The 72,089-nt window shown below is 36.0% G+C and overlaps 1 protein-coding gene across 7 annotated transcripts; it reads left to right on the top strand.

Annotated features, from left to right (window-relative positions):
* The first annotated feature begins 18,690 nt into the window (after positions 1 to 18,690).
* On the top strand, positions 18,691 to 51,640 carry CCNA1 (cyclin A1). 7 transcript variants are annotated; one of them, XM_031962004.1, is made up of 10 exons: positions 18,691 to 19,325; positions 20,169 to 20,289; positions 20,732 to 20,917; positions 42,874 to 43,126; positions 43,311 to 43,435; positions 44,165 to 44,388; positions 46,596 to 46,827; positions 48,543 to 48,656; positions 49,999 to 50,132; positions 51,393 to 51,637. In XM_031962004.1, the coding sequence occupies exons 1-10, from the start codon at positions 19,318 to 19,320 to the stop codon at positions 51,442 to 51,444; spliced, it is 1,449 nt and encodes a 482-aa protein (XP_031817864.1). In that variant the 5' UTR covers positions 18,691 to 19,317; the 3' UTR covers positions 51,445 to 51,637. The 7 variants fall into 7 exon arrangements, 4 of the variants coding, with proteins under 4 accessions (XP_031817864.1, XP_031817862.1, XP_031817863.1 ...); XR_004233291.1 differs by lacking the exon at positions 18,691 to 19,325 and adding an exon at positions 50,449 to 50,620 and having other exon boundaries at positions 19,333 to 20,289; positions 51,393 to 51,478; XR_004233292.1 differs by lacking the exon at positions 18,691 to 19,325 and adding an exon at positions 50,441 to 50,595 and having other exon boundaries at positions 19,333 to 20,289; positions 51,393 to 51,478.
* The last annotated feature ends 20,449 nt before the right edge of the window (positions 51,641 to 72,089 follow it).

The raw sequence follows: 72,089 nt of genomic DNA, 5'->3' as shown, positions 1-72,089 counted from the left end.
TATTTTTTTATTACAACTTTTTATTTACAAGATATATGCATGGATAATTTTTCAGCATTGACCCTTACAAAACCTTCTATTCCAACTTTTCCCCTCCTTCCCCTCACCCTCTCCCCTAGATGGCAGGTAAGCCAATACATATTAAATATGTTAAATACAATATATGTATATATTTCTATACTGTTATTTTGCTGCACAAGAAAAATTGGACTTAGAAATAAGGTAAAAATAACCTAGAAGGAAATCAAAAATGCAAGCAGACAAAGACAGAGGGAGTGGAAATGCTATGTTGTGGTTCACACTCATTTACCATAGTTCTTTCGCTGGGTGTAGCTGGTTCTCTTCATTATTGAACAAATGGAACTGATTTGGTTCATCTCATTTTTGAAGAGAGCCACGTCCATCAGAATTGATCATCATATAGTATTGTTGTTGAAGTGTATAATGATCTCCTGGTCCTGCTTACTTCATTTAGCATCAGTTCATGTAAATCTCTCCAGGCCTTTCTGAAATCATCCTGCTGGTCATTTCTTACAGAACAATATTCCATAACATTCATATACCACAATTTATCCAGCCATTCTCCAACTGATGGGCATCCATTCAATTTCCAGTTCCTAGCCACTACAAAAAGGGCTGCCACAAACATTTTTGCACATATAGGTCCCTTTCCCTTCTTTATAATCTCTTTGGGATATAGGCCCAGTAGTAACACTGCTGGATCAAAGGGTATGTACAGTTTGATAAATTTTTGAGCATAGTTCCAAATTGCTTTCCAGAATGATTGGATGCATTCACAATTCTACCAACAATGTATCAGTGTCCCAGTTTTCCCATATCCTCTTGGAGTCTTTTATTAGGAGGTGATTAGTAGATTTTTTTTTCAATGACTATTTTACCCTCTGGTTCTAGGATATGAGGGTAATTTTCTTCTGCTATTTCTTGAAAGATGTTGTCCAGACTCCTTTTTACATTATGACTTTCAGGTAGTCCAATAATTCTTAGATTGTCTCTCCTGTATCTATTTTCCAGGTCAGTTGTTTTTTTCAATGAGATATTTTGCCTTTCTTTCTTTCCTTTCCTTCCTTTCCTTCCCTCCTTCTCTTCCTTCTTTTTCTTTCTTTCTTTCTTTTTTCTTTTACTTTCTTTCTTTCCTTCCTTCCTTCTCTCCCTCCCTCCCTCCCTCCCTTCTTCCCTCCCTCCCTCCCCACTTTTTTTTTCTTCCAACTTTTTGCATTTGATCAATTGTACTTTTAAAGGAGTTGTTTGTTCAGTGGATTTTTTCCCCATTTCTCCAATTCTATTTTTTAAGAAGTTGTTTTCTTTTTTCATTTCACCAAATTTTTTAAGAAATTGTTTTCTTCAGTATATTTTTTTACTTTTCATCAAATTTATTTTGTAAGGAGTTGATTTCTTTACTGTATTTTTTCTTCCATATCATCAAATGTATTTCTTTAAGGAGTTTTTTTTTTCAGCCAAGTTGTTAGCTCCTCTCCTCCAAACTTTCTTTCTTTTTTCCCCCTGAGGCAATTGAGGTTAAGTGACTTGCCCAGGGTCACACTGCTAGGAAGTGTTAAGGGTCTGAGGCCAGATTTGAACTCAGGTCTTCCTGACTTCAGGGCTGGTACTCTATCCACTGTGCCACCTAGCTACCCCCCTCCTCCAAACTTTCACAACTCTCCTGCATAGTTCTCATTTCTCTTACCCCCATTTTCTCCTCTTTTTTAAGATTCAAAAGAAGACTTAAGGAGAGCCTTTTGAGCTGGAGACTAGTTCATTTTCCCCTTTGAGGCTTCACCTGAAAGTATTTTGCCTTTGCTGTCCTTTTCTGGATTTGTGTTCTGAACTTCCCTGTCTCCATAATAGCTCTCTATGATCAGTGCTCTTTTTTGCTCATTTTTAAAGGTTGAGGTTTGCTTCTAGGGCACATGGGAGATTTTCCTGAGCGTCTTCTACAGGGTTTCAGGGCTTCTTACTGACTGCATTGCAGTCACTGATGCTGCAGGGTTCGACACTGCACTGGGTAGGCCTGGTCAAGTCCCATTTGTTATGCTAGAATTTGGGGCTCACAATTTGCTTTCTGTAGTTATGTTGGAGGTCTCACAGCTCGTCTGTTGATCCACTGGCCTTCTGAAACAGGACAGAGTTGCCAATGCTGCTGTATTTTGGCTAAAAGCCTCTCACTAGATTCCCAGGCTGGGCCATGTTCTCCCCTGCCCAATTGAGCACACTTTTTCTGAGGTCCTTCCAAACTATATTAAGCTACAAAATTATTACATCTGAATATTTGTGGGTTCTGTCATTCCAAAAATCCATTCAGAGCCCTTGATCTTATGCTGATTCTGAGGGAAAATGGGGAGAACTCAGGCCTTGTCCTGTGTACTCTACACCATTTTGGTTCTACCTTTCATCCTTTGTTCTTGAAGAGGACCGATGATATCAGGAAGATGGTATCTTGTACTGCAAGTGAATTGAATTAAAGTGAGGCAGGATTATGTAATGTTATTAGCCTCATTCTCTCCTCTAGTTATCAGAGTCCAGTGGCAGGACATAGCTTAGGGTCATTATTGATGGCCTAGGATGCAGTTGGCAAGACTAAGGTCTTTGCCAGGTCTCAGTTTTTCTGAGGCAACACCTATTCCATGATTAAAGGCTGGGTAAAAATTGAGACAAAACATGGCCTAGTTTGTCTTCACAAAAAATCAGTCTGGGAGAGGAAAGCCCTCAAGGTTTTTCCCTTAACATTCATAACCCTATAGGCAATATCTGTTCTCAATCTGGGCTAAATTCTGTCTAAACTCAAGGCAGCAGAAAGTTGCTTCTGGTCTTTGCTCTGTCAACTCTTCACTGCCAACATCTTTCACTTATTCTCAGTACCTACCTGCCTTACTAGATCTAGGAAGGGAGATGGAGGCCAGGTTTCCCAGGAGATGTACTCTGTTTTTATCATTTTGTGCTTAATAGGAGGCACAGAATCAACAGTGTCAATGAAATGAATGTCTGATAAAATCTGCATCCCAGTTGTTTTGCTTTTTAAAATACCAGCAATGACCATTCTCCACTTCTGTTTTTCTTTGATGGCAGACAGCAGAAGGTGCTGGTATCCATACTAAGAGACAAAAAAAATCTAGCTTTCTTTGTGGATTCTGTCCCAAAGAACCATAGGGAGATTCTCCACAGTAGCACATACAACTGAAGGCAATACAAAATTAGAACCATAGTGTTTCAGAGAACATTAGTTCTATTCCATTATTTTACTGACTAACAAGTTATGCAGGTAGTCAATAGCAGAGTTATTATTTGAACTCAAATCCTATCATTCCATGTCCAGTAATGCAAGATTCCATTGCTACACTAATGCCTACAGGAAGCGTCTCATTTTTCCATAACCATACTTCTTCTCCTCCACTGAGCTGCACTGCTCTGTCACACAGAGTTCTTACACAAACCTGTGGTCCAATTTCTTTCTAAAATACTCACCTGCAAAGTCACAGAATGAGAGCAACTCCAATATCAACCCAAAAAATTAGTTGTGCAATATACTGTATGGGACAAGAAGTGGAGGAAGTCCTGGATCCTACTTTCCAAGGGAAGACAAAGATGTTGAGAGAGGATATGGCTGAGGGAAAGATAACTTTAAGGAGCTACCAGGTCCAACTTTCTGATGCTGGTCAGTACACATGTTCTTTCCAAAAATAGATCCCTTTTACAATGAAGCTTTAACCTTGAGGTAGCAGATATATCATACAGGGGTCATGATAGAGTTGGATGTTTCATTCAGACTCTTGACATTGGCACAAATCTTTAGAATATGCAATGTTTTCTCAATGGAGTGTCACAAATCCCTTGTGAGTCAGAATTTTGTAACATTAACTACCTAGGCCCCCCACTGATGAATGGCCTGGTCTGTTACATTTCAGCCCTTCAGGGTTCTTTGGTACTCTTATGGAGACAAACAGAAATTCAGAAAGGGGCAGAAACAGAGACTGAGACCCACCCAGGTGGCAGGGAAACACAGAATGGTTTCTCCCATGCTTAGGTCTCTGCCATCTTGTAGATCAGCTGAGCAGGCACAAAGCAAAAACCCCTTATGCTTCCTGCTCCATTTCAAATATTTGCAACCTTATTCAATAGGCAGGGGTGCATTTTAAATCCAGTTCTTGTCCCCGGTGCAGAATATTCTTTTAGGGTCTTTGGAAAGCCATGCAACTTCCATTCACTTCCTTCCTGCCAGCAATGGTACAAAATCATATACAATCCCGCAGGTTCATACGAAAACAATCATTCCACAATTCAAAGTTTTGCTGATTCAATAAAGCAAGGAACATTTAAGGATGATGACAAAATATTAGTACCTGTTTTGCCTTGGCCTTCTGGGGTCTTTCTAAACTCTCTGTCTCTTAAATAAAAGAAAGAACAAAGACAAAAAAAAACTAGATCCCTCTGTTGGACGGAAGTCCAGGTTCCACTGAGTTTTTTTTAACCACATGTAGCTCTCCATACAGGGAAATCATTCAGGCCTGGGGTTTTCACACTGACAGGTTGGGGAGATCTGCTCTTTGGTAGAAAACCAGAATAATTATTAATTATTCTCCTTCCCCTAAAGGCATCAAGTCTGGAGTGACATCCAAGTCTCAGACACTGAGGAGAGTATGGAATATCTAAGAACTTGTCTCAGTTTTCTGACCACATTCTATGTGTATTAATCCAACCACACATATTTACTATGTACTTCTTATGTGCCCAGGCTAGTGTTGTTGGGAAGACAAAAGAAGGCCACATGGTCTTTGTTGATAAGGAATTTGTTGTCTATGTCTTGTTCAGAGGTGATGAAGGTACAGGATAATATAAAAACAAAATAAAATATTAAGCAGAGGCAGCTGGGCTAGGCTTTTTCTAATATCTTTTCCAGTTCTTACATTGTATTTGCTGAAGTCCTTGAGAAATTCAGTTTTGGGAGAATGTTTATAGCAGGGGTAGGGAATGTCTGGTGGGATGTATAAGGCCTGTGAAGTCATTTGCCAAGGCAACTGCAGGCAATGATGAGCTGAAAGGTAGGTACAATAACCTCCTACTGCTTGAGTTCTAGAAGTTAATAATTTTGTTTGGCCCATGAGTCATATTATAAATATCCAAATGGCCCATGGAAGAAAAATGATTCCCTACCCGTGGTTTAGAGAATGGTGGAGAAGAGGAAGATTGCATAATTTATGCAAAAAGCTACTATTCCTTGCCCCAGATTTCCTGAATCTTGATGCTCTCTAAACTCCCATCCCTAAGCTGAGTCACAGGGATAAGGAATCAGTATTATTATTAGTAGTAGTAGTAGTATCTGATTTTCACAATAATGAAGTTTGGGAACCTATTTTCAGAGAATCTTGCCATATCTCAGAAGACACAATAATGATTGTTTCTGTATTCCTGGTGGTCTTCATTGTTGTCTTAGTGATTTATTTCTCCATAATTTTACAACTGATTATTAGAAGTAAGAGAAAGATACCATCCTTAAGCATTTTAGTTCTTCTGTTATTTCCCAGACCTTTTAATAATTTTATGAGAAGGATCTGAGCATCCCCTGATTTGCTAGACTAGAGTATTTCCCTTGAGTCTGAACATATCATCTGGCCCTAGGCTGAGGCTTTGGGTTTTGCTATAATGGCAACAAACTCTAGAATGATCCCTGTGCTGTGGGTTAAGTCATAGATGATGATTATTCACTGGGAGTCAGGAGGATGGACACTTGTGGAGAGATCGTTTAGGTATGTTCTCACCTTGAGCTAATCCTCCACACAGACTCATCTAAGAACTGGTTTTTGGGTTACTTTCTAGGTGTATGTGGAGAGATGAGGCTTGCTGGGGATTCCCTTTTTCAAGTAGTCTGTTCCCTTTAATCCTTGAATATGGATTTGAATTGAAGAACCAGCCCCAGTTAATCCCTGGATGTCCTAGTCTGCTCTCCTTTACCACTCAGCTACCATGGCCCATACCCAGTTCCTTCCCAGGCCTACTCTACCCCTGGTTAACTTGAGAAATAAGTAATTTTGACTTGAATAATTTTAATCAATGATTTCTAGGTATAGTTTAGATTTTCCCTCATCTGAGTATCACTTGTGAGAGAAATGATTATTTTTTATATTAATAACTAATTATTAATTGAAAATTTTTTCTTTTTATTTCTCCATTCAGAAATAAATTCCTTTAGGTTACACAGAATTAAATTACTGACTTTGGTCCACAATGTTCTCTATTTAGACTATGCTATTTAAGTGGAATTGTTACCCCACATAACTAGAAAATCTTACAAAGAGAACCTTAAGCCCATTATGTTCTACTCAGATAGATGTGGATGGAAAAGTTTTGCATGCTGCCAATAAATTCATATGCTTTGGCAATATACTTTCCAGGGATGTTCACATCGATAATGAGCTAAATATTGCCAGCACTAGCTCAGTGTTTGGGAGGCTCAGAAGGAAAGTATGTGAGATGTGAGACTTTTAAAATGAAGGTCCAGAGAGTTATTATGCTGACCTCATTGTTGTGTGTCTGTGAAACCTGAATGGTATACCAGTACCATGCCAGGAAACGGAATCATTTCTATTTGAATTGTCTTAGGAAGATTCTGAAGATCATCTGGAAGGATAAGATACCAGATACTGAGAACCTTTCTTGAACTAAACTATCAAGTATTCAAACTCTACTGTAGAGAGTGCAACTCCATTGGTATGGTCACATATCCTCTGTCCTAAATGAGGTAGCTCCTTCTTCATGCTCTTGATCCTGGTAAACTGAGTTGAGGGGGGAATAGCTGGGGCTTCCTCCAAGAGTCATATCCTGAATGTAGCAGGAAGCTATTTAGAATCCGGGTTCCCTTGATTTGTCATCCATTGCTAGGGACTGTATCCCTTCAATTGTTGGGCATTTTATTCCACCCTCTGCCAGGATGATTTTTATTTGTTCAGTTGAATTGGTCTTTTCAATTCAAATTTGTTTTAGAAAATAACTTATTTCTATTTTGAATGTGTTTCCTTAAAAATTTATTGGCTTATATCACTTATTTTTGTCTTCTCTCTAATTTAATTATTATGGCACTTTTCCCATATATCCTGGCTGTGTGACTCTAGTCTAGTCATCTACCTCTCAGTGCCCTTTATGACTAGAGACAGCTGAGGAGGCACAGACCAGCACTGATATTGGAAGCTCCTCCTCCAAAATTCCCTAGACCAATGAAATACCAATCAGTTCTGTTATTTTACAAATCAGTTATATTTAATTTTAAAATGTTCCATTATTTTAAAAAGTATTTAACTTAAATTCATATTGTTTTAAGTGGTTTTTATTATTTTTTATTTAAAAGCTATTATATTTATTTTATCAAGATACTGCTAATCCTTCTAAGACAACTGATTTTGTTTCATTGACTGCAGAAGCATTTCAAAGAAGGACAGAGAAACAACAGGGATCAGCAAGAACATGGCTATATCTCCTGAGAACTTCAGCTTCCTCAAGGACTGCCAGGACTTGTTTTATTGATGAAGGAAGGATAGGGTGAGGTAACATGACAGAGCAGAGCAATGGCTATAAAAAGTCCCTTCTTTTGTGTCCCCTTTTCCTCTCTGTGATTTGCAGTAATGATGGAAAGATAGCCTTCTCTCCCACTACTCATCCTCAGCATCAAAGACAATAGATTGCAGCTTATAAATGTATAGGCAAGCTAGAGGGAACCCAGAATCTCTGGCTACTTTTGCCTTTCCATTTCCTTTTTGAGCAGAAGTCATTGACTAACCATCTAGAGAAGTGAACATTTTCCTCCTCTGGTAGCATCCTGGAGGGTGGAGACTTCCTGAGTTTAGGATTTGGTTGAGTTGCCAAGAGGGAGATTTCTGCAAGAGTCCCCTGCCCACAAGAAAGGATGACCACGACAAACTACAGGATTACAGAGGACCATGCTAGGCCAACCAGGAGAACTGGACCCATTTACAAAATCATTCAGTGCAGATCCAGGGTTCAGCTGAAATACCTGTTCAGAGTGCCCAAGCTGGATCTTTACCTTTCAAAGTCAGTCAATTACCATTTAATAAGTTCCTATTGTGTAGCTGGCACTGTGCTAAGCACCAGAAATCCAAAGAAAGACAAAGAACAGTCCTTGTTTTCAGGGTGCCCATCATCTAACGGGAAGACAGTCAGCAAGCAGCTATAAATAAATAGGGTACATGCAGGATACTTTGGAGATAACTCTAAGAGAATTTGGTAAGATTAAGGAAGACTGATGACTAGAGATGAGAGTAAGATTGAGGACTTTTTGCTATTCTGCTTCACTTAAGTCAAATTTATTATCAAATTAAGACAAAGGACAACAAAGCATTCTGCATGAGGTCTCTACAGAGAGAGGACTTCCAGAGCAAGTGCTGTAAATTAAACTTTGTCACACATATTTCTTATATCTGTGTCTCATGACTATTTTAGTCTAAGTTTAAGCCTAGATTTCTTATGTATGCTGTTTGTATTTGGGAGAAAGAGTGAACCAGGTTTTTAGGAAATTGTTTTGGGCACAGAACCTGCTAATCTGAGTTAAAGAATGCTATAATTTGTCTTGCTCCTCAGGCATACAAGATAAGCTTATTTAAGAAAGCAACTTGAAAATGCTTTGTTTTATTTCTGTGAATTATATACTAGAACTTAATTGTTATTTGTATAGGCCAATCTGTTAAAGTTTTTTTTTTTAATTGCTAAGAATCTCTTAACCAGTTTGATGCTATTATAATCATGTCTTTGCTTTTTTATCTTGCAGCAAGTTTCTATGTTTAGAGCAAGTGGTCAATAAAAGATATGAGCACAATGAAAATATATAAAATCTTATGGTTTTCAGTATAAATGTGTGGTCATTCCATATCCCAAACAACTAAATTAACTAGTACTCGGGCTTATCATCAACCTGTAAATAATTATATAATGATGTATAATATGTTCCTGGAATAGCTCATTCTTTCAAAGTACTATGGAAATAATTAGACAAGGGTAAAAGAAGCTTGTGAAACAAAGATACAAACACAATGTTAAGTCATTATCTCATAGACTAAAGCTGGAACACATCTGAGCTACTATAATAAAATCCATGTGTGCAAGATCTGAGATATTCAGTTTAGAATTATAATCTTTTTCTACATTCTAAATAACTTAGTAAATGAGTATTTGGCCTAGCCATCTGCCTTTTACTAGATATATATTTCTGTATAAGATAAGATCCTTAAATGTTTCAAAATTATGTAACAAATGGATATTGATGCAGCAGTTTTAAAAGTTTTGCTGGAGAGCCCCCTACCTGTTAACAATAGCATCTGCAAGAACAGTAAGCAAAACAATAGCCCCTGCGAGATGAATCAATTGGCTCAGAGGCAACAGATTTGTCCTAGGTTACACAAGCTTAGCTTCTAAGTGGGGAAATGAGAGAAAAGATAATTTCAGGTCTTCTTATTCCAAGACCTAGTCTCCTTTCCAAAGGAACAATCCCATTTATATAAATAGCCCCTTGTGAGCTCAAGCTTCCAACTCTTTCTGAATTGTCTGGTTGAGTAATAAATTTAGAAAATTATGAGATAATATAATACCTAAGAAGGTACTATATGGAAAATATATCAAAGCCGCCTTTATTTTACAGAAGAGGAAAGAGACACAAAGAGAAATAAGTGACGTTCCAGGTCATACAGCTAGTAAGTGTCAGAATTAGGATTTGAACCCAGTTCTTTCTGACTTTATGCCTAATACTCTACTCACTATACACCTTTCCTGAGTCTTGGGAGAACAGCTGATTCTACTGCTCTCTGGGTTCTGGAGATAACTTTAAGGAGTTGGGATTTATAGCAGTGTAGTTATAGCAGTGTAGTCATCAGAGGAATGATACTAGCTATCATAAAAGACATTTACTAAAACAGTTCGGTAGGGAACGTTGTTACAAAGTAATCTCTCCAAATTGGGTGCAAACCTTTGTATACCTGAGGTGAGTTTGACATTTAGTACAGTAATGCTGGGAGACATAGGCAGCCTAGATCTTTGAAGAACCTGAAAATGATTTATAGAGTGACTAGCCTGAACTATAAGAACTATATAAGGAGGGGGAGATAAGATTGAATAAGCACAAATGGGGTCACAGTTCCTACATCCTTTCAGTGTGTGGTTACCTGTCTACTAAGGCAGCAATCCAGAATTGTTGTGCTAAAGTTGCTTAAGGATCAGTTGCTTAAATTTTTGTGTGTGTGAACACTTATACCCAAGACCCTCAATGTGTCACCTTGGGACACTAAGGATAGGGATTGGATCTCCACAGTCGCTAGGAAAAAAGGAGGATTTGAAGTGGAGCAGTTATTAATGAGTTTGGTTTTTAAAAGCTGAGTTAAAGACATCTATGGAACCCTTTCTAGTTTTTAAGCATAAATCTCTCCTGTCTCTCTTTTGTACTTTGGATACAGTTGTATTTTGTATGGGGGTGCCTAAGCATTACTGTCTGATTTTCCTTCTAATAAAACTTTTCTGCTTTCAATTCAGCTTGGATTGAGTAATAACTCTGGTTGAATAATAAATTTAGAAAATTATGAGATAATATAGTACCTAAGAAGGTACTATATGGAAAATATATCAAAGCCTCCTTTATTTTACAGAAGAGGAAAGAGACACAAAGAGAAATAAGTGACGTTCCAGGTCACACAGCTAGTAAGTGGCAGAATCAGGATTTGAACCCAGTTCTTTCTGACTTTATGCCTAATACTTTACTCACTATATACCTTTCCTGAGTCTTGGGAGAACAGCTAATTCTACTGCTCTCTGGGTTCTAGAGATAGAGAAAATCAAACTCAACAGCTCCTCTATATTTTTTTTGAGGGGTGAGCTTTGCCTGGTTAACATTTCCTAATCTATTCCACTGATCCAAAACTCTATTTCTTAGCCAGTTCCAGATTGTTTAGATAATTACTATTTTATAATACAATTTGAGATTGTATGACTAGACAACCTTCCCCCTTTTTTACCCCATTGACTCCTTTGATATCCTTGACCTTTTCTTTTCTTTTTTTTTTGTTAATTTATTTAAAAAAATTTTTTATTATAGTTTTTTATTTACAAGATATATGCATGGGTAATTTTACAGTACTGACCCTTGCAAAACCTTCTGTTCCAATTATATACACATACACATATCCATACAGTTATTTTGCTGCACAAGAAAAATCGGACTTAGAGATAAGGTAAAAATAGAAGGAAATCAAAAATGCAAGTGGACAAAACCAGAAGGAGTCGAAATGCTATGTTGTTGGTTCACACTCATTTCCCATAGTTCTTTCGATGGGTGTAGCTGGTTCTCTTCATTATTGAATAAATGGAATCGATTTGGTTCATTTCATTGTTGAAAAGAGCCACGTCCATCAGAAATTGATCATCATATAGTATTGTTGTTGAAATGTATACTGATCTCCTGGTTCTTGTCATTTCACTCAACATCAGTTCATGTAGGTCTCTCCAGGCCTTTCTGAAATCATCCTGCTTTGACCTTTTTGTTTTTCCTGAATGAATTATTATTTTTTTCTAGCTCTGTAAAATTTTTTGGTACTTTGATTGGCATGAAAACGGATTAATTTTGATAGAATTGTCATTTTTTAATTATATTGGTTTGATTTATCCATAAGCAGTTAATATTTTCCTGATTGTTTCAATCCAATTTTATTTGTGTGAAAAGTGTTTTATAACTGTGATCATATAAGTCTTGGATTTGTCTTGAAAAGTAGAATTCCAAGTATTTTACCTTGTCTACAATTATTTTAATTTCATTTTTAATCTCTTACTGCTGGATTTTGTTGGCAATATATAGAAATGCTATTGATTTATGTAGTTTTATTTTATATTCTACACATTTGATAAAATTGTTAATTATTTGCACAAGTTTTTCAGTTGATTTTCTAAGTATAACATCATGTCATCTGTAAAGAGTGATAGTTTTGTTTCTTTATTGCATTTTCAAATTCCTTCAACCTCCTTTTCTTTTCTTATTCCTGTAGCTAATATTTCTAGCAAATTATTGAATAACAGAGATGATAATGGGCATCCTTGCTTTACCTCTGATTGTATTCAGAAAGCTTCTACTTCATCTCCATTACAGATAATATTTGCTGATATTTTTAGATAAACATGATTAATCATTTTGAGGTAAACTCCATTTATTCCTATGTTCTCTGGTGTTTTTTTTTTTTTTTTTTTTTTTTTTTTTTTACAGGAATGAGTCTTGTAGTTTATTAAAAGTTTTCCTGCATCTATTGATATAATCATATGATTTCTGTTTGATTTTGTTATTAATATGTCCAATTATGTTGATAGTTTTCCTGATATTGAACCAGTCCTGCCTTCCCAATATGAATCCCACCTCATCATTAGATGTTTGCTTTTAAAGACAACGTTTCATAGTAAGAGCAAGACAATACTGATAGGTACAAGTCACCAAAGGGGATGAGTTATTGTTTCTTAGCTTTTCCCCAGTTGTCCTATGACAAGAAAAGAGAAAAGGGGATGAGAGTACTGACTACCTGAGACTTCTAATAGACTGATTTATGCTACTAGGAACACTAGCCAGACTGGATACAATGAAGTCACCAAACCGAATCAACACAAATTTTAATAAAATACATTAAAAAATAAAAACAAACACAAAACAAATTTAAAACCTTCAAATTATAAAATGATATAAATATCTATGAAATTATATGAACTATATTATACTAAACAAATACTTGGTTAGTTGTTATCCTTTGTTTTCCGGGGCCAAAATGACCTCACTATGTTGGGGTCAAAATACAGTGGGTCCACTTGTGATTGAACAATTCAATGCCAGCTGAGAAGTTTCCTCCTAGAGTTATACAAAAATCTAGAAAGTGAGCAGTGCAGTTCTTTAAAAAAGGCTGCCCAGCCACTCAGGAGATTAGAGCTCACTAGGAGAGATAAGTAGGTCCCTGCTAGTCTCTGTTTCTTCTCTCTTCCCCTCCTGCTTGAGCTAGACACAATGAAATATGCATGTTGTTAATGAAGCAAAACCAATTGTTTTATAAGGGTTAATAAAATGTTGATTAAAGTAAACACAATATCTTTGTAAATGAAAAAAAAACATTTAAGAAAAAGTAAATATAATTGATTATTTAAAGAATAAGGGAATGGAATAAGGATTTTACTAGTCTAGGCAATTTTAGAGGAGGAACTTCCATTGACAATGTTGAACTATGTCTCTTCTGCTACTTCTAATCACCTGAGAGGCAGGTGCCTAAGCCAAAGTTATACATCCAGGATATGTGAAAATAAGGTACCCATAAGAACTAAATTTGAGATATAAATTAATAAAATGCTAAGGAAGTAGATTTTAAAATAGAAATGTTTACAACAAATATGAACTGAATTGTTGTTTAGTCATTTCACTCATGTCTGGCACATAGTGGACTCTGTTGTTATTCAGTTGTTTCATTTGTCTCCAACTCCTCATGACCCCATTTGGAGATTTCTTGGCAAAGATACTAGAGAGCTTTGCCATTTCCTTCATCTCATTTAGAAGACTTGAGACAGTGTTAAGTCACTTGTCTAGGTCACAGAGATAGCAAGTGTCTGAAGCCAACAGATGAATCAGAGTCCTAGGGAAGGGGCCTGATTTCTTCCTGTTGGTCCTAGAAACTGAATTGGGAACAACCCATCAGAAGTGGCAGGAAGGTTAACCTTTTTTTCTGGGTTATCTGCCCCCGGAATGGAATGGAATGATTAATTTATTGTTTTACACCTAGAGAAAAAAGTCATTTCATTGATTATAGAGAAAGCCAACTTTAAGGGCTTTGTCAGTGAAAATTTCAAGGCTTACACTTTAAAACTGGAATGGCATCTAGCCCTTTCCCGACTCATGAAAACGGTGAAAGTTTTTTTTTTTTTTTTTTTTTTTTACATGTTACAGGACACATCCAAATGTTTTGTTGCTACTTTAGTGAATAATATACCAGAATTTGATTATTACTTGAATAGGCCAAATTTGGTAAGTTGTTAAAGATTTTTGTAAGAGCTAAAAGTATCTTGAAGGATTTTTGATACTTCTTTCCAAATAAAAGAAATGTTAGTAACTCAATAGTTTAAATGCCATAGGCATATTAATAGCCAATATTTGTACCTTAAGAATCAAATTATTTATTAAATAATTAGTTTATTAAATTAGTTTATTAAATAATTAGCTCATTAGTTTTGCTCAACACCTTTGTATACTAAACTTTTAAAGAAGGATTTAAGGAGTGATTAAAGTAATGAATAGCTTAAGGGAAGAACCTGGAGGTAATAAGAAAGATATGGATCTTTTAATGAAATAATGTTAAACAAAAATGTTAAGCATTCTTGACAGAAAGGATTGAGAAAGTTTTGATTTTATTTAAGTGGAAAGGTTGTATGAAATATCATGAGTTTACTTTAATGAGAATTATAGTAATAAAAATTGCTTCTTGATTTGGAAGTATATAGGAAGAAATCATAGACAGTTATAAGTAAATTGATAATCTATGGGTTCCTTCTGAGATTGTAGAATTCAGGTTTGAACTAAATTAAAACATGTTCTTAAGTGTGATAACTGGGGTAGATTAAATTCTAATATCAGATTGCCAGTTTTACAATATTTGGTAGTGAATTGACTAGAAATAATGGATACCATATTAAGAAATATATGGAATAAATAGCATTTGTGTGAAATATAATGCTATAGTATCAAAATCATAACCCAAGACTCTATGTAATACTGTTTGGAACATTGATCTAGGTGTAATTGAGTTCATGCTAGTCACGTTTTAAGTGAAATGTGTCTCTCCTAATTTGAAGTTTAAGATGTAAGAATTTATCATACTATTTGACATTAAGATAAATTGAGAAAATGTATGAATCTGAAATTGGTAACTAGGTGATCTTACTTATGCAAGTTACCTCATATCTATTTATCTCGGTTTACTTCACTTGATTGTAACGTGATTAATATAATGTTTGGCATAGGGCAAACACTATAAATGTTAGCTGTTATTATTATTAGTGCCTTAAATCGACATAGTTGCTTCATTCTCCATAACTTTATAAGGGATTTTAGATGTGATCAATATACAATGCCAATGAAGATATGATTCTTGATTTTCTGTGAAGGATAATTTAGAAATTTATTCAACTGAATTGGAGTCATCTGATCAGTAGTGCTTTTGCTTCATGTTTCAAATACATAATGTTGTTTATGGTTTGCTAGGTTTCTAAATTTTTTATATTGCTCAAATTGGTAAATTTTTGTATCAGTCATGGCAAACAACTTTTTATAACTTGGATAATAAAACAATTATGGTATTTTATTAATATTTTGTAACTGCCATTTAGAGAGTTGGATACGTCCATCTTTTCCTGTAGTTAAGGAAAAGTTACATCTATAACTATTTGGTTATTATTTATGAAATCATAAAAGTGTTAACTAATTAATTTGGAGTTGTTTTCATAAGTTGAAACCTAAAACTGGGGATGAAGTGAAAGCCTTATCTGGATTTGTTCTGCTTATTCATTTTTATTTTTTGGTGTATGAGGATGTGCAGCAGGATTAGTCTATTCTACCTTGCAAGGTGTGTGTGTGTGTGTGTGTGTGTGTGTGTGTGTGTGTATGAAAAAGAAGCATAGCCCACAGCAGTTCTAAGGATAGATGGGGTAGATAGGGAGTAAGTCAAAAAGTAATTCATGAGACATTGTGAAATACAAACTGAAATAAGGTGATCATATAGGCTTACTACAAGAACTTTGGCATGCATTCTGAGTTTGAATTGTATTTATATGTTTAGTTCATCCTACATGCAACTATTTTCTAGTTTAAGATGTAACCACCACAAGAACTATAAAATTGTGGGAAGCCACAATAAGGAAACAATCTAAATACTAAATGTCTTTTCAGTAGTCCTATAATTAGATATGCTTTCTAAATAAGAACAAACAGCGTTCTATATTGCTTATTGGAACACAAAAATAAACTGCAGCAATACTTTCGATTGTGTTGATCTTTACATTTAGTTTAGTCATTGGTTTATTAAATTAGTTTGAATTATTAAAGAAAAATGGAGTCATACAAAAATCTTTAGAAATGTGATAGTCTGATTTGTTGGCTATGGTTTAGATCTGTTCTAGTTTGAATGTGGGCAGGAATTAGATTAACTATTGGCTCCAACTACTTTTCCAGGATATTGGCATAATCCAAAATATCTTGATTTGCAGATCCCTTGTTTGATTTTTTTTAACTGCTCTAGTGACACTTCCATGAGGATGTCTTCACATTCCTAACTTCTAGTGTCCTCCTCCCAAATAAATGTACCTTGCATGTAATTTGTATTGGCTTGTTTTTGTACATGTATCTCCTTTAATAGAATATAAGCTCTTTGAGGGCAGAGACACTTTTATTTTTGTTTTAATAGTGACTAGCTCAGTACCTGACACAAAGTAGGTACTTCATAAATGCTTGTCAACTGGTTGATTTTTGCTCTGTGTTCTCACTTCCCTTTGCCAATTTTTAACCAGGATGGTGGAGGTGTCAGTAGGGAAATTGGCTATTGAAAGTGTATCATAGGAAACTGAATGGATGTCCATCAGTTGGAGAATGGTTGAATAAATTGTGGTATATGAAAATTATGGAATATTACTGTTCTGTAAGAAATGACCAACAGGATAATTTCAGAAAGGCCTGGAGAGACTTACATGAACTGATGCTGAATGAAATGAGCAGGACCAGGAGATCATTATATACTTCAACAACAATACTAGATGATGACCAGTTCTGATGGATCAGGCCATCCTCAGCAACGAGATCAACCAAATCATTTCTAATGGAGCAGTAATGAACTGAATCAACTATGCCCAGAGAAAGAACTCTGGGAGATGACTAAAAACCATTACATTGAATTCCCAATCTCTATATTTATGCAACCTGCATTTTTGATTTCCTTCACAAGCTAATTGTACAATATTTCAGAGTCTGATTCTTTTTCTACAGCAAAATAACTTTTTGGTCATGTATACTTATTGTGTATCTAATTTATATTTTAATATATTTAACATCTACTGGTCATCCCTGCCATCTAGGGGAGGGGGTGGGGGGGGTAAGAGGTGAAAAATTGGAACAAGAGGTTTGGCAATTGTTAATGCTGTAAAGTTACCCATGTATATATCCTGCAAATAAAAGGCTATTAAATTAAAAAAAAAAAAAGAAAGTGTATCATAGGTATACATGTATGATAAAATTGGGATTTGGGGCTATTTGGGGATGGACATGTAATATGCCCATGTGGGGAGAGATGGTAGTCTTAATGGATGAATTTCCCTTATGAGTATTATGTCTAGTTTACAGATATTTTACAAGCTTAAAGAAAAGGAAATATTGGACTAGCTTATTTTTTGATCTACTAGCAGGGGAGTCCAACTTTAATAAATGTTGAATGAATTAAGGATTCTTGTTCAATGAACCCTCAGTTCAAATTGCTGCTTCTACAGGAATGTGTATTATAAGTTATGTTCTGTCTTCACTTGGGCTCTTAAAAGAAGAACCTAAACCATGAAGTTTATGTTAGAGCTGCAGAATATATAATAGTTTTCCTCTTTTATTTTTATACTTAAAAAAAAAAAAGACTTAGTGATATACTACCTTTGCCTGAGTAAGACAAATACTGAACCATAGATGAGGAAACAATCTGCTGAGGCAGATTTCCTATCCTGGAAAACCTTTCTAATCTCTTTAATGAATAGTTGTCACTCAGAGAAAGCAGATTGCCCAGAAGTCCCTACTGGGGGCACTCAGCATCCCTAGAAATCACAACAATTTTGAAGGGGCAGTTGATGCCCAGGAAGCTCAGCTTTCCACACAAGAGGGAGACTCCTAGGTACAGAAATCTAGCAATTGCAAATCATTAAAGTTCCACTGAGTATTTGATCGATCTGTTGCTACAACAGTTAACTAATGCTGTCTCCAATTGCCTTAATGATTCCTATCTTGACTGAAGCTTGAATACTGAAGTTATTCTAAGTATCAAAAAGGTGGTTTTCTATTTAATGTCAGAAGATATTTTTATTATCTTAAAATTAGTTTATCATTTAGAAATCAGGAGGGGAAAACATAGTCTGATTTTGCATTCCCTTCCAAATGTGTGTTTGTGAACCACAATGATCAGCATACATTCTAGGATATATCCCTTCTAATTCTTCCTCCTTCAAACAATTAGTGACTCATGTAAAAATGTTTGGGAGCTTATTTTCTTTTTCATAAGATTTGTTTCATATAATAACATCGGAAGCTCATCAGAGAAGTATGAGACACTTTGAGATTCCCAAAGAAATATTTTTTAAAAAACCTGAATTACAAAAATAAGACTGATTGGGTAAACTTTTTACTAAAATGAACTCAGACCACACAGCTAGGTTAGGATGAAATGACAGTCATTTAATAAGTTGAATAAGAAATTAGAAAAAGAAAGCACTCTCCTTAGGAAGACAGGTACTTTGTTAATCAAGCTGGATAGATATGGATGTTTTTGGAGGTACTAGAAATAACTAAAAGTCTTTTAAGATTTTGCAAGCTAATTTCTCAGAAATTAATGAGGAAAGCTCAACTAGGTGGGCTGGTGGATTGCTAACGCTGGCGTCAGGAATCTTGCAAAGATTTTTCTGTGATCCAAGGCAAGTCTTGGTAACATCCCTCAGCTTCAGTTTCCTATCTGTAAAATAAGAATAATAGCAATAATAATAGCACCTGCCTTCGTGAGTTGAAGATCAAATGAGACAAGACATTCAGAACGGTATATAAATGCTAACTGCTATTATTAATTACTCTTATTACTAAACATTATTATCATCATTGCTGCTGTTTCTCGCCAGTGAGCATAGTGTTTCATCTGGGCCAGACTCGTGTACTCTTGAGTGTTCCAGATGTGGACCACCGACTGCTCTTCTCCCTCCGCGTCCCCGGGGGTCACGAAGAGTTCTGGGCCTCGTTCCTGTCCCCTGCGTTCCTTCCTGTTCCTGGAGACACCATAGCTGAGTTCCAGGCACCTCTTTGCGCTGTGAGGGCCAGGATGCGTCGGGAGGAAGGCCTCAGGCGCCACGTGCATCCCCCCAACTTTAGGCCACCGCACCCCCCGCGGACCAGCACTGGCATGGAGCCGAGGCGTTTAGGAGCCCGACCCTCTGTCCAAGACCCGAAATCACTTTGAATGCACGAGACCTAGAGACCGCTGGAGAAAGTGCCGCCTCTCCGAGTTGCTGCCTAGGAGGATGGATAGGTGTGTGGATCCCGATAGGGCGGGTGGGGAGAGCAGACCAGGGGATGCTGAGTGGGTGCTTGGGTTTAACTGGCTAAAGGGGGCTGCTTGGGTGTGCCTCGGGCCTTCCCCGTCGGGGCTGGCCTCGGCTCCACTGCCTCGGGGGCCTCGCGTCGCTCTTTCAACCCAAAGTTCTCGGCTTCTCGGGCCTCGGGGGCAGGCTGCGGAAAATACGTTAGAGGAGGGAATTCGCAGCTGTTGCGGGGAACGGGCTCATCACAGAGGCTGGCCCTTCCAAAGCTCCAGAAAGCGTAGAGCAGGGGTCCGAGGGGGAGCGCTCTGATGTCCCAGCGCGACCGCCCGAGACAAGGAGGAGGACGGACGGCGGGTCAAGCCTGTGGCTTGGCGGTCCCGGGGGCGCCCCTCCCCGGGGAGGCATAGGGCTTAATCAGCGCGGGGGACAGGCCGCCGCCTGCCGCCCGCTGCCCGTTAGCGCCGCTTCCCGAGCCAGAACGCCCGAGGGTAGCCCTGGGTCGGCCGGGAGCGTGTCCGCTGGGGTCTCCATGGCGATACTCCTCTGGCTCCCAGCACGCCCGCTTCGGTTGGCATGGAAGCCGCTACCTCGAGGGCCGGTCGCGCCCTCGATTGGCCCGATTCAACAGACGCGGGTGGCTTGAAAGTAATTAGCGCTCAGCCCTCCTGGCAGCTTCCGCAAAGAGCTGGAGCTGAGCGCCCCGGCTGGAATCTATTAACACACTCCGCCCCTCCCCTCCCCTCCCCCACCCCATTCCCCCGGCCCCACCCGCAGCTCCTCCAGCCCCAATCCTGGAGCGCACTCATTAATTGGAAGGTCTATATATATAGGCTGGACCAGCTAGCGCTGCGGGTTCCAAGCTGGTTTGGGCATCGCCTGTCTGGTCGGTGGGAGGAGGGCCGAAGAGCAGTGTCACTCCGGTGTCCAAGGAGGGGACGTGACCTTCACTTTGTAATGTATTGTTTGCCTTATGTTCGGGAGTGTGGAAGAGGGCTCCCGGGGTTGGGGAGGGAAAGACACGCGGTAAGAGAGTAATTGGAAGAGTCTCAAATTCTAGGGTTAGGCTGACGCTCAAATAAAATGAACATTTAGCGCTAGTTGTGAACCGATTTCTAGGTTGGAGGCTCTTTCCAGGAGGAAGATGTGCTTGGTGCATATCTCAGAATCTCTTCCAGCTCCCATCGAGGACTGCAAGAGACATACTGGTGTGCTTTATTCCAAAACACTTTTCCGGACCCTTAATGCTCCCTCTCCTTACTTCAGTACTCGTTTTACTGGAGGAAGGAAAGCCTTTCTGTGGCTCGCTAAGGACACCTGTGCCTTTGTACAGGGGGGTAGGGAAGGGAATGGAGAGAGTGGATTATCTGGCTTAACTATCTCTCCCTGCTCACAGTGGCCCGGGGAGACTGAGGCAATGCGTCGCAGCATCTCCAAAGGCAGGATTCCTCTGGGCCCCGCAGCCCGAAGCCAGGAGATCTGTCAGGTGGTTGCCAGAACCCAGCCAGTCCAGGACCCCCCACAAAGAACTGTGCTAGGGCTTCTAACTGAAAATGGGCAATACAGGAGGACGTGTGGCCAGGTAACTTCGAGAGCCCTGGGGGAAGCATCCTTAAGCACATCTTTGTTTATCAAGCCTGTTGGTTGGGTCAATGGCGTCTTTTGTTGGCTTAAAAAAAAAAAAAAAAAAGACGTTCTCACTAATGTCTAATGTTGCGAAACTTTTCACTTCAGAATATCTCCGTGGGAGTACTGCGAGCTCCTTGATTGCCTTTACTGCTATTCCCTTTGAAAGAGTTAATGATAAATGTCGTCTCAGAACCCCGTAAGGCTTAGCATAGGATAGTTGCATGAAGAGGAGTTATTGGAACAGGCAGAGTGTTGTTGTTTATGGTGGATATAGAACTTAGCCTGATGACAGGTCGACGTGAGTTCACGTACAGCTTATCACAAAGGTGCTAAGTTACTTAGAGTCTGCAACTCCATAATAGCAGATATGCATTGGTGGAGGGAGGTTTTTTGTTTGTTTGTTTTTTTAAATCAGGTGCTTCCAACTGCTGAAATCACAAGTCTGGGAAAAAAGAGTTGGACGATCACAGGAACAGACAAACACCACAGGCAGAAATAACATCAAATTCCTAAAAGAGAATGGAAGGGGATAAACATTTATATAGCACCTACTATATACTAGGCACTGTACTAAGAGGTTTACAAATATTATTTATTCCTTACATCAACCTTTAGAGGTAGGTGCTATTATTATCTCCATTTTTATAGTTGAGGAAATGGAATTCCAATTAAAATTGGCTTGTGAAAGGGCACACAGCTAGTAAGTGATGACAGATTTAAACTCAGCTTTTCCTGCCTCCAGGCCAAACACTATTCATTGTGCCAACCAGCTGCCTCCTAGACTAGTTATTGTGGCTAAAAATAGTTTTCATTAGTTATTATTGGATAGTTTACAACTAATTCAAACTTTGAGGTCCAGAGTTTATCAGGAAAACTTCAAAAGAAATGGTTACTGATCTTCTATTTTGTGGTGTTCTGATAATGTTCTCCCAGGACTTTTGTGAGAAAAGAACTTATAAACGTATAGAATGAGAATTGTTAATATTATATACTGGTACTGATGGAGACTAATCAAGAACTTAAGACTAGGTTTTTTTTTTTTTAATACTATCACATTTTATGCTGGCAAGCTACATAAATACTACTTAATTTGCACTTTTTTGTTCCCTTTGAGTGTCTTTGGTTTTGGTTTTCATCTGTGGAAATTCTCTTATAATGCATCACACTTATGGATGGGGTGAGTGGAATGGGTCAGTGGCTTTCTTTAGGTAAGGAGAATGGAAAGTTTCTTGGCATATGGACAATCAAGTCTGTGGAAGTTTCTTGATCAATGGAGGATTAATTTGTTAATATAAGAAAAAGGAAACATTCAGATTGGATAGAACTGGGGGGCTTGTATAGATTACAACATAGGCTGGTGTGGATTTGGGATTGTCAGATAGCCACATTGATACCAGGAATTCCAGAAGCTTTAATTTAGGAATAAGAACAGTAACTATGTTGGGTGTTATGTGATCCTCAATATAACGCTGCTAGAGATTACATCCATTTCACAGGTCATAAAACAGTCTTAGAAAGGGATAATGATTTTTTTTCCAAAGTCATGAATCTGAAATTCATTCATTCTGTGTCACTGTGTGTGTCTCTGTGTGTGTCTATCTCTGTGTGTCTCTATCTCTGTCTCTATTTCTCTTTGTGTGTGTGTGTCTGTTTCTCTGTGTGTCTCTGTTTCTGTTTTCCCTTTTGTGTATGTGTGGGCGTCTTTTTTCTGTGTGTTCTGTCCTGTTGTATTTCTGCTCCTGCTCTTTTCCTGTGCTCTGTGTCTCTCTTCTCTTTCCTTCTTGTGGTCTCTTTGTGTTCTCTCTGTTTCTTTGTTGTTTTGCCCCTCTCTTCTGTCTTTTCTCTTCTTCTGTCCTCTCTCTTCCCTTGCCCCTCTTCTTGTGTTTCTTTGTTTTTGTTTTTTTTTTTTCCCTTGTGTTTTTGGTTTTTGTGTTTTCTTTCTTTGTGGTTTTTGTTTTGTTTTTTGTTTTTTTTTTTGTGTTTCTTTGTTTCTTCTTGTGTCTCTGTTTTCTTTGTGTCTCCCTGTGGCTTCCCTTTGTTCCTTCTGTGTGTCCTTGTGTGTCCCCCTTCTTGTTTCTCTGTGTGTCTCTCTCTTTCTCTTCTCTCTCTGCCTCCTTGTTCTCTTTCCCCCCTTTGTTTCCTGTTGTTCTGTCTCTGGGTTTTGTTTTTAGTTCTGTGTGTGTGTGAATCTGTGTGTGTGTGTGTGAATCTGTGTGTGTGTGTGTCTGTGTGTGTGTCTGTCTCTGTGTGTGTGTCTGTCTCTGTGTGTGTGTCTGTCTCTGTGTGTGTGTCTGTCTCTGTGTGTGTGTCTGTCTCTGTGTGTGTGTCTGTCTCTGTCTGTGTGTTGTTCCTTTCCCCTGTCTGTGTCTGTCTCGTTCTGTTTGTGGTTCGTTTGTCTGTGTGCCCGTTGTGTGTCTCCCTGTTGTGTTGTGTGTTCTGTGTGTGTTGTTGTCCTGTGTGTTTTGTTTTGTGTTTGTGTGTGTGTGTCTGTCCTTTGTGTGTGTCTTCTCTTGTTGTTTTCTGTTCGGTTGTTGTCTTCTTTTGTTTCTCTTCTTGTCTTCTGTTTCTCTGTCTCTCTTCTTCTCCCTCTCTGTCTCCTTTCCCCCTTCTCTGTCTTTGCCCCCCTTCGATCTCTGTTCTGTTTCTGGGGTATGTGTAGTTCCCCTTGTGTTGGTCTCGTGTCTCTGTATATGTGTGTGTGTGTCTGCCTCTGTGTCTGTCTCTCTGTGTCTGTCTCTGTGTGTGTATGTGTCTGCTTCTCTCTGTGTCTGTTTCTCTGTCTCTCTGTGGCTTTTGCTATGTGTGACTGACTGTCTGTCTCTCTATGTGTCTGTCTTTGTCTCTCTGTGTCTCTGTGTCTGTCTGTATGTGTGTGTGTGTGTGTGTGTGTCTGCCTCTCTCTGTGTCTGTCTCTCTGTGTCTTTTGCTGTGTGTGTGTGTCTGTCTTTGTGTGTCTGTCTCTCTCTGTGTGTGTCTCTTTCTCTGTCTCTGTCTCCCTCTGTCTCTGTGTATTGTCTCTGTCTGTCTCCCTCTGTGTGTGTGTGTCTCTCTCTCTGTGTCTTTCTCTCTGTATCTGTCTGTCTCTCTTTCTCTCTCTGTGTGTCTCTCTGTGTGTATCTCTCTCTGTGTCTGTCTCTGTGTGTTAAATTTTGGGGTTCTGTTAGTAGAAAATATATGTATATTATTGGATCGATAAAAAGTTATTCCAAGTTTCTTATCTATAAAATGACCGAGAGAAGGAAATGACAAACCATTTTAGTATCTTTGCAAGAAAACCCCAAATGGGGTCATGAAGAGTTGGACATGACCAAAATGGCTGAATAACAACAAATTGCAAGAATGAGGGTGCTAATCATTGGCCAGATATAGAGGGCTGAAACTCTGAAAAGGTGTGCTTGAATCAGACAGCAGAGCACTTAAGGCTAATTACCTATTCAATGTGAGATAATGGTTCTATATACATATATTTAGATGAGATGGTGATGTGTTAGCTCACCTCACCATTGGTGCTTGCTGAATTTGTGATGGTAAGGTAATCATAGGCAAGGATTGGAGGGCTGAGGGAGAGAGGTCAAGGTCACTTGGCTGCAGGAGGAGGAGGAGAGAGGCTGGAGACTTGGACTCCAGAATCCACGATACATCTTTGGCAAGCCACGGGGCAGCTTGCCTGCCTCCTTCACTTCTCCCCCTATAGACAAGGGACTTTGTTCCCCACTCTGATTGATCCTGAAGCCCTCCAGGGAGCTAGCCTGGACATTATAGGCAGAGGAAAAAGGACTCTTGCCAGCTTCAGTCATGGGCAATTTCATCTCTTTGAATGGTAGCTATAGTCCCTTTGCTGAACTCTATAATCAGTTCAGTTCAACATTTATTAAACATTGACTATGTGCTTCTCTTAACTCTTCAGTTGCTTAGTTTCAGTTGATCAATGATGGACAGAAGCAGCTATACCCAAAGAAAGAACACTGGGAAATGAATGTAAACTGTTTACATTTTTGTTTTTCTTCCCAGGTTATTTTTACCTTCTGAATCCAATTCTTCCTGTGTAACAAGAGAACTGTTTGGTTCTGCACACATATATTGTATCTAGGATATACTGTGACCTATTTAACATGTATAGGACTGCTTGCCATCTGGGGGAGGGGTGGAGGGAGGGAGGGGAAAAATCGGAACAGAAGTGAGTGCAAAGGATAATATTGTAAAAAATTACCCAGGCATGGGTTCTGTCAATAAAAAGTTAAAATTATTAAAAAAAAAACCTCTTCAGTTGCCTACCTGATTTTCCATCACTACCTGGGTGTCTTGCAAACACTAAAACAGGCCAACAAGCCCATTATGGATAAAGTAGCACTTGAGTGCACATTATAACCTTTGAGAGTAGTTGTACAAAGGTATATGTGTGATGGTAATAGAACACTCTGTATAGGAGGAAAGGTAGCAAGTTTTTTGATCAGCAATATTTCATATTATTTGCAATATTCTAGAGTGTCAGGTGGGATCCAGGATGAAAATTTTGTATTTTGTCCTGAAGGTAATAAGGTACTGAAAATTTTTGAGTAGGAGTATGTGATGTGAATCATTTATGTATTTTAGGAAATTATTAATTTGATGGTCTGTGATGGATGGAAAGGTAAAAGATGAATTAGGAAGCTACTGTAGTAATATGAATAAAAGGTAATGAAGGCTTGAACTAGGATTGGAGAATGGAGAAACTGTGATAGTACTGAAGAGAGGAATGAGAAAGAAGTTGTGGAGGCAGGTGAAATAAGACTTGACAATTGACTTGAAGGAGTAGAAAATGATTTGGAATTACTGGAAAGGTAGTTGTGCTCTTAATAAAAATGGAGTAGTTATAGGAGGGGAAATGGGTTGAGGGTGCTGGTGGTGGTAGTAGAATATTTCTTAATTGGTTATATTGTGTTCAAAATGTCCATGTCCATGATATATCCATCCAGGTAGGCATATCCAACTAGCACTTAGTAGTAACATAGCACTATAGTTCAGGAGAGAGATTAGGTTTGGCTATTCCTTTCTTGATTTCCTCAACTGCTGGTATCCTTCCCAAGCTACTTTGTATTTAACTGCTTTGCATATATTTCTATTTATATTTCTTGTGAAGAGTGAGAGTGAAAGACATATCCAAGAAAATGGAGGTACTGGGGATGGGAATTGTCATTGTTAAAAAAAACTGTAAGGGAATTAAGTTGAGATCACTAATAACATTGAAAAGAATATTTTTAGTGTTTGATTGGTGGACTGATTGCAGAACTTTGAAAAGTAAATTCTTAAGGGTCAAAGTATTTGTATTTTGGCTCACAGATGCTTACTGTAGTGCTTAGTTTATAGAAGTTTAATAAATGTTTGAGTACAATTATTCAAACTGCTAAAAACAACAATTTGTAGATGAATTTCCACCCTCTTGCTTTGGAGGTGGGAGCTAAGATGATGATGTTGATAGATAGTATTTATATAATGCCAATCACGGGTCAGGCACTACTACACTAAGCACTTTACAAATATATCTTACTTAATCCTCACAACTCAGAGAGTCACTTAATAAGGAGCTTATACTATGATAAGGAGGAACAAATTAGCCTACAAGTAACTTATTGATACAAAATAGAAAGGACAAAAGAGTTGGTCCTCAGAATTCAGAGAAGGGGTAGAGAATTGATGATTCCAAACAATCTGGAAGGCTGAGAAGAACTGAAAGTTGAGGAAATTCCACATCCCCTTGCTCCCTGTTTCATCTGTGTCTTCCCTTTACCAAGTGTTAACTATACGCTTGATTTTTAGCCCTTTATCTGTGCTAATCTTTGTCATAATCATCTCTTTATATTCCATGAGTTATGAACCTGGAAAGAGACATTAGGAGGCACTTAATCCAACCTACTTGTTTTTACAGAGGAGAAAACAGAGACCAAGAGATTAATGTCTTGCTCAAGATTACACAGGTAGTAACAGATCTAGATTTATTTGAACCCAACTTTTCTGATGTCAACTTCAGTGTTACTCTTGTGACCACATTGACCACATACTGCCTCCTTCCCTTCTTACTCACTAAGAAGTTAAATTCTCTTTACTTTTCCTTTACCCTGCTTTCTAGGTCCAGTTCTCCTTCGGTTCTTATTTGTACCCACATTTCTAGAGATGAATATGAGCAATATTTCCACTTACTCCTTAATTTAGCAATCTGAAATCAGGACTATTGTGCTCACTGTTGCAGTAGCTTTCTTGAAAGGTTATATAGCATTTAAGATCAAAACATCTTCCATCTTGAAACCCTTGCCCTTTGTATGCCTATGATCTGGCACTTACCTATTTGCCTATCCTCATTAGTCTTTTCTGTTTCTCCTCCTGAATCTTTTTTCAGCTTCTTAAATGTAGTCTTACACCAGGGCTCTGACTCTTGCTAGTTTCAGTCCTGGGCAATTTCATCTATTTGATTGGTAGCTGTAGCCCCTTTCCTGAACTCTATAGTCAGTTCAGTTCAGTTTATTAAACATTGACTATGTGCTTCTCTTAACTCTTCAGTTGTCTACCTGATTTTCCATCGCTATGAGTGCAAACACTAAAACAGTTCACCAATTTTTTTTTTTTACCACCAATTCCCAAGTCAATCCCAAACAAGCCACCTATTTTCCCTTAATGGAATAACTAATTAATCATTTGTACGTAAAACTTGGCATTCAATCTTTGATCCCTTGCATCTAGTCAGTTTTATTGATTTTTTTGTCTCCCATCTAGAATTATTTTCCATTTTTGCTGAGCCACCATCTTTCCAGATTTCATTTCTTCTTGTCTAGTAGATGGCAACAGTTGGCCTGTTATCTCTATTCTCTATTCTCTATTTCTCTGTTTCTCTCTATTCTATAACATATTCTGCTTTCAGTAATTTCTAATTTTGATTGTCACTACTCTCCCCATTAAAAATTTTTCAATACTCCCTTATTTATCTCCCAAATAAAATCCTTACTATTCAGTTTGGGATTTAAGACTCTACAATTTGTCCCTTCCCAATTTTCCCAGCCTTCATAACCTTTTAAACACTCTTAATTATATCAGATGGGACTATTCTCTTCCTGAACTTTCTCTACTTTGTTAACTTTGCTCACTATGTTCCTTGATTAGAATGTTACATTTTCTCCTTTCCCATCTAGTAGCAATATTTCTTTAAACTCTTGAAGTATCTAGCACCTTTTTATGCACTATCATCAACTTTTGTAATGAAAAGATATTTGTGTATTTTATCTTATCATAAACTGCATAAAGGTGTGATGGCCTAGTGTTGATATCCCCCATGGTGCTTAGTTTGCTAAAATGTTATATTAAAAAGTAGGGAATTAATTGGGAAAAAGCTTAAGATTGCCTTTATCTGGAACTCTGTGATTTATTCTCATGAATACATTTCAAAGATTAATTATTTAAAACCAAACAAACTTTCACCTTGTTTTTTTTCCCCCACCGGGCAAATTATTTAGCCCTTGCCTTGTCTCAGTTTCCTGTACTATAAAGTAATGATATAACAACACCTATTTTCAAGGTTATCATGAGAATTAAATGATATAATATTTATAAATCTCTTAGTTTAGTGCCTGGATTATTTATTGTTCCTTTCTTTTCCAATGGTAATAATGTAAAACTGATGTGAAAGTTCCTACATGCATGCGTGTGTGTGTGTGTGTGTGTGTGTGTGTGTGTGTGTGTATGTGTGTGTGTGTGTGTAGTAGATGGTGGGGTTGATGGTTGTCTTTTATTCTTGAAAAGGACCCAAACTGTGGCTGTCCCAACTGTGGCTGATCAGATCAATATGAACTCAAAGTGCTTTGCTACAGGTTGGACACAAATGGTCCATATGAACATTTTGGGTGACTTCTCTAACTCTGAATATCTCTTGTTTCTTTTGAACTACTTCAATTCTGTCTTGCTCATAGAGCATAGTATCTTCTCTGATGAGACCATCTGATACTGGATGGTCCTATGCCTGAATCTTCCATATCACAAATCAAACCAAAAGTTCTTAAAAGAGATCTTGAGTGTCCTTTAAATTTTTTTAAAAGTTTCTGTTTATTAAAAAAAAAAAAGAATAGAAAAAAAGAAAGAAAAGGAAACTAAAACAAAAAAAGCATTGTCATGTGCCCAGCAGAAAATCAGAGAAGATTCTAAATACATAATAAATTTCCAGTTCAAGAAAGGATATATAATAATAGAAGAAACTATATTCATGAGTGTCCATCTTTTCTTTGCTTCTGTGTAAGTTGTTCTTTTGTTCTCTACTGCACACTTTAAAACTTTATTCCCCCCCCATTAATCCTCCCACCTCCTCCAAGAAGGCTATAATTAAGCACAGACATATTTAATAGACACATGCACACACACACATACAACAGCTTCCCCCCCATACATATACATTCATACCCATCTACAGACACCCCCCATATCTATCTGTCTACATGCATACATAGAGCTACATGTATACATATCTACATATATACAAGCACACATATACTCATGCATTTACCCATATGCAAACATTCATCTAAAACAGTATTAATGACTGACATATAATATAGATTTCTCTTTTAAATGAATTTTTAAAGTTTGATTTTGTCTAAGATCTGTGATTATTACTTGTATTTTTTTTCCAAATAAGTTTGACTCCTGGTTCTTGTAATAGTGTTTGTGTATATATATCTTTTTTTCCTATCCCTGATAACTCTTCTGCTTTAATTCTGCTCCTTAATTTGCCTTGCTGTTAATTTGACCTCTCCCACCTCTGGTTACCTCCCTTGTCTTCTTCCCCCTACTTTTTCCTTTCTCCTCTACCCATCCTTCCCCCCCTTACTCATTTATAGATTTTGGAGGGTGCTATACCATCATCCATGGTATATATACAGTGCTGCCTATTCAACCCATTCCCAATGTGACTAGGTTTTCAAAACTATTAGCCCTCCTCTCTCATCTAATAAACTTTGCTTATTTTTCCTCTGCATTTCATTTGTATATATCTTTTTTTGAACTACCTAGTTACTGATGTCAATCTCAAGCATGTGGTATATATTTTTGTGTAAAAAACATAAATAATTTGTCCATGTTAAGTTCCTTGAAATTATTCTTGTATATTGTCTCTTTGATGTTAAATAATATTGAGTTTGGGTTGAAAGTAAGTCCTGAAAATCTGCAAGTTCAATGGATGTTCACTTTTTTCTTTCAATATTATGGATAATTTTATTCAATATGATATTTTTGACTACAGGTCTATTTCTTTTGATTACTGTATTATTACAGTATTACATGTATATATGATTCCCAGACCTGCAGATTTTTATTGTGGCTGCTGCTAAATCCCATACAATTCTAATTGTAGCTACAGCATATTTAAATTGTTTTTTCTTGTTTCTTGAAAATTTTCTTTTTGATCTGGGGGTTTTGAAATTTGGTAATAATATTCCTATGTGTTTTACAAAGGATCTCTTTGAGGTAGTGACCAGTGGGTTTTTTCTTTTTCTACTTTCCCCTTATGTTTTATCATTCCAAGACCATTATTTCTTGTATCAAAGTTTTTTTTTTTTTTTTGTGGCCACAACTTTCAGGTAGCCCAATTATTGTTAAATTTTCTCTTCTCGATCTGTTATCTAGTTTGTCATTTTTCTTCTAAGATGTTTCATATTCTGTTCTATTTCTTCATTCTTTATATTCTGTTTTGTTGGTCTCTTATAGCTTCAATGGCTTCTTCTTGACCAATTCTAATTTTCAAAGAGTTATTTTCATCTTTAAGACCTTGTATCTCCTTTTCTAGTTGAATAACTTTTTTTTCATAATTTTATTTTCTTAAATGGTTTTTCAAATTTTTTTTCCTCAGTGTCTTTCATTTGATTTTTAAAATTACTTTTTGAATTCTTATATAAATTTTCTTTAGGTAGGGACCCATTTAATGTTATTCATTGAGATTGAAGTAGTTTATTTTACTTCAGTATTCTCCTCCCATAGTAAGTGTCTGTGATTGGGTTCTTATTTCTTTGCTGTTTCACTTTTTTTTTAATGAGTGTAAGCAGCTCTAATTGTGGAGTGGGAGCAATGATGCTTTTAGCTGTCCTTTAGCTCTCCCCTTTGATCTAGAACCCCAAACTAAGAGTTCCTCCCTCCTGCAAGTGTCTGTAGCCCCATGTTCCTGCCCCACTGCATGTGCACTCACAAGTGTGCTGGTTCCTTTTTGCCCAGGATTGCCTCTTTACAGGACAGCTGGGCCTGGAATTCCTAAACAGCAGAGGTTCATTCAAACATCCCAGACATAGATGTTGAGTAATTCAGTATGCAGTTCAGGAGGTGAAAGTTTCTGTGGTCCTGCTGAGGCTCCAGTCAAACCCTGGCTCCCCACATGATGTTTCTGTGGTGCTAACCTGGAGGTATTTGCACTTCACATTAGTTCACAGTCTGGAGGTTTTTACCCCAGATCTTGGGCTATGTCAGGAGGACCTTTGTTCTGTCCCTAGTCTTCTTGATTTTTCACCAATCTATGCTCGCTCTGAAGAACAAATTTGTTTTGTTTGTGGAGAGCTTGAAATACTGACTTGTTCCACCATCTTCCCAGAATCCTTTTTCAGAGTGTCCTTGTATTGCTTTTTCTGATCACCATATAAGCAGTTGCATTTTGTGAATTCTCCAGAAGATAATCTCTTTGGCAAACGTATATTTGGCATTAGAACAATGTGGTCAGCCCAATGGAGTTGTGCTTCTTCAGTAGAGTTGGAAAGCTTGTCAATCTATTTGAGAAAGGACTTAAAAGTCTGGTTTCTTATCCTGACAGGTGATCTTCAGAATCTTCCCAGGACAATTCAATGAAAGCAGCAATTCAGTTTCTTGGCATGGCACTAGTATATTGTCCAGGTTTCATAGGCATACAACAACAACAATATATTACAGAGGACAATTACTTTGTCTGGTTGTTCAAGGAAGAATAGTACTTTTGATATGAAGGCTACTGAGCTTTATTCAGGGCTACTTTCCATCTTTGGTATTCATCTGATCCACTTCACTCCAGTGGCTCCACACAGCAGCCATATTCCAGTAAACTATTTTGGCAGAAAGGCTAAATCAAGATGAGGATATGGGAAAGATCTCAAATCTGTCAGTGAGTTAGGGGGTTTCTATCCCACGTATATGTGTGTATATACATATACATATAATGGCTTATCATAGTAATCTGATGTCAATAAAGTTATCCTCATTTACCATATAAAGAATAAGTTTGCAAGCTACATAACATGCCTAAGACTGAGACCTACTTGTTAGAAGCTAGATTTGAGACTTTTAGACATGTGATATACAGTGTTTATAGAAAGTAACTGGATAGTGTTCTGCTTTCAAAGTGCTTTGGTTGAACCTTTTTAAGTTATTCAAATTATTCTTGAGCACCCAATAGCCTATATATATCATTGACTTTTGTGTTTAACTCTTGAATATCTTAAATTGTCTTGATACCTTCAATTGAAGTGCTTTTTTTTAAAATTTAAAGCTTTTTATTTTTAAAACAAATTCATAATTTTCAACATTAACCCTTGCAAAACCTTAAGTTCCAATTTTTTCTCCCTCCCTTCCCCCACACTCTCCTCTAGATGGTGAGTAATCCAATATATGTTAAACTTGTGCAATCCTTCTATACATATTTCCACAATTATCATGTTGCACAAGAAAAATTAGATCAAAAAAGAAAAAATAAGAAAGAAAACAAAATGCAAGCAAACAATAACAAAAAAGTGAAAATACTATGGTGTGATCCACACTTAGTCCTCACAGTCTTCTTTCTGGGTACAGATGGCTCTCTCCATCATAAGACCATTGGAACTAGCCTGAAATTGAAGTGATCTTAAAATATTTAAACTTTATCTAGCTTTGAGTAGAAGTCAGTATAAGGACTAGATAGCTAATCGTTATTAATTTACATTTATCCCTCTTTCCAATGCACAACAACATGAAAAGTTCAGCCCTAGTAAAGCACTTGGAATAATGGAGACATTAATCATGGTTTATGAATGACCCTGCCACACTCAGATTGCTTTTTTGGCACCTCATCTATTTTACCACATGATTTATTTTCCCATAATATACAAAGGAAATCTTTTAAACTAACTGTGCATAAATCACAGACTTCTCTATGCCAACTAAAAGGGAAAAGGATAGCTCTAAATGTTAACTTCTGAAGTAGCCTTTAACACTAAATAAATTCATAGTGTAATCATAAACCACAAGATACTTAATGGAATAAAAAAAATTTCCTTTGGAATAAATCTAGGTCAAACTGTAAAATTACCCATCTTCTGACTTGTTCACATAGCACTATTGACCTTCTGTTTGGGACACTTTAGAGTATCTTAATGTATCTTGCTAATTCCTGCTATTTTTTTTTTTTTTTTACTATTTATATTATAGTTATTTCCTGTCATAATTCAGGCAAATGTCTTTATTTTTCTTTTGGTGAATGAAGGAGAAAAGATAGTTTTGCTAGGTATATGTTACAAGTATAGTTAAGTACATGATCCTTCTTCACTTTTTTCTTTTTTTTATTAGTTACCCCACTGGGGACCCAACTGGAATTAGCCAGTTGGACAACACAGCTTTCTCTTCTCTTTTCTCCTTCTCTTCCCTTCTCTTTTTTCTCCTCTGTTCACATAGTGCATCAGTCCTTTACCTGAGAGTGCTCTGCCTATAGGAATATAACTTTTGGTCACTGAAACCTTGCAAGATAACTTGGAGTTTATGGCCTAGGACTATGCCTTAAACCCAAATCATTCTGATTCTCATGGAACCATCAACATTAGGTCCCAGGTCAAACCTACTTGATCATTGTTTGTCCCCTGATTGATTCAAAGTGAATGTAAACACCAGTTGCTTATGTTTTGGTCAGAAATCTTGAGGGTCTTCCTTTCCTAGATTGATTTTTTTTCCTGACTGGGTAAGAGAGGCCATTCTCTACCTTATTTCTTATTTAGTGAAAATCACTCACTGTTTGGGTAGCATTAGCCAAACTGAGACTTTTAAAAAAGCCAAGTTCTCCCACTGCATCTAGGGCCATCTCCAGTTTTTCTGATCTATGTCTTGCCATTGAACCCAGATAGCTGTAGAGGAGAAAGTAATGCTGGTGACTTTGCACAACCCTCTCTGACTTCAATCTAATTCACTTGCATGTCATGACATTACCTCCCTGATGATATAGTCCCCTTCCAGAACAAAGGGCAAACAATAATAACCACCACAGTCACAATAACAAAGATTACCTCTTCACTTCCACTATTACTATTATTGTTCAGGTCCTCACTTTTACTTGAGCTATTGTAATCACTTCCTAACTGACCTTGACTGGGAATATCCTCCATTCTGCTAATTTTTAATCTTTATACCATCTCTTATTCAACTATTAAGCTAATTTTGTGATTTAAAAAATGTTCCCTTGTTAAAAATCTTTAGTTCCTGCTCTCTCCAAATCCTGTCTCTGCTTTCTCTCCCTTCCATTTCTACTCCTCTCACCCCATCCCACCATTATTCCTCTGCACATTTTTGTTCTATTCATATCAGATAGCTAGCTCATGTCCATATGATCATCCAGTCCATCTCTCAAGCCTAGATCATATTCTACACTATTTTGCTGTATGATTGTCAACTATTTTTTATTTTTCTATGAGGCCTAATTCAGGGGTACTTTCTCTGTGAAGCCTTCCATGATGCCTTTCCCTTCCCACTAAAACTTCCCATTTTAAATTTCTACCATTTATACTTCTGAAATTATTAAAACTTAAAACTGCACTATGATTTTTTGGGACAGTGTGATATACAAAACAGTATCTTAGATTCACCTTCCTTTCCCCCTTTCCTATTCAATTGTAAATTTTTGAGGACAGGGATTCTTTTTCTCTCTTTTTGTGTCTCTTGTGCCCTTCAATATTTCCTGTGTAAACTGAAGATTAAACATCAGATGTGTCTTGACATGAGAGCTGGGCATTATTCTTACAAAGTCTTGCCCTGCTTTATTATATATAAGTAGTAACCCACCTTTGGATCTGATAAATAAAAGAAAATAATTTTGATTTTAATTTTGAAAATTGTTAGAAGTATGAGTTTATCTGATGTTAAATAGACAACACATAACCTTTACCTTGTGGCTGTAGATATCTAAGAAGTGATAAAGTTATTAGGAGTCATCTATTCCTCATCTAAGAAGAAAGGCTAGTTAATGATCCCAATGTCTCTTGAAGCAGCCTGTTTCAATTTTGATTGATTTTAATTATCAAGAAGTTTTTTATTATATCAAGTGCTTTTCACAGCAACTTTTAATCTCTCTTCTTGAGGTGAAGCACCTCCACCTAGTTCCTTTGGACTATCCTCATACACATGATCTTGAGTCTTCTTAGTATCCTAGTTGCCTTCTATCTTGGAAGCTCTCCATCTTGCCATGTGATTAAAAAAACTGAAAAATATTCCAATTGTAGTTTGATCCTTATAGATTACAGTGGAATTATCACTTTCTTTCTTCTGGATATTGTTTACTAAAGATTACTTTAGCTTTTATGAGTATCTTGTCATCCTTATTACAATTGAGCACCCAGAGATCATATTCTCATTAGCTTTAACTTAGCCACACTTCTCCCTGTCTTGTTGTTGAGTAGTCTATATTTTGTACTTAAGTGTAGGACTTGATTTTATCATTGTAAAATCTTCTTTTAGTAGATTTTGTGGTAGAGGTCCTTTTGGTTTCAGATCATTTGTTATCCAAAGTATTAATGGTTCTCCAGTATCATATGATCTTCAGATTTGGTAATTATACCATTTGCATCTTCATCCAAATCACTGCTTATTTACACATTACTTACACAGGGCTAGGGATAGAGGTCATTCTTTATATATGCTCAGTCAATCAGTTTCAAATAGTTTAGGATGTATTTCTCCAACTTCTCTGCAAAGACAGCATGAATGACTGACAGGCATTTTGCTGAAATATATATATTGCAGCACTCTCCCTTATCTACATGTTTAGTACTAATCCTGTCAAAAAGGAAACTGAAATTAATCTGTCATTACCTGTTTGAAGCATTCAGTGATCACCACTCCCTTTTTAAGTGCTCACAAACTACCCTTTACCAAAATATACTAAATTTGTGTCATTTTTTTCAACATGGGATACTTAGTCTATGACTTAGATAAATCTCAGGAAATTATGATGGACATGAAAGTTTAATGACTTCCTTGGTCTGAACTAGTGAACATCAGAAGGGAGATTGACCTCAGAACTGTCTTCCCTGACACATTGTTCTAAACTTAATATGTTCTGGAATTTTGTCATCAAATTGGTTTTCCTTGCCAACCGATAGTTTAAAGTTTTAAGGGTATATGTTAACTTTGGGAAATGACAATTTCTAAAAATGATTCCCAAGTTTCTTCCTTTAAGGGACCCCATCTTTTTAATAACAATATTCTTTCAGTGATGTATTTGCCTTTCTGCCGTTGGTCACTACCAAGATTTCTAATAAATGAGATAATCAAGGATTACCCAAAAGGCTGTAGAGAACCATACAATAAGAACAAAATGCTACATAATTCAGTTATTCAAGAGAGGCAATACAAAGAATGGCCTTTACTGAAAATTAGTCTAAAACTGTTTTCCAGTTCTGGGACACCACCATCCTACTGTTCATATCACCTTTTTCATATCACATTCACTTTTTAACATATTCTCTCTGTGAATGATTCTTCTGGAATGAATTGTTAGGACCTCTTGTAGTGGAAGTCCTTGAGATGTAGTTTGAACATTTGTGAAGTCATCCTCTAACTTGAAAACCTCTAGTAAAGGAAAATACACAAATTGCTGAGATGCAATGAATTCCATTTCTTAGTTTTAATTGTTAGGAGGTTTTTTCTTTTGTTTTTACTCTTTGCAGATCATTGATAATATTATGGGTATTTCCTTCATCATTGGCCTTCATATGGACACTATTTGTCCCAAGCATAACCATCTCCACTGAGGGTCGATTTCATGTCATTTCTTTTTAGAAATTTATTATAAGGAGATAAGTGTTGAGAACTTTGGAGGGATTTAATTCAATATCATGGGGATACCAAGGGAGCAGATGGGCCATCTATTTTATCCCTCACCATATGACTACCCCATCTTAATTTTTTGTTCATAAGTTTCTTTAACTTGCCACTCGTTTATTGCCACTCTTGAATAATTGTTTGAACTATGTAGCATTTTGCTCTTATTGTATGGTTCTCTACAGCTTTTTGGGTAATCCTTGATTCTGTCACTCATTAGAAATCTTGGTAGTGACCAATAGCACAAAGGCATATACAACCCTGAAATAATATTGTTATTAAAAAGATAGGTCCCTTTTCAGGAAGAAGCTTGGGAGTCATTTAAAAAATTGTCATTTCCCAAAGTTAATCCAGTGTCCCTTGTTCTTTCTGCTTAATTCTGAACCTTGTTCACAATCCATTTGCAATATCTAACCACGATATATTTAATTTATGATGAGTGTTATAGATGATAGGCATCCACCTATATGGATGAGAGACATTTTTCCATATATTTGTTTTTTCCTGTGTGGATATATTTAAGTGCTTACCACTCCCAATTCAGGAGGTTCTACAGTGTTCTAGATCTTGGTGCAAACAATAAAATATCATTTGTAAAGAGGAGCATTTGGAGATCTTCACCATCTCTTGAAAATTCCTCAAAATTTAGCTTGTTCTGGGAACTTCCATATTTTATGCTTCACTTTTGAGCAAAGTTCTTTGTAATACCTTTCAAGAAATCTTTTATGGTTTTTTTTTTACTGGCATAAGACACACCTCATTGGAGAGAAGTCTTTTTAATAGTTATGAAACTCATGGAAATTTATCATCTGTCTTTCAGTCAGTTATGTGATAGTAAAAATGTGGACTTCTTTTGACTGTCATGTGGAATTTGGCCTGTTATTAATATTTCCAAAGATGCCTTTGATATATATAGATCATTCTTCTTAAAAACTTAATGAAGATGAATATATATGGGCTGATAGTTAATAACATTCTATTAGCAGAAGTGGGGCTGGTAATGTGGTTATTTTTGCTCATGGTTCTGAAATCTTATTGAGATACCTCGAGTTGATTCCTCATCTTAAATTATCATCTCCAATATCGACCCCAACTATCTAAATAACATTGTGTAATCCACCTGTTTTTCTCATCTTTACTCTTTTCATTGTAGGGATTTCACTGGATTGGTGGTGAAAATAATTATTTAAAAACAACAAATTTCACAGATTTTTTTCCTACTTTTTTTTTTAATCCATCTCCCTTCTGGTTTCATCCTTCGCCTCTTTTGGGATAGTTTAGTTGAACTTCTTATCAAATTGTATTTAAATTTCCCTTCCTCTGGTTTTTTTTTTTTTTTTGGTGAGGCAATATTATATATAGAATTAGTCTAAATTTTTCCATAAGATTTTACAAACAAGGTTTACATTATAAACTAGTTTTGTCATTATTTGTAGCACCTTTCTTCTTGGTGAACAGATCAAATGTTTGTTGAAGTAAGGTGGACTCTTTTTTTTTTTTTAATAACTTTTTATTGACAGAACCCATGTCAGGGTAATTTTTTACAACATTATCCCTTGAACTCATTTCTGTTCCGATTTTTCCCCTCCTTCCCTCCAACCCCTCCCCCAGATGTCAGGCAGTCCTATACATGTTAAATAGGTTACAGTATATCCTAGATACGATCGATATACGTGTGTAGAACCGAACAGTTCTCTTTTTGCACAGGGAGACTTGGATTTAGAAGGTATAAATAACCCGGGAAGAAAAACCAAAAATGCAAGCCGTTTACATTCATTTCCTAGTGTTCTTTCTTTGGGTGTAGCTGCTTCTGTCCATCCTTGATCAACTGAAACTGAGTTAGATCTTCTCTTTGTCGAAGAAATTAAGGTGGACTCTTGAATCTTTAAAGCAGTCAGTTCATATCAATTAAATATATATGACATGGAAATATTAACATCAATGTTAATTTTTCTCGAATTTCATTCCCCCTTCAATAATTAGTTTAAATAGGTCAAGTTTGGGTGGCTTTTATTTGTGTATTATATATTTTCCTCATTTTTCTTTTGCTATTCTTTTTAGCTATTCTTTTAGCTATAATTGAATTGCTTCCTATTCAAAATTCTATCAATTTCATTTTTATGTGATGATTCCCTTGTATAATATCTTCTGATTCTTTTCTTTTGAAAATACATAGAGATGTGAGACTTATATAGAGTTTGGCCTCTTTCATTCCATGCTCCTTTTCCAACAGATTTTATTTTATTCTTACCTCTGTCTCCTTTTGTATTGAACATACTGAGTACCAAAGTATATGCTGATTGATTTGGAGTCTTAATGAGTTCTTTGTAGTTTTTCATTTTGTTCAATTATGTAGATGTTTCCGTTTTTCATAATGACATTTTTGTAAATAATTATCTCAAACACTGCAGTAAGACATTACCAAATATCTCATGAAGTGATGTTTTTAACCTGTAGAGGACTATAAATCCTCCTTTGCCAATATTTTTTATTTCTTTGTGAGAAGAATCTTTGAGCCATCTTTCCATTTGGTGGCATCTACTTTTTGTGTCTCCAGGATTTGTTTATGGAGACATCAAGATTCATATATCTCAGCTCCTGGAGGATCTCACTTTGACTATATTAACACCAAAGTTAATGTATTAACAGCTAAGTTACTATTTAAGGTCAGTCTAAAAGCTATGATGTTTAGCACTGCTAAACATCATCTTATGCCTTCTGCCATACTGCTACTTTTTGCTACACAAATGGAAAATAGACTTTTTGTGGACTTTTCTTTTACAATATTCAGCCTTTTAGTCATGAGTTTCTTTGCTTTTTGCCAGGCTTGTCTTTGGAAAGTAGTTTTGCTGAGATTATATTTTATTTATATTAAGCATAAGGCAGCAAGGTGATACAAGTAGAATTAAAATGTGGCCAGAGACACTTAGTAGCTGTGTGATGGTAGTCAAGTTACTAAATCATAGTCGGTTTCAGTTTCCCTATATATAAAATTGGATAATTAACACCTATCTTTTAGGGTTATAGTGAGGCTCAAATGAAATATTTATCAAATGTCTTGCAAACCTTAAAGCACTATATAAATACTAGCTTCTACTGTTTCTTCTCTCCATTTTTCAACAAAATTTTCATCTATTTGCTCCTTGAAAGCCTAAACAAATAAAAAAAGCTAATTTCTTTATGTATTGACCCTTCAGAACCTTGAAAGTATCATATTCTTCTGAGTCTTCTCTAGTGAGTTTCCTAAAGGGCTGACCATATAAACATTGTATTCAGTAAAATGCAGAGGTTCCCAGTTAATCTCTAGGACAAAATATAAACTTTGCTTTGGCATTTAAAGTCAGCCTTATCTTGTTTTTCTAGTCGTTTTTATGTATTACTCTTTACCCCAGCCAAAATAACATTAATGCTGTTCCTATCTTTGTGCTTTTGTATTTACCTGGTCTTCAAGCCTGGAATGTGTTCCCTCTTCACTTCTACTTTTCAGAATTTCTTTCTCTCTCCTCCCTCCCTGCTTCCCTCCCTCCTTCCCTGCTTCCCTCCCTCCCTCCTTACTTCCCTGCTTCCCTCCCTCCCTCCTTACTTCCCTCCTTCTCTCCCTCCCTCCCTCCCTGCTTTCCTCCCTCCCTCCTTACTTCCCTCCTTCTCTCCCTTCCCCCTCCTTTCCCCTATGCTTTCCTTCTTCTCTCCCTGCTTCCCTGCCTCCCTCCCAACTTCCCAGCTTCCCTTCTTCTTTTGTCCCACCCTCCCTCTCTTCTTTCTCCCTCTCTCCCTTCCTTCCTCCCTCTCGCTTTTTCTCCCTTCCTCTTTTTCTCCTCTCCTCTCTCCCTCCCTCTTTCTCTTCCTCTCTCCTTCTCTCCCTCCTTCCCTCTTTCTCTCCCCCTCTCTTTCTCTCCCTCCCTCCTTCTCTCCCTCCCTCCTTCCTTCTCTTCTTCCCTCCTTCCTTCCTTCTTTCCATCTTAACTTTTGTTTCCTTCCTACATAATTATCTTTTCCTGTTATAGGGCAAGCTCTCTGAGGTCAGGAGCAACTACTTTTGTCTTTTGTTTTTTTTTTTTTAATGCCCATCATGGCACCAGATGAGTGGTAGGCACTTAATAAATGTCTCTTGATTCAACATGTTTCTTTGACTAAATCTTATATAGCATGAATGCTGGTTGCCTTCTTAGCTTATTAATGTCCTTCTGAAATGTGATACCCACAGCTGATTCCAGTACTTCAGATATGGTCTGAGAGTAGCCAGGGATATTTTCTCCTTCATCCTGGACATTATTCCCTCTTAGTATATTTTAAGTTTGCTTTGTTTTCTTGGCTCCCATCTCATAATTGACTTATTGAAGTTACAATGCACTAAACCTCCTGGATAATTTTCATAGGAATTATTGTGTAATCATGCCTCTTAGAAGCCTTCTGCCCCATTCATCCTTACTAAATATTGTTCACTATACCTTTCTTTCCTTAGTTATCAGAATTCCTGAAATGAGTTATGGCCTTAATATACTACCCTTTTTATATCTCTTCATACTCATTCCAATCATGAATTCACTTTTTACCAAGTCTCAACTGAAACCTGTGAAATGCATTCTCTTTCTGTTAGCATTTTTGGTCTTCCTTGCTTATTATTCATACTTTATGCATTTGTGTATAGACATCTAAAATTTTTTTTGTTCTATTCTTGAAGAGCTTACATTCTATTAAGACTTATTCCCAATGTTATAGAGCTAATGTTAGTGCCCAGATATAAACTGGGGCATTTTGATTTCAAGATCAGTGTTCTCTTCTCTACAATGTGCTATTGATAGAATTTTCTTTATCCATGATGTGATTTAGTCAGCACTATTTAGATTGATAAAAACTGGTTAAAGCCCATGTTTACTGAGACTTAACCATTTAGTAATTTTACTCATATGAGAGATTGTTATGTAGCAAAATGTGAATTTTAGCTTAAATTGAAAAATTCTTCTGATTCCTAGCAATGTAGTAAAACAGAATATTGATATGCTGACTGATAAGCTGTGGAAATGATGGAATTAATCAGACTGTACACAAAATTTTGGCCTTTAATAATGACTATTTAGTGTCTACTTCTGTATTTTCCCCTCCCTAAAGGAAAGCTTAGACTAGTCTGCCTGGAATGATTCATTTTGGGTAAAGGAAACTATTCTACATTCTTTATTGGATTCTTTTTATATCACTCACTTAAGGTTAGATAACAACACAGGTAGGATGGTGTCCGTGAGAAAAATGATACATGGAATTCTTTCAGTCATCTTTGCGGAAAGTTGTTTGTTATTTATTAATTTTCAGAGCCTCCTGGAAATTTATCCTGTTTTGTCTTCCCCCCTCCAATGAAAGGAGTTTGTTTGACCCTATGAAGTGCTTTACTGCTGAGTCACTTAGAGAAGGGTATAGAACAAGGTAGGGAAGAGACTTAGCTTTTTTTTTTTTTTTTTTTTTTTCTCCTGTTCTCCTGTTATTATCTCTTTCTAAATCTCAATTTTCTTGACTTTAGGAGCAGAGGACAGTATGAACTTCCACACACTTGGATCCCTAGGCATTATTTTGCTTTTGTATTATATAAGAAGCGAGTATGGAAGACTTCATTTGCTGAATGAAACTTTCCAGAAATAGTTGTCACTGACTCTGGGCTTTTTAATCTACTTTATCTAGTTTTTGAGGCATTCTTACAGCAACAACAATTGCCTCTCTCATTTAATTTACAAAGCAAAACTCAGAAATGCTATCTTTATGAAGTCCCCTACCAAGGTAGCTTGTAGTGGTTTATTTCTTACCTTAAAAGAAGGTAACTCTTTTGTTTTTTCTTAGGGAATCACAACCATCAGGTGCTTCTCTGGATCAGAAAATGTCTTCCCTCCAGCTGGAAAGAAACTAATCTCTAACTGTATGGTCCATGTGCCAGCCAAGCAAGGCTTTGATATCTATGTAGATGAACCAGAACATGGGGAAACATGTAGCTGTAGCTGCACTGTTAGAGAAGAAATTGCATATGAAGATGTGTATGAAGTAGATACCAGCACCCTGAAATCAGACCTCCACTTCCTCTTGGATTTTAGCACAGGTAATTTTTCTTGCCTTGAGTTCAGGTACCTTGTTTTAATGATGTCTTTGACATTTTAAGCTCTCAATCTAGTTACATCAAATACAAAGAAGAAATGGCTCTCTTGTGACTTCTAACTGGGGAGGATTGGTAGAGGCTACCATTTTGTCAATGACTTATCTGACTGAATTTTGAACCCGTGCAGTTTCTCCTATGTTGGTGGATACATCTCTGCAATCACAGTTTGAGGATCATTTAGATATTGGTACAGATGTAATAAATGTGACTGAATATGCTGAAGAAATTCATCAATACCTTAGAGAAGCTGAAGTGAGTTGCACTTCTTTTCTTTTTCTCAGCAACCCCAGATCCTTGATGTTGAAATAATTGTCAGTAGTTGGTTATGACCACCAGTAGTTTCCTAGCATTAGTCAATGGTTGTGTTAGTAGTGACGGAATGATGGTATTTATGAAAATGGTGGATGGGACAAGGAGGGGTTCTTCATTTGGACCTGGAACTATGTACTTTGAAGCTTGAATCTTTAGTAACATACTGTGTAATGCTGGGCATGGAGACAGAAGATCTGGGTTTGAATCTCATGGCTGATAGTTACTAGCTATGTGACCTTGACAAATATTTAATAGTTATGAATTTTAGTCTTGAGATTTAACTCCTAAATTGTAGATGTGGAGGGAATTCCCACACCAATGAAATCAGAGGTCTTGCCACATGCTGTTGGAAACAGACATGAGATCAGTTTCTCTTTCCTACTTCCTTTTAAATTTTGTTACATTTATGGAGTAGGAATAGTTCAGATAATTCCATTCCATGTGCACTTCCTCTCTCTCACTCCAACTTAAAACAGTAAGGATTTTTTTTTTTTTGGAGGTACGATAATGACAGAACAAATCTAATTTTTAATCTTTTGCCTTCTTAACCCATTTCAGGTTCTTTGTTTTTGTTCTAAACTAAACAACCCACAGCTCCTTCGTTGTGGTCTTATGCCTTCTCTCATCTAGCACATTCTGAATTAATATCAAACCTCTATCAAAAAACAGATGAAATACAGACCAAAGGCCCACTACATGCGGAAGCAGCCTGATATCACAGAAGGAATGCGTACCATTTTAGTGGATTGGCTGGTAGAGGTGGGGGAAGAATACAAACTTCGAGCTGAAACTCTGTACCTGGCTGTCAATTTCTTGGACAGGTTTCTTTCGTGCATGTCTGTTCTCAGAGGGAAATTGCAGCTTGTAGGAACAGCAGCCATTCTGTTGGCTTCGTAAGTATTCTCTCTAACTTGAGTGATAGTGACATTTCTAAAGTGTCAAAATCCTTATTTTGTTTTTTTGAAGAGATATCTGTTGTCAGTCATTAAGTTAGTTGATAATTAAGAAAGGTTCTCATCTTCTGCAGGAAAGGATCCTCTTTTGTGGGATTAAGTTTAGAGTTTTTTTTTTTTAATTAGTGCACTGCTTTTGATCTAAACAAGGTAGCTATTTGTAATAAAAAGTGGACATGTAATTTTGCTAATGATGAATTTAGTTATATGATGTCCAAATGAATGGGTCATAGATACAGCAGCTTAATGGTTTGATTATAATGGATAATAACTCCCCCCCCCCCCCCCCCCCCGAGGCAATTGGGGTTAAGTGACTTAATCCCAGAGTCACACAGCCAGGAAGTATTAAGTGTCTGAGATCAAATTTGAACTCCGGTTCTCTCCACTTCAGGGCTGGTGCTCTATCCACTGCGCCACCTAGCTGTCCCATGGGTAATAACTTTGAACAAGTGTTTTCTCTAAGCTTTTAAAAGTCAATACTAAGTTACTTATTTCTAACAAATGAAATAGTGTGGCAAGATATTGCTGAGTTCTGGTCTTTTTGCTATTGAATGGCAATTCATCTTTCAATTTTCATTTACTTTTTTTTAATGGGCAAGTACATTTGAAACCCAAATGGCATTGTATAGAGAACCCAGGAATTATCTATTATTTAAATGTGTGTGTGTAAGTATATTTCTATTTTTAATTTTATTTTTAATGGTATTTTATTTTTCCAATTATATGTAAAGATAGTTTTCAACATTCACCTTTAAAAACCCTTGTGTTCCAGATTTTTTCCTCCTTCCTCTCCTCCCCAAGGCAACAAGCAATTTGATATAGGTTAATTGTGTGAAATTCATGTAAACATACTAATATATTCATCATGCTGAGCAAAAAAAAATTGGATCAAAAGGGGAAAAACACAAGAAAGGGGGAAGAGAACACAAGCAAACAAACAACAAAAGAGTGAAAATACTATGCCTTAATCCACATTCAGTCTTCATAGTTCTCTCTTTGGATGTGGATGGCATTTTCCATCACAGGTTTATTAGAATCGCCTTGAATCACCTCACTGTTGAAGAGAGCCAAGCCCATCACAGTTGATCATCACATAATGTTGTTATTGTGTAGAATGAAGAACACAGGATTTATAATGTGGCATGGAGTAGAATTCCAGTTTAGTTCTTTTTTTGGCTTATATACATAAGCACAATGTGCTTAACCTTTAAATCCTTCATTATTCATTTATAAAATGGGAGTATGTTTGTACTACCTATTTTCTAAATTTTAGATTTATTTATTGTACATTTCTAAAGAATCAACTTTATATATGGAAGAAAAAGAAGTACTTCTAGAATTTTTGTGAAGTGCTTTGTAAACTGTACAATACAAAATAAGTGCTCCATTTTTATTCTAAGTCAGGAATAAAAAAATCTCAAAGCAATATCACAAAGATCTATGTCAGATGGAATATTTAAGCATAGCAGGGTGTATATCATTTTTTTTTTTGGCTACGTCCAAATTACTTTTATTGTTCAATTACAGGAAATCTGATCATCAAATCTACACTTTGGTCTTTGGGAATGTAAGCTCTTTGAGTGCAAGGATTGTTTTATTTTTGTTTTTCTAATCCTAGCACATGGGACAATATCTTTACATATTAGACACTTATTAAGTTGAACTAAAGTTGAATTGAATTAATCATAATTTTCCTATAACAACATTTTTTTGGGAGAATTTCAGGGAATTAATCATTTAATTTTTAACTTATCAACAGAAACTTTGTCCAAGGCTGAGAATTAAACCCTAAGAATTGGAAAAGGGGCTATTTAGTCTATCTAAGTATATTTTCACAATGTCAAACTTTTTTTAGCATGAAAATATCCTTACCTCTATCCTGTGCAATTCAAAAAGAGACAATGTAAAAAAAGTCAAATGCTGAAGGGCTTGTTATAAACAGAATAATAGACTAGACAGTGGTGATAGAAATAAAAAAAAGATAAAAATAAAACCTGAAGGAATTTATAGACTCTTAAGAGATTTATTGTTAAGGTCTTGCTAAAAGGTGAGGATTTATAGAGAACAGAAAAGGATATAGCAAGGGAGCAAAACAGGAGATTTAATTTCTAAAGTATTATCTTTTTGAAATTCTTTGCTCTTCTCAGGAAATATGAAGAGATTTATCCACCAGAAGTTGATGAATTTGTCTACATAACGGATGACACTTACACAAAACGGCAACTTTTAAGAATGGAACATCTGCTCTTGAAAGTGTTAGCTTTTGACTTGACAGTGCCCACTACCAATCAATTTCTTCTTCAGTACTTACAGAAGCAAGGAGTCTGTCTAAGAACTGAGAACCTGGCCAAGGTATGCCAGGCAACTGCTGAACATCAGGGAAGTCATAAGTAGTTTTTTTTTTAAGGCATCTCTAAGTTTTGCTCAGAGTTTCTCATTTCCTTTTCATGGGTTTGGGGTTTAGATGTACTTTCTAAATGTATTAGATGTACTTTCTAACCATGCTTTTTCTAGCATGGTTAAATAGATAGATAGCTACCTCTGCTTCAGTTTTCTTATCTATAAAATGAGGCTAATAATCATACCTATCTTGCAGGTTTGTGAAGATCAAATAAGACAATAATCCTAAAGCACTTAGCCCAAAATAAGCAGTATATAAATGCATATTTTCTTCCCCTTCCCCTTTTCCCTGCTTTACAATTTAGAATCAATTAACAGAATCAGAGTAATTAGAACTGATTCTTTTTTATTTGCATTTTCAGTAGTATTTTATTTTTCTAAATACTTGTAAAGATAGTTTTCAACATTCATTTTTGTAAGACTTTGCGTTCTAATTTTCTCCCTCCCTGCCTTACCCCCTCCCTTCCCAAGACAGTAAGCAATTTGAAATAGTTAAATATGTGCAATTCTTTTAAATACATTTCCATATTAGTCATATTGTGAAAGAAAAATCATAAAAAGGAAAAGGCATGAGAAAGAAAAAGCAAACCAAAAAAAGGTGAAAATAGTATGCTTTGATCCACATTTAGTTTCCATTGTTCTCTCTTCTGTGGATGTGATTGGCATTTTCCATCCTAAGTCTATTGGAATTGCCTTGAATCACTGAATTCTTGAGAAGAACCAAGTCCTTCATAGTTGATCTTGTTATTGTGTACAGTGTTCTCCTGATTATATTCACTTCACTCAGTATCAGTTCATGTAAATATTTCCAGGCTTTTCTAAATTCAGGCTGCTCATCTTTCTTATAGAACAATAATGTTCTATTCCATTCATGTACCATAACTTATTCAGTCATTCTTCAGCTGATGAGCATCCATAAATCTCTGCTTCAAGGATTGGAATCACAGTGATAAGCATTTATTTTTAAGGATTTGCTTTGTGCCAGGGACTATACAAAATGTTGATAACAAAGAAAATAATGAGTCCAAGGCCCCCAGGAACTTGCATTCTCTTAGGGGAGCTAAGGGAAGTATATCTCTTCATATACTATGTAGGATTTAGATGGCAAAGCCTAAAGATCACAATTATTTGCTGTTTTAAATGTTGCCCCAACATCTTAAATGAGGTCATATGTTTTATGTTAAATGAGGTCTATATATATATATATATATATATATATATATATATATATATAGACAATAGCTATATTAAAATCAAACTTGTTTTCTAACTGTGGTTTAGGGAGTTTTATTGTGTGTACTATCTATGTAGTTATAGTTGTACTGATAACTTTTTCCCCCTCCAGAGCTACTGCTACTAGATTGAAATTGTAGTCTATGATAGTTTGATTTTTGCCAATGTTATTTTTCATATTAGTATCTTTATCAATGTGGTAACCTATTTTGACTTCATACTGATCTACATGACATCACATCTGGCCATCAGTTTAATCACTGCTAGGTTGGTGGAGGACAGAGGAGAGTTTCAGAGCTGAGTTATCCCTACAGTAAGGTGTAATACTTCTTGGGTTGATACATCTTAAAGTCATGGGCCACTAAAAACTTAGTACTAACAATGTAAATGTCACAATAAGAAACCAATTACACATTTGTTCATTTAATATCTAACAGTTTTTGATGGAAATTTGTGTTTAGTATGTTGCAGAACTGAGCCTCCTTGAAGCGGACCCATTCTTGAAATATGTTCCTTCACTTATTGCTGCAGCTGCTTATTGTCTGGCAAACTATACTGTGAACCGGCACTTCTGGGTAAGAAATAACATTTCTAGATCAGGGGATCTTAACCCTTTTTGTATTATGAACTGCTCTGGTACTCTGGGAAAGTGTTGAACCTCTTTTAGAATAAAGTTTTTAAATGCTTAGAACTAAATATATAGGGTTGTAAAGGAAACCAAGTTTTATTAAAATAAAGATATTATCTTTTTTTCCCCATCCAAGTTTACAGACCCCCCCCATTCGCCTCTGAAATCTGTCCATGGAACCCTGGAAGGGTAGTCTGAGGACCCCAAATTAATAACTACTGTTTCAATGCAGTTTAAAGTTCAATTGGACACTTTACCTCTTTGGGTCTTCATGTATGCACATGTGTATTTGCATATACATGTTAAACATGCCAGTATTTATGTGTGTATATGTATGAATGAACACATGCATGTTAGAGACTTTTAGACTCTCTAAGTCAGGAGTGGCCTCATCTTAAGTTCTCCAGCATTGTAATCATAACCAAAATAAAGAAAGGGTGGGAAGAGGGCTAGGAGGGAAGAGAAGAAATAGGTTAATTTGGAATGCTTTTGTTTTCAGTGTATCTGTGCTGGTCCATAGCAATCACTTCTTCCCTTTCTTGGGTGCCTGGCATATAGATGAATAAAGCTTTTAAGTGTTTACTGTCTTGAGTGTTTATGTGCCCATTTCTAGCAATTAGTTCTAGGACAGTGAGCAATGCATGTCAGTCTGTAGCTTGCAAAATTTACTTTCTCCTTTCTCCAAAGAGGGCTTTCCTCTTTCTCCATGAACATGTTGGTTCAGTAAAAGTATCTATGAGTTTTTCCATATGTTAGGTTGTTGCCTAATTGGGTCAAATCATGTGAACTCAGTTAAAGTGCCTCTTTCATACATATTTTTTCCACTTATTTTTGGATTATATTTCTGGTCAGAATCAGGCAAAGCATAATAACTCCTTTCATTCTTCTTTTAAAAATATCATTATGAGCCAGGTACTTTTTAAAGTGTTCTGCTTTTAGCAGAACTTAGAGTCCTCTAATAAATGTATTTGTAGGTAAAGTATCCCACTTTATGGGAAATTTGCCTCTTCCATCAAGTCAGATAGTCAGTAGTAGAAGCTAGTAGAATGGATTCGCTTTTCCTTGTCAAGTATGAAAACACAAGAAAATTTAATTCTAGAATAATTTCCTCATTCTTATATTATCAGTCTTGTAAATGGAAAGGATTGTGTTTTGTGTTACTATATATACAAAGACATTTAATAGCAACAATAAACACAAACCATCATAGTCATCAGAGTCATCTGTAGATTTCTCATCTTATTTTTAAAATTGTGAAGCAAGTTTCTTTTTTCTTCCTCCCTGATTAGCCAGAAACCCTGGCTGCCTTCACTGGGTATTCATTAAGTGAAATAGTGCCTTGTCTGAGTGAGCTGCACAGAGCATGCCTTGATATCCCCCATCGACCTCAACAAGCAATTAGGGAAAAGTATAAGGCATCAAAGTAAGTTTCTAAAACTTCCTTGTGTCTTGAATCACTTTCAATAAAAGCTTGAATATGTGTCATATCAGCATCAGAGTTAGAAGTAGCATGATCTCTCCACAGCCATCATCATAGACATTAAACTTTTTAAACTAAGGCAATTTGACTGGAGAGGACACACATAACTCCTAAAGCTAGATAGAAAATGGGATTGTTTTTATATGTGTATGCATTTGGGGATGACCTGTCAGAATAAATTGTGATTTTGACTTTGAGGTGAATGGGTTCTGTTCTATTTACCTGTTTTTATATTCCTTGTTTGTTTCCTGGTGGGGAGAGGTGTGGTTAGCTACCTAGTTGAGTGATGGCACCAGACTGGGTGGAGCACCATGAGCTTGCTATACCATCAAGAGGCTCCCCGATTGGCTGAGAGTGAACCTGGGATTGGAAGAATGAACCAGTGATCTTGGTTTAGACAGCTCAAGTAGGCAATCCCCAATTTGGCTAAGGTGTGTTCAGAAGGGAAAGTTTAAGGCCACCAGGGCCAGTGAGAATTCAAATGGGCAGGATAAGCCTGAGGGAATGTTTTACTATTGAATACCCTGAAGTTTAGGGTATTCTAATTAAGTGAAAGTATAAATTTATTATACACACTTCTAATTACCTTACCCTATTGAAATTTCGAATCTGTATGCATCCCTTTTCTTTGTTAATAAACCTTAGAAAATACCCTCTTCTGCTTCAGAGTGAAGAGAAAGAAAATAGGGGAAGGGGGGTGGGACCCAGTTACAGTGGTAGCCACAGAAAGGGGCAAAATAGCTAGAAATAACTAGAGTCCAGTTGCAGCTGATCTCTGAACTCAGATTGAAACTGGCACTTGAAGTAGAGAGGTCTAGGAGCCTTAGTGACTCCAGTTGGACTTTACAAATCAGGGAAGTTAAGTAAAGGGTGTATGAGGTAACATCTCTAGGGTTGAAGATAAGATATGCTGGGCTAAATTTAGAGAAGAAAGCTGACTTCAAGTCAGTAAAGCCCAAGGCCTGGGCTTGTTTTTCTTTCCTTTTTTATTTTTTTCCTTTATTATTTTTTTTTTTTTGGAGGGGGGCTGGTGGCAGGGAGGGGGAGGACCATTTTTAAATTATTGTAAACTGACTGAGATGTGGCTTAAATGTGCCAATACTTGCTACATATACTCTTCTCTGGCTTAAGCTGTCCGAATGAATTTTGTGAACTGTAATTTTTAGCCCATGATTACAAATTGATTTTATGGTCTCGTTGCAGGTACCTGCATGTCTCCCTTATGGAACCACCTGCAATTCTTCCTCTGAAATAAAATTCCAGAAATAAAGCATTTAATCTCAAGATCAACAGCGTTGATCTTTATATTTTTATAGGGCACTGCAGGTCAGGTCAGCAAGTGTTGCTAAACATAGCTGACACTTTTTAAAGATGTAAATGTATTAAAGGTCGTTGTGACTTTAAGTAGCTTGTAATATAAACTGATTTTTTAAATAAAAAAACTTGCCTCATAATAATTGTCAAGCGTCACTTATTTACTATTATTAGTCTATTATTTTATTTTGGTTAAGAATTAAAGTTATGAAATTTTTTAAAAGTCTGTGGAGCAAGATATTGGGTCTGGAGAGACCAAGGATTACCATGTCGGTGAGGGTCTGTGCAGGTAACTAATTTCCTTTTCTGAGAACTGAACAGAAAGAAAAAGTGGTAAGTAGCCCAGGTGGGCAGGTGAAAGGAAGACTTGTAAACCAAGCCTTACAACTCTTCTGAAGAAATTCAGAAGCAAAAAAAAAAATGAGGGAAGATATATAGTTTTGTATATCTTAGGAACTGGGTGGGTAAGCCTAAATGGACTTCAGGTTTTATTTGGTCAATATCATAAACATGAGTTTGAAAGCAGGCAATGGGATTAGCATTGCCTAGTCCAGAACTATAGTACACATAAATAGAACTGGGTCAGTTTACCTATGGAATAGGATTTTGGAAGAATCTAATCTACCATAAAGATGGGTAGCTTAATAGTGCAGTGGCTAACATGTTGAAATTGGAGTAAGAAGTCCTGAGTTCAAATCCTACCTCAGATACTTACTAGTTTTGTGATCCTAGACAATCCACACAGCTTATTTCCTCCTCTATAAAATTAATATAATAGCACTTCACAGATTATTGAAAAGATCAAATGAAAACGTGTGAAGCGCTTATATAAATGACACTTGTCATTATGAATGAAATATGACATCCTTGGGGAAAAATTGCTTAGTCAAAAAGTAAACTACAAGGGTTAGTTTTGGCAATTGCTATTTTCTCCCTTCCTTCCTGTTTTTAAGTACCTAATGATCATTTTTGGAGAGAGTTGGTATGTCAGTCTGTACTGAGGACTTTAATCAGGTTGTTAGGTACTCCTGATACGGGAATTTCTTGTCAGTGTAGATAATTCCTGTTTTTTTTTTTTTTTTTTTTTTTTTTTTTTTTTTATTAAGCATAGAACATAGAATAAAACAAGCTGAATGTGAAATTTTGAAACTAGGAGTTGTGAATGTTGACTTGGTTCTTTGCAAGTATCTTGGACAACAAGCCTGTAATTTAGAGATTAACTTTGAAGTAGTAAATTAGTTGGCTGTGTGAGCACTGTCAAGTGATACTATGTGGAAGGGATCCAGGTCAACAGATTGAAGATTTAGAGTTCAGAGGGCCTTAGAGACCATCAAATTCATCCCCTGTACTTTATGAATGAGGAAAACCAGGATCACAGAAGTTAACCAACTTCAAGGTTACACAGTTAATAGTTGCCTGAAGCAAGATTGTCAAGCCCAGGACTTCTAGCACTATACCATGTTCCCTTTTTAGGGAAATGTCTGTTAAATCAGGTTTCTTCTCATGCCCATTAAAATCATAATGATGGGAGGTGAAGTCAAGATGGCAAGAGTATTGATATATTTATCGAACTCATTCAATACATACCCTCCATATAATTAGGAAATGCACCAGGCTGAATTCTTACTGGGAAAAAGAAGAAACAGTCATACTAAGGCATCTTTCTAGATCATGGCAGCTTAGGAAGATAGGCATGTGGGCGTTGGGGCAGAAGTTGGCCAGGAATGCAGAGGTTGTAACTAGAGGCAGAATTCTAGTTTCCAGGGGCTGTGAGTGAATATCAGGATTGGAAAGACCAAGCCACAAAGAGATCCCAGAAGATTCCTGAACCAGCAGTGAGTACAGGAACAGGTGTGGGCTACAACACTCATTGTCTAATTTGTGGTCATGATTTAGGGGAGATACAATTGGGCATGCAACAAAAAGTCGGGAAAACAACAGTCTCCCAAATAAACACCAAAATTGAAATACTAAAAATTGGAGGAGATATGAACAAAATTCAAAAAACAAAACACAACTAATAAAACTAGGAGATAGTTTTTTTTTAATTGTATTTTTTATTTAATAGCCTTTTATTTACAGGTTATATGCATGGGTAACTTTACAGCATTAACAATTGCCAAACCTCTTGTTCCAATTTTTCACCTCTTACCCCCCCCACCCCCTCCTCCAGATGGCAGGATGACAGTAGATGTTAAATATATTAACATATAAATTAGATACACAATAAGTTTACATGACCAAAACGTTATTTTGCTGTACAAAAAGAATCAGACTCTGAAATATTGTACAATTAGCTTGTGAAGGAAATCAAAAATGCAGGTGGGCATAAATATAGGGATTGGGAATTCAATGTAATGGTTTTTAGTCATCTCCCAGAGTTCTTTCTCTGGGCGTAGCTGGTTCAGTTCATTACTGCTCCATTGGAAATGATTTGGTTGATCTCGTTGCTGAGGATGGCCAGGTCCATCAGAACTGGTCATTATATAGTATTGTTGTTGAAGTATATAATGATCTCCTGGTCCTGCTCATTTCACTCAGCATCAGTTAGTGTAAGTCTCTCCAGGCCTTTCTGAAATTATCCTGTTGGTCATTTCTTACAGAACAGTAATATTCCATAATATTCATATACCACAATTTATTCAGCCATTCTCCAACTGATGGGCATCCATTCAGTTTCCAGTTTCTAGCCACTACAAAAAGGGCTGCCACAAACATTCTTACACATACAGGTCCCTTTCCCTTCTTTATAATCTCTTTGGGATATAAGCCCAGTAGTAACACTGCTGGATCAAAGGGTATGCACAGTTTGATAACTTTTTGAGCATAGTTAGGAGATAGTTTTTAACCAGTATCAAAACCATAGAAGGTGAATTCACAATCAATGAAATGAAAACAGGAAGTATTTTGCCCAACTACGTATCAATAAAACTGGTAATCTATTTGAAATAGATGAATACTTACTAAAATTATTTACAAAAATGCCCAAATTATGGAGCAGGAAAGACAATATTTAAATGTCCCTATCTTAGAAAAACTAATTGAACCATCCTTAAATGAGTTTCCCAAAAGGAAAAAAGAATTCCAGATCCAAATGAATTCACAGGCAAATTTTACTAGATATTTATAGAATAATTCTATATTATATAAATTGTTTGAAAAAATCAGTAAAGGAGTCCTACCAAATTCCTTCCATTATACAAATAAGGTATTGTTATCTAAATCAGGAAAAGTCAAAACAGAAAGATAATTTTAGACCATTTCCTAATGAATATTGATGCAAAAATTTTAAAATAATAGCAAGAAAATTATATCAATACATCAGAATGATCATATATAATGACCAGGCAGGATGTGTTCCAGAAATGCAGGACTGGTTAAATATTAGAAAAACCTATAGGTATAATTGACCATGTTAATTTTAATTTTAAAACAGTTATTTCAAGATACAGAATTTTTTTGATAAAATATATCATTCATTCTTAACACTAGAACAAATGGAACTTTTCTTAAAATGATAACTAGTGTTTAAAACCAAGAGCAAGCATTATTTATAATAGGGATAAGTTAGCATCCTTTCCAGTAAGAGCAAAGTGAAACAAGAATGTCTATTTCATTATTATTCAATACTGTATTAGAAACACTAGTTATTGCAATAAGATAAGAAAAAAGAAATTGAAGGAATAAATAGGCAATAAGGAAACAAAATGATTAATTTTTGCAGATAACGTGAGGATTAACTTAAACTATAGTCAACCAATATTTTGATCAAAATAATTTACAATTCAATGAAGTTTCATCTCTATAAAATAAATCCTCAGAAATTATCAGCATTTATATAAACAAAATCCAGGAGGAAGGGATAAATTCCATTTAAAACTATAGTATAAAATCTGTGAGAATATTTGCCAAAACACACGGGAATTATATGAACACAATTACAAAACACTTTACACAAGTAAAGACAGATTTAAATAATTGGAGAAATACTTCTCATGAGAAGCCTGAGCCAGGGTATAAAATGACAATGCCTAAATTAATTTATACATTCAGTGTCATACCAAACTACTCAATAATTGTAGAGATAGAAAAAAATTCATCTGAAGTAACAAAATGTCAAGGATATAAAGGATCAGTGGGGAAAAAATGGAAAGAAAGGGGTCTAGTAGTACCAGATCCCAAACTATATTACAAAGTTGTAATCATCAAAATAATTTGGTAATTGGTAAGAAATATAGAAATTGAAAAATCACATTTAGGTACACAGTAATATAGAAGCAAATGAATACAGTAACGTAATATTTAAAAAACCCAAAGATCTCAGATATTGGAGCAAGAACTTAATATTATTTGATAAAAATCTGTTGAGAAAACTAAAAAGTAGTCTGTCAGAAGCTAAGCATAGATCAATATCTCAGATAATATGCCAAGATAAGCTCAAAATTAGACCAAAAAATGGAAGTATAAATAAATTAGTGGAGTAGGGAAGAAATTACCTGTCAATTCTATGAAAAAGGGAAGAGTTCATGACCAAATAAGAGAGAGAGAGATTCATGGGAAGTAAAATGAATGATTTTTGATTTTACAAAATGAAAATTTTTGTACAAACAAAACTAATGTGGTTAAAACTTTAGGAAAAATGCAGGAAATTAGAAAAAAAAAAGTCTTTTCAGCAAGTTTGATACAGATCTCAAAATCTGTAGGGAATGGTCTTTATAAGAATATTATAATTGATAAATGGTCAAAGGATGTGATCACACAAGTTTTCAAAGGAAGATATTGAAGCTATTAATAGCCATATTAAAAATGCTCTAAATCGCTAATAATGAGAGAAATGTAAATTAAAATAATTATGAAGTACTACATTTCTGAGATCAGTTAAGGTAACAAAAAAGAAAAACGAGAAATGCTGGGGCAGGAAAATGTTGGAGCAATGAACTAGTTCAACCATTCGGGAAGGCAATTTGCAGCTCCTCCCCAACGGCTATTAAAGTCTACATATCCTTTGATCCGGTAATATTGCTGCAAGGAATATACTCCAAAGAAACCAAAGAAAGACTCATATACAGGAAAAAGACTCACATACACAAATATTTATAATGGTTCTCTTTGTGGTGGCAAAGAATTGGACAGCAAGGGGACACCTATTTATTGAGGAATGGTTGGACAATTTATGATATATGAATGTGATTGGATACTATTGTGCCATAAGAAATCATAAAGGGGATGATTTGAGAAAAAACCCAGGAAGGATTGCACAAACTCTTACAAAACCAGGCGAGTAGAATGAGTAGCAGCAATATTGTAAAGTTAATAAGCTTTGCAAGATTCAATAACTCAATGCAATAAGCCATCACAATTCTACAGGGCTCATGATGAAATATGCTACCCAATTCCAGACAGAAAACTACTGGATTCAGAACACAGATTGAAATCTAATTTTTCTCTTTATTTCTTTTTCTTTCTTTTTTGGGGGGCAACATGGCTAATGTGGATGTTTGTTTTGCATGACTATATGTATTTATAATGGGTTTTGTTTTTCTTGCCCCCTTATTGGGTGGGGAAGGGAGGAAGAAGAGGGAGAAAAGTTGGAATTTTAAAAAGAATAAAAAATCTCTCTGCTTTATATATAAATGAATAAATTTTTCAAAAATTAATGATGTTATTTTACTACAATATGTTGCCTTCATAATAGAATTCATGAAGAAAAACAAGTTTAATCACAACTGGACTGAGATGCCTGAGCCACTGTGCTGTATGTTTGTATTTTAGTCTTGTTTCTACTCCTCTTTACTGGAAACTATGATATGCTATGAGGGGGAAAAGCCATTAAACAAACTGTACCATACTATAGCTAATATATTCAAGTGTGAAGTCCCTATGATGAAATTAATCTCATTCTAAATGTAATGAGATACAGCCTGGGCACAGTTTCAAATGTAACCATCTACCTAGTATTTTTTATTATGCTTAATAACTTTTAAAATTAAAAGTTTAAAATATCTTTAAAAACTTTTCTTTTTCTTCCCCCCCCCCAAACTCTTCCAAAGGTGAAGAATAAAATTTCAAAGAATAAGGGAATTTAGGCACCTATTGGACCCTAAATAGTATTACTGGGAATTTTGATATGAATTGGACTTTTCTGACCTTTTCATTTCATGTTTCTATGCCATATGGGCCATATTTACTCAAGACAGTTACTTCATGGATCATGGAAATGTTATACATTTTCCCCTTCTCCCTACTGTTAGGTCTGCCAGCCTCATTAGCCTGGGTCCTCCGCCTAAATGACATGGTATTATGAGGCTTTGTCTGGGAGTGTACTCTCCAAATTTCTTTTGATCACACATCCCTCAGTTTAAAAAAAGTGGGCATGTACCTTTAATATGTTATTAGTGATGTCCTCCACAATAATAGGAAAGTTTCAAAGAGGGATTAGGTTGTAGTAATGGAATCTTCAATATAGACTGAAACCTATCCATTGCTTCTCATTCTGTTCAATGATTCATTCTTTAGAAATCCGAATAAATGAAGTTCTCTCTGGCTACTGCCTTGAGTGCATTTGTTCCTGCTGCTAAGTGACAGGGTCAGGGAGCAGGGTGTAGGGATGCTGGGGAGGGTGAAGGAGAGATTTTTGCCTGCTCAGCTACTATGGGCGGGTGCCTTAGATGTGATTATGCGAACCCTCATGGAAATAACAGATGATAGAAGTAGTATAGTTGTGTTATAAATCATGTTTGTTGTGGCAAATGTGAGATTTGATCCATCTTCCCATTCTCAGACTAATCACATACATTTGGGGAGTCATTCTTGGGGGATCCTCTTCCAAAACCAGTAGTTTAGAGGCTAGTCAATTCTGAAGGCTGGAGTTGCACACGTATTATGAAGCAAGAAGACCAAAAGAAAGGAAATGCAGTTTTGCACTTTGAAGTACAAAAAAAGAAACTATTTAGTAATTGAGTAAAACTAGAAGGCAGAAATTATTTTGAAAATGCAAATGAACAGCCCCAGTAAAGATTACCTCTATTATATATAGCATAATAGAACTCTATAATGAGATCTTTCCATGTTAATGTAGGGAGATAAAATTGAGTCAATGGCGTTTTTGTCTTGAGCTCCATGGAAACTACAAGTGTGAACCAAATATAGCAAAATGACAAATATATGCCAAATACAAATGATATTGGGTTTTATGAATTAATCTTTAGGCAATTTCACCTAATAATACTTATATTTGTGGTATTTTTAAGTACTACCTATTAGGTCAAATAAACTCAAAACTAATCTTGTCAGTCCATGGTCTGGTGAGGAATTTTCTCCTGGTTGAATTGTGCTCATACACAAACTCACATCTATGTGATTTTCTTTCATTTTTTAACATGTCACTATACAATTACCTTCTTATTTTGTACTTGTCTACTGCATAATTTTGCACAGCATATATTTATATTACTCGTATCTTATCCACAATTTTATTATAAACTAGTGTGAAGGGACCATATCTTATTTTTTATTGACCTCTTTTATATAACCTTTCTCTCTCTCTTTCTCTCTCTCTCTCTCTCTCTCTCTCTCTCTCTCTCTCTCTCTCTCTCTCTCTCTCTCTCTATATATATATATATATATATATATCCCTCTCCCTTTAAGCTGTCCCTTTTAGGAAATAGAAAAATATTTGTTAACAAGCATTTATTAAGTGCTTAATACATGCAAAGCATTGTGCTAAACACCCAGGATACAAAGAAAGGCAAAAATAGTGTCTCATAATTTAATAATACAATATATACATTCACAGCCTATTTAATCACACAAACACACACACACACACATATACACACACACCCCTCTTAGTTCTACTTGGCAAACAGAAGAAATGATTTTTATAAGTGAAAAGCAGTGCGAAGCCTGAATAGTCCTTCAGAATGTGCTGTTGTGTACCACTATAATAAGTGAATGAATCAGGGGTAGAGTTTTTTTTTTAATTTACATGGGCAATGTATGAGCTGGATGAGGAGGCCAGACCTCATATTGTATTTGGCCTTGTGCAGCCCTTTGCTCATACTCATCTAATGAAGATGTAGCTTCAGGACTGCTTGTCATTCAATGAGCTCTAAGTCTAGGCTGAAAGTGGTGTGAGGAGAATGCAGGGGGCAAAGGAGATAACAGATGCAGAGACCCTAGCTGTCTTCCTGCTCCTGTCTAAGAGCATTTGGTTTTGGGATTTCTGACTTTGCAGAGAAATAACAGCCAATAAGAGAGCTTTCTCTCCTGGTAAATTCTCTCTGGGTTTGCTTCAGGTAGGGAACAAATAGCAAATTACCTTCGCTGCTTTGCTATCTCTGCCAAGGACACACTTTAATTAGAATTGAAAGTGGGTAGATATCTGGTTAAGTATTGAGCTTCATTTTCCCTGAATGGCTAAGGGGGTTTGGATTGGTCAGTAATGGGGTAGTCAATTCAGATTCCTAGTATCTTTTAAATCAAGTTGTCACTCTGGTTTAATTCTATTAAAAATGGATAAGAATCCCCTTGAAGAATGATCTCCATTCTCTTGATATAACACATAGAAACAGTCTTAAAACCATGGGCTCCTTTTTTCCTTTTTCTTTCTTCCTTCTTTCCTTCCTTCCTTCTTTCCTTCCTTCCTTCTTTCCTTCCTTCCTTCTTCCCTCCCTCCCTCCCTCCCTCCCTCTCTTCCTTCCTTCTTTCCTTCCTTCCTTCCTTCCTTCCTTCCTTCCTTCCTTCCTTCCTTCCTTCCTTCCTTCCTTCCTTCCTTCCTTAACTTCCTTTTTCCTTTCTCCCACTTTCCTCCTTTCCTTCCTCTCTTCCTTCTTTCTCCTCTACCATCATCATGTCCTGCTATTGACTAGTAAAAACTACAAGAAATCCTTAATTTAAAAAATTATTTTTTAGCATTCATTTAAAAAAATTTTGAATCTGAGATTGTTGATTTCCTCAAGCAACCTTAATTCCAGTTTTTAATTAATCCAGTTTGGCATTTCTCATGATGTACTCTGCATATAAGTTAAATAAGGTGACTATATAATTTTCTTCAGAAGATTTCTTGTCTTTCCCATTCTATTGTTTTCTTCTATGTCTTTGCATTGTTCTTTTAAGAAAGCCTTTTAAAAATCCCTCCCTGCAATTGTCTTGCTATTCAGTTCTAGCAGTATCTTTCCTTTTCTCTTTCTTTCCTCAGCAATATTTATAAAGCTTCATCAAACAGCCACTTTGTTTTCATGGTCTTATTTTTTCCTTTGGAATGTTTTTTTGTTGCCATGTGCTGAACAATATTGGAAACCTCTATCCATAGTTCTTCAGGTACTCTATCAGATCTAATCCTTTAAATCTATTTATCACCTCCACTTCATATTCAAAGGAATGTTATGTAGGTCATGCCTATTTGTCTGATGATTTTCCTCTGCTTTTTTCAAAGATGTTTCAGTCTTTAAGTCTGAATTTTGCAATAAAAAGCTCCTGATCTGAGCCATAGTCTGTTCCAAGTCTTGATTTTTTAAAACATTTATTAATTTAATATTTCCCCCAGTTACATTCAAAACATTTTTTAAAAAAATATTTGTTTTAAAGATTTTTGAGTTCTAAGTTCTCTCCCTTATCCCCACCCACAATTCAGAAATCACATATGAAGTTATGCAAAGCACTTCCATAAAAGTTAAGTTGTGAAAGAAAACATAGGTCTCCCACCCTAATGAAAATAAAAATTCTTAAAAATTAAGTTGAAAAGAGAGAAATGAAGAATGCTTCAATCTGTATTTAGACACAATCAATTCCTTCTCTGGATATGGATAGGATTTTTCTAAGTTCTTCAGAGTAGTTGTGAATGATTGTACTGCTGAGAATAACAAAGTCATTTACAGCTAGTCATCCCAAAATATTGCTATTACTTTGTGTGTGTGTGTGTGTGTGTGTGTATGTATATATATATATATATATATATATATATAGTATATATATATTTATTTAATTTTGTTCATGGAGGATTTTCTTAGTTTTTTTCCCCTGAGAGCATCCTGCTCATCATTTCCCAGATAACAATTTCATCACAAACACATACCACAGTGCCTAAATTGATAGGCACCCCCTCAATTTCTCATTTTTTTTTTTGACCTGGGAAGAGAATTGCTATAAATATTTTTTTTGGTATATATAGGTCATTTTCTTTTTTTCTGTTTTTTTTTGAAATTTCTTTTGGTATTCATGCCTAGCAGTGGTGTTATTAGGTCAAAGGATATATATGAATTTGCAGCCCTTTGGACACAGATCATATCTTTTGCTCATTTATTATTTGGGATATGGCTCTTATTTTTTTTATAAATTTGACTCAGTTCTATGTTTGACAAATGAGGCCTTGTCAGAGAAATTTGCTTCAAAATTATTTTTACAATTATTATTGCTAATTATGTTTCCCTCCCATTTATTATCTCTCCTTTCATCCTGTCCCTTCTCAAAAGTGTTTTGCTACTAAGCAACTCTGCCCTAAATATGCCTTCTCTTTTATTATCCTTCACCCCTTTCCATATGCCATTCTCCTCCTGTTTTCATTCAGGGTAAGATATATTTCTACACCCCTATTGAGTATGTATGTTATTTCTTATTTGAGCCAATTCTGATAAGAATAAGGTTTACTCACTCTCCCTATCCTCCCCCTTTTCTCCTTCACTGTAAAAGCTTTTTCTTGCCTCTTTTTAAAATGGCAGATAATTTGTACCATTCCACTTTTTCCTTTCCCTTTCTCCCAATATATTTCTCTCTTACCTCTTAATTTCAGCATTAAAAAGATATTATCCCTTCATATTCAACTCACACCTGTGCCCTCTCTATATATACTCCTTCTAACTGACATAATAATGAGTAAGTTCTAATGAGTTATAAGTACCATCCTTCTAAGTAGTAATGTAAACTTATTAAGTTCCTTATGATAGTACTTTCCTGGTTACTTCCTTATGCTTCTCCAGAGTTCTGTTCTCTGGTCTTTTCATTATGAATGCTTGAAAATCTTCTGTTTCATTTAATGACCACCTTTTCCTCTGAAGGATTATACTCAATTTTGCTGAGCAGGTGATTTTTGGTTGCAATCCTATTTCCATTGTTCTCCAGAATATCATACTCTCCAGTACTTTAATATAGAAACTGCTAAATTTTGTGTTATCCTGACTATGGGTCCACTATACTTGAATTGTTTCTTTCTGGATGCTTGCAATACTTTCTCCTTGATTTGGGAGTTTTGGAATTTGCCTATATTATTCCTGGAAGTTTTCATTTTGGGATCTCTTTCAGGAGGTGATCAGTGGATTCTTTTAATTTCTATTTTTTCCTTTGCTTCTAGAATATCAAGACAGTTTTCCTTGATAATTTCTTGAAAGATAATATCAGTACAGGCTCTTTATTTTGATCATGACTTTCTGGTAGATCAATAATTTTTAACTTGTTTGTCCTGGATTTATTTTCCAGGCCAGTTGTTTTTCCGATGTTTCACATTTCCCCCTATTTTTTCAGTTTTGCTTTATTGTATCTCAGTTTTTCATAAAGTCATTAGCTTGCATTTGCTCAATTCTATTTTTTAAAGGAATTATTTTTCTCAATGAGCTTTTGTAACTCCTTACCTAATTGGCCAATTTTGCCTTTTTTTTTTTTTTTTTAAAAGGGATTCTCCTCATTAGCTTTTTGTATTTCCTTTTGAATTTCTCAATTTTTCCCCCTAATTTTCCCTCTGTCTTTCATACTTGATTTTCAAAGACTCCTTTGAGTTCTTTCATGGCCTGAGCTCAATTCTTATTTTTCTTGGAGGTTTTAAATGTGGGAGCTTTGACTTTGTTATTGTCTTTTGAGTGTATGTCAACATAATAACTTTCAGTGGTCAGAAACTTTTTTTGTTTTCTGCTCATTTTCCTAATCTATTACTCTGCTTTTAGCTCTTTGTTGAAATAGAATGCTGTCCAGGGTAGAGGGTGCACTGTCCTAACTTCAGAGGTTTTATGCAGCTGTTTTCAGAAATCCTTTCTAGGAATCTGACCACAAGCATTTTTTTTTTCTGCCCTGGAACTGTTAGGGGTGTCTGCCTCACCATAGCTATCAGATCTAGTGTGCTGACCAGAGTTTGGGCTCCACTGAACTGGGCTGCCCTCAGACTGCTTACCAGACTCCTACCCTGGTGCCACAGACCCTCTCCAGTGATCTTCCAAGTCCTCCCTGGTGTTTTCAGGCTGAGAGGTCCAGAAGTCTCCAGCACTGCTGCTGATTCAAAGGTCCTATCTCACTGATACTAGAGCCCTGGCCTTGCTGGAGCTGGGGCCGAGTGGGTCCTGTGCTGGCATTGTGTGCTAGATTCTCATTCTGATTTCACAGTCTTTTCTGCTCACTCTTTCTCTTTAATTGATAATAGTTTTTGGAGATATTAATTTTTTTTCTAAACACTGCTATGGCTGTATCCTCAAACATAAGTCTTTTTCGAGTGAAAAAAGACAATTACTTCCCTATCCTTTAGTTGTGCAATGATTTTCAAACACATATTTATGTCTTTACATTTATCCCTTTTAAATTTGAACTCATCAGACAATTTAGGTTGTCAGATTTTTTTTGGCTCACAATGCTCTCACCTAACACATTAGCTATCCTACCTGCCTTCATTTCATTTACCAATTTAATAAATATACCATATATACCTTTATCTAAATGAAAACTTCAAAATCCATCATTTTATTTATATGGGTATAATGGTCAGGGAAGTAGATGATCTTTTGGCCAATCTTTCCAAAAAGGCTAGACTGATCCATGGGCTTCACATATATATAGACCATTGCCAAACCAGAGGAAAGCTCAGTTTTCCCAGCTTGGCAGAATCTGACAGTGCTTGTGCTGGCACAGTCTTTAAGAACTACGTCATCTCTATGCTATGCTAAGATGGTACATTTTTAACTAGTTTGTGAAGGAAAAGTGAGTTGATTTCACCCACTATAAATTTGTGATTCAAAATAGTTTCACCCTTCTCAGTTGTCATTTTATTCCGACTTATTAAGTGCTATTTTCTTATTTCATATGTTGACTGTTCAAACTTTTCCTCCTCAAGATTCTAATTCAGGAGTTCTTATTCTTTTTGTGCCATGCACCCCTTTGACAGTCTTATGAAGCCTATAAACCCCTTCTCAGAATAATGTTTTTAAATACATAAAAATAAAATATATGTGATCACAAAGCAAATCAATTAAATTGAAATAATAGTTATCAAATTACCCCCCAAAAAGTTTATAGACACCAGCTTAAAAAATCTTGCTCTAGTTACAATCTTACCCTTTATACTTAAACCAAATGATATCCTTCATCATAGGAAAGCTGTTTTAACTTTCTCCTTTTTCTCATAAAACGTTCCCAGCAATAGCCATCTTTCTTTCTTTCTTTCTTTACTCTTTGCTATCACTCTTTGCTACACTTTGCTGTCACCCTTTTACCTGATTTCTTACTTTTATCCTCTCTTGTCTTTTAAATTCTTCCTTTTTTCTCATAACAACTTTAGTCTATCCCTAGTGTCTTCTTCCTGTTTATCTTCAAACAAAATTAGGTTTCTTCAATCCTGCAAAAGACTCAATTTTCCTCTTTTATATCCATTTAGCTATTTGAAAAACTATTTGGGGACCCAAAATAAACTTCATACTCTTCTATCTATGAAGCTTTGTTCACATTTTTTTCAGAATGACTTCTCCTCAAATCTCTGCCTCTTTATGTCCAACTCGAACACTTTTTCCTCCACGAAGTCTTCCTTTTATCTTCCCTCATCTCTATAGGAAAAAGAGCTCTTTTCTGTCTTAGATCTCACATAATACTTTATTTGCTTCATTCAAGTCCTTTCCATGTATTTTTGAGTTACAATTATTTGTGATCATGGACCTAATTTAGGACACTGCAATGTCCCTGGAGTGATATAATCAGCATGATATTATCAAGAAACAAGACCTTATTATCCCTGAGTCTTGTTCTGGTTAGTTCCTGGAAGAAGTTGGAGAGCCTACTTTCCTGACTAGATTATGGAAGTCATTCAATAAACATTTATGAAGCACCTACTATGTGTCAAGCTCTTTGCTAAATGCTGGGAATACATAAAAAGGTTAGGAGGAAAAACAGTCTGTGCTCTCAAGAAAATCGCAGTCCAATGAGGGAGACAACATGTAAATGGTATGTACAAACAAGATATGTACAAGAAATATTAGAGCTAATTAATAGAAGGAAAGCACTAGAACTAAGGATGACTGAATGAATGGAAATTTATACATTCCAACAGTGTTGCTCCTTAAAAATAGATCCCTTCAAAGGTTGTATACTATTTTAAAATTACAGTATTAATGAAAATTCTTTTTGACTACCCGTTATTTTTAAATGGCTTTGCAACCACACCAAAAACAAACTTGTCATATTATATTCACATAATATATCTCCTTGACTTGGGAAAGAGTGCACAAATGTATAATATTAGGATTCACAATCAAGAGCATCTTACAAATGACAAAATGGGCAACTGTCTGACAGACAAAAATTCACTTATGTGCTGCAGGTACCATACCTTGGTAACCTGGGGGAATTTGTAAATGTGAATCAACAGAAACTGAATTGCTACAAGTCAAGGATTGACTGCATATCTAGTGTTTGGAGGAAAAGAAATGTTTGAGGTTTTTTCTTGAACACTTAAAAGAATATTTATTAGTCTATGAGTAGAGTAAATTTTCTTGATTTGCAATGATTTCATCACCTAATCATGTTTAAAGGAAGTTAGAGTTTGGGGTAGCTCTTCTCCATGTGAAATGCTGACAATTCTAAGTTATCTTAGAATTGATTTCTTACAAACCACCAGCAGCCTCAAAGCTTACCTGAATGCTCTCTGAAGGGAAAATATTTGTTTTCTTCTCAGAACTCATTTACAAGATTTTTTTTCAGATTCATACTGAAGGATTTCTTCCCTTTAGTGTCCTCACCTTCATGGATAGATTGCAGTCAGTTTCATGATGAAATTGAACATCCAGGCATAAGAACTTATCTCCATTGTTTAAATCATGATTGCTAAAGGCTGGTGTGGCTCCCATCCCATCCTTGCACCTTGTATTGTTCTCTGCTATGATAAACACTGTGATTTGGTCTTTTTATCTTTTAGAAGCAAAAATTGTTAACAAATAGCACTTAGGTTTATCATCTTTCCATAGGGAACAGATCATGTCTGATTCTGACTAAAAATGGACCTCTATTCACTTTTTTTTGCATTCTTGTACAGACTCAGCAACAGTCTCAAGAATTGTGCAGAAAAGGCAATGTTTAGGTTTTTTTTTTGGGGGGGGCATGTTATGATTTACAGAATGTTTTCTTTATGGCATTGTCCTAAAGGGGGAAGGGTCAATGTATTTTTTTAGTGTCTGCCGTGAGCTAAGTGCTTCAAAGATATTATCTCATTTATTCCTCGTAAAAATCCTGTGTTGTTGTTTAGTCAGTTTGATCATATCTGACTCTTCATGACCCCATTTGGGGTTTTCTTGCCAAAGACACTAGAGTTGTTTGCTATGTTCTTCTCCAGATCATTTTACAGATGAGGAAATTGAGGCAAATAGTATTAAGTGAATCCACATAGCTAGTAAATGTCTTAAGGTTGGATTTGAACTCAGATCCTTTTGAGTCCATGCTATATGTCCTATCCATTACATCACTTAGTTGCTGCAAAACTTTGTGAAGTAGGGCTTATTTTGACTCTCATTTTACAATCAAGAAAAATAAGACAAATTGCCCAAGGTCACACACTAGTAAGTATTTGAAGCTGGATTTGAAGTTAAATCTTCTTGACTCTATGCCCAGCACTCTATCCACTGCACATCTAGATGATTCTTCAATGAGGACTTCATGAATATGAATTGATCTGCTCACATTTAGATCTAAAATTTTAGTGACACTTTTAAAGAATTCTTAATACCGTCCCTTACTTAGGGATAGAAACTGAAGGCTTTAGCATCTCACAGCCAATCACATTTCACTATCTCATTTGTTTCCCAAATTAGATCTGCTGGGATCTCAAGGTAGTCAGGAGGCCCAGGGTTAGAGATAGTCTTTTCTCACTACACAGTGAGCACTACAGAGCAACTGTCAGATTCATGCTTAGGTTCAGGAATAATTGAGACTTGGAACTGGTTGGTGTCCACGAGGAGAAACCAGAAGAAACTAGCTATGCCATTTCTGAAAGTGTCTGCTGGATCAGTGACTGGACTTGGGTATGGAAAGATTGAAATTAAAGTTACTAGAACATCTGCATTACACATGATGATGAAGAAAACAGTCTCTAGATTCTTGGGTCTTTCTATTTTCTGTGGAGACTCTTCTCTCAAAGTTTTTTCCCTTCTCTTTTCTGTTGCTTATGAAAGAGGATATATTAATATGTATTCTCCTGAAATATTTTCTTGAAAAAGAATCTTAACTGTGTAATTTAAAAAGCTTGAAACTAATGTATATCTGGTACCACCCCTTACTTGCAGGTGGGTACACCAGAGAATGGTCATTCCAGTTTCAAAGCACTACATGTATCTGCATCCCCTAAAATTGTAGCTCATGAGCTTCATCCCTAAAGTATTTTATTTTAAAAGTCAAAAGACACAATTCATTCAAATAAAAATAATAATAGAACATTTCTCCCCAAATCCAGGGCATGTATCAGCAGCAGGAGTAGATACACACAGCAGTTATAGTAGAGGAAGAGACACACAAAGAACCATGAGATCAAGGTGTATGTGTGAATGATTGTACTCAGAGAGAACATGTGCACAAGGCCCATTTGTGGAGGGATGATATATTTCCAACATTTCATGGATGCTGACGTATTCTATAGATGTTTCCACTAATATATAGTCTCTGCCTGATGCTTCTCAGCTAGATGTGCTCAACAGGGTATCTGTGGTTTGTGCCCAACTATGCTCTGCTGGATACTACTTTTTGGAGCTTCTCTCTCTCTCTGCCAACTGAAGTCTTTAGCTTCCTCTTCCTGTAAGAAAGAGCTGCTACTCTTGTGCTTTTATACTTAAAAGTCTACAGCTTTTCTTGCTATACTCTTAGAAAAGGCAGAAATTGCTTTGGACTGGTTTAAAAAATTCTCTTAAATTCTCCTATCTTCTTGTTTTCAGAATCATCTCTCATCAATAGAAGAATTTCAGGTCAGGCAAAAAGCTCTTTAGAATAGACAAAAGGGTACTCCCAGCTACCTAATGTCTTCAATAATAATCCTTTCTTTGAATTTTTTTCTTGGTTCTGTGATTTGGGTTCCATTGTTAGAGACCTTCTTAGTTTTATGGGAGCATTCCATATACCTTTCCATATTGATGACTGAAGATTTTGTCTTAAATTTGTTCAGTTGTGTCCAGTTTTTCAAACTCCATATGGTTTTTGTTATTGTTTTTGACAAAGATACTAGAGTGTTTTGTCATTTACTTCTCCAGATAAAGAGATATTAAATGACTTGCTTAGGCTCACACAGCTAGTGAATGTCTAAGGCCAGATTAGAACTCAAATTTTCCTGAATCCAGGTCCAGCACTCTATCCACTGAACAACCTAGCATATCCTAAACTAGGTAGTCATTATTTGCCCAAGAAATTTTCAAAGACCTCAGGGAATTGTACTTCCCATGATTTCCAACACTAAGCCTCATTTTCTACTCTAGATGAGTGGGTTGTGAAAAAGCACAGAGATAGAGCTAAGTTCAGGCTCAGTGTATATTATATCAGTTTAAGTAGCATTTCTGACTTTTTATGAAATCAAATTTGGAGAAGGTTGCTGAGGCAAAACCAGACTCTGCCAATCATGATATTATTGGAAAGTACAATATTGCAAAATCAGCTTCTTTTACCATTGGAAATGCTGATGATAGTTATATCTCTGAGAAATAAAAGTCACTGATTGGCCTAATTTGATATTACCAATTACATTCTCTGTCTCTAAACAGGAGCTATAATTTATATGTTGACCTAGAGCAACAACACATGATTTTTAAATTTAAAATTTCTTTTTTATTATGAATTTAATCAACAAATGCAAACATTTCAGCATAAAAAGAAAAGAGGACATGAAAATATGAATTTCTGTTGTGTACAGCTTGTTTTAAAATTAAATTTAGTGACAAAAATACAATTTACTTATTATGAATTAACAATTTATTACAAAATAACAATTTACTTACTTCAGAACTTTTATTTTCTTCTATGTATTTTTAACTGTTTTATGATTCTATTCTCTCTATGATTCTCTCCATCTCTATCTACTTAGTCTCTTGGAGCTAATGTACTTTCAGAAATTATTTCAGATTATATAACTCCACAATGATTTGCTGATTATAATCTGGAAACATTTTCCTTTCAATGGTTTGTACTATGTTTGAGACCACCCCACCCCAATGAATTAATCCCCTTTGTCATGAAATTCTACCTCTTTTGGTTCTTTTATTTCTTCTTCAAGAGATAGGTTATCTTTGCCTATAATTCTCTAATTATCATGTCTGTATAAAATCACAGTTTAGCCCCTACTGTGTAGAGTCCCAGAAACCAAGGAGGAATTTCAGCCTGTTCTTGGATAAAGACACAGATGTGATTCATAATCAGATTTCAGGGGAATGTAGCATGTTGAGGTTTTAATTCTGGCCAAATGGGAAGGAGGAACTAAAAATGTACCTGCCAAATCAACACAATAATGTTCAGAGCTTGAAAGGAATCTGCAAAATTCAGACAGTAGACAATTGAATAATCTCAAAAAGGCCTTTTGTTTTTTGATATTAGCTTTTCAGTCCTGGAGAAGGGAGATAAACCCATTCTTTGCAGATCAGTGTTTCTTTTTAGATTTAGAAATGTTTATCCTATTTATAAAAGACCAGAGACAAAAATTGTATCATTTTTCTGTCTTCAAGTGGAGGCTGCATGAAAACTTGCCAGTTGTGTTACATCTAAGATGCATGCTTTAGGCAAGGGGTTAGACTAAGTGACCTATAACAATTCCTAACAGCTCTAAGTAATTATATGAACTTGATAGGAGAAATAGGAAACATATTTGATAAGTCAGAATCCAAAGAGAATTACATAGGCTAAATGATGGAACAAATTTAATAGGATAGTTTAGTTTGTTTTTGCTTGGACCTATGATTTCATTGGTGTAGGAAACCTCCCAATTAGAAAATTTCTTCCACCAATGAATCTGCAACTATTCTATGGTCTTGTAGTTTCCTGGGGGATATGGGACTTGCTCAGGGACATAAAACCAGCATGTGTCAGAGGCACAGAACTTTGACACTCTAAGACGAGTTCTCCATTCACACCATACCACACTCTGTCAGTATCAAACTGTAACTTAATAGGAATAAATATAATAACCTACCCTTGGGATGGAAAAGTAAACACATATAGGCTGAGGAATATGATGAGGCAAGAATTCCTATGGAAAGATCTGGGCATTTTGGTGGACTTCATGATTACTTTAAGTCAATAGTATGAGGTGGCAGTAGCCCCCAAAGTAAATAAAATCATTGTGTTCATACAGAGAAGCATAATATTTAGATTAGGATACATTGTATATTTCTCTATATCTATTTCCTCCTCTTTCCATTTTTAATGCATTATATCCTGGTTAAACCATTTACAAAGGGTGATATTCAGTTATGGGTGCCACATCTTAAAAGTAGCTTTTATAAGCTAGAGTACTTCCAAGAAGAGTAACCAAGGTAGGAAAAGGCTTTGAGGTCACATATGAGGATTGCTTGAAGTAAGTGGAGATGTTTATTTACCTTGAAGAAGAGAATCATTGGTCATGGCAGTGGACTGTGGGAGAGAGAGGACTGTCATCTAGAAAATGAAATAGATTTACTTTGCTTGATTCCAGAAGGAAGACGTCAAAACAATGGGTAGAGGTTACAGCAAGCTAGACTTTCTAACAAATGTAACTTTTACAAAATGGAATAGGATACTGTGAACTTGGGAAGTAATGATTTTCCCATTACTGGAGGTCTTCAAGCAGAGGCTGAATGTACTGACATCTTTTTGTTAATTATAATAGTGATAATAACAATAGCTAACATTCATAAGGTGCTAACTATGTTCTAGGCATTATGTTTAAGTGCTTTATTGTTTAAATATATTGGATATCAAACTCTTATTACATCAAATTTGATGTAAAGATATTTTTCTCCATTTGACTACTTCCTTTCTTATTCCAGGCACATTAATTTTGTCTGACTTTACAATTTTCAAATTCATGTTATCCATTTTATCTTTTGTAATTGCCTCTATTCCTTGCATCTCTTGTTCAGAATTGTGAAAGATAGATGATCTACTTCTCCTTTATTTTTTAATAGCATGATCTGTAATATTAAGATTATATATTCATTTAGATCATATTGTAGACTGTGGTCTAAGGTGACAGCTTGCTATGTAATTTTATAATATATATGTGTATATATATATATATATATATATGTATATGTATATAAATCAAACCGTAAGTTGTTTTCTAAGTAATTTGTGTTTTCTCTTTTATCAAACATTGATATTGATTTGTTGTCTATAGTTCTCTTT

The sequence above is a fragment of the Sarcophilus harrisii genome, chromosome 3 (assembly GCF_902635505.1).
Source record: "Sarcophilus harrisii chromosome 3, mSarHar1.11, whole genome shotgun sequence".
Taxonomy (NCBI): Eukaryota; Metazoa; Chordata; class Mammalia; order Dasyuromorphia; family Dasyuridae; genus Sarcophilus; species Sarcophilus harrisii.
The sequence above is the reverse complement of the archived record's forward strand: the minus strand, read 5'-3'. Positions and strand labels throughout refer to the sequence as shown.

Bases quoted from the DNA above. Each gene is read 5' to 3' on its own strand.
- CCNA1 (XM_031962001.1), top strand. From the start codon at position 19,912: ATGGAAGCCGCTACCTCGAGGGCCGGTCGCGCCCTCGATTGGCCCGAT. The intron at 43,127-43,310 runs GTAATTTTTCTT...GAACCCGTGCAG, and splicing joins CCTCTTGGATTTTAGCACAG to TTTCTCCTATGTTGGTGGAT. The intron at 48,657-49,998 runs GTAAGAAATAAC...CTCCCTGATTAG, and splicing joins CTGTGAACCGGCACTTCTGG to CCAGAAACCCTGGCTGCCTT.